The sequence below is a fragment of the Peromyscus eremicus genome, chromosome 16_21 (assembly GCF_949786415.1).
Source record: "Peromyscus eremicus chromosome 16_21, PerEre_H2_v1, whole genome shotgun sequence".
Taxonomy (NCBI): domain Eukaryota; kingdom Metazoa; phylum Chordata; class Mammalia; order Rodentia; family Cricetidae; genus Peromyscus; species Peromyscus eremicus.
In genome coordinates this window covers 57,489,375-57,560,453 of record NC_081432.1, presented here as the reverse complement: position 1 = coordinate 57,560,453, position 71,079 = coordinate 57,489,375, and the positions used below count along the sequence as shown (strand labels likewise).

Below are 71,079 nucleotides of genomic sequence, written 5' to 3'. Positions count from 1 at the left end.
TGCATCTGCTCTGCTTCTCCGCCTAGAAAAATGAATACTGTCCTATTTGAGCAATAAATGGTAAACCAGGAAAAGAAACTACGAGTTTTCCTCTAAGTACAGATTTACCTTCATTCCACACATTTTCATATTTTTAATTTTCATTAGCGTCCAGTTCCAAACACGTCTTACTTTCTGTGTTCCCCTTTACCCATTAGCCTTTTGGAAGCATGCTGATGAAGTTCCAAATAGTTGTTGAGTTAGGTTTTTCCTTTTCATTTTTTTAAAACTTAATTTCACAGTAGTGAAAGATCTACTGGAATTTGAGAGTTGCTTTTTGGCCTACAATACTTGGAATTATTCCATGCACATTTGAAAAAACATGCATTTCTCTTCATTTAGGAAGAATCATTTAGTGTTTAATATATCATAATTAGTTAGTACTTATTAATCTTTTTATTCATTTTTTTTTGTATTTCTATTGTTTTCTTTTTGCTTTTTTTTTTTTTTTTTTTGAGACAGGGTCTCACTATGTACACCTGGCTGGCCTGGATCTGTATGTAGAGCAGGTTGGCCTCAAGCCCACAGAGACTGACTGACTGATCTGCCTTTGCCCTCTAAGTGTTAGATTAAAGGTGTGTGTCACCACACCCAGATCTATCAGTTTTCATATGCTCATTCTATCATTACTAATGAGAAAAGCTAAATCTTTATGGATTTGCCCAATTCTTTTCTTTATTCCTCTTCTTTTTTGTTGTTTTTGTTTGTTTCTTTGTTTTATTTTGTTTTTGTTTTGAGATTCTCACTATTTAACTCTGGCAGGCTTGGAACTTGCTACACCAGCGTGTCCTCCTGTATCTAAGTTGATTGAGATGCCTTAGTGTTCTTTTAGATTACACATCTGTAAGAGGTCTTAGAGGAGACTAGGTGAATGTCATTTATGTCATTGTATTATCTCTAGATAATATGAGGGGTTGGGGATTTAGCTCAGTGGTAGAGTGCTTGCTTAGCAAGTGCAAGGCCCTGGGTTCGGTCCTCAGCTCTGGAAAAAAAAAAGATAATTTGAATAAAATGAAGAAAGAAAACAGTAAAAGTAGAAACATTAAATATTGTGAAAATGAGATGAATAGGATCCTCTTCTGTCAAAAATGAATGGTATGGAATGACAAGATTGCATTGTTTTCATTAACAAAGAAATTGGGCACCCAAAATCACGCCACTTATAAAACAGAATGAACTGTGTGCCCTCAAGCACCAAGGCAGATCATCCCACTTCGTCTTATCTCTGCATCTACCACTGTCCTCTGGACACCATTATCCTAACCAAGAGGGACTACATTCGCAACCTCAGCACCCATTTTCAGAGATGGCATTTCACTGTCCTCCTCTGGGCTCTCCGTTTTAACTGTCAGGTTGTGACAGCCAGGACATGCCTGGTAAGAGGGTCTTAATGGGGGTTAGGGTCAGCCTGTGGGCATTTTGTGTGAGGTGTGTTTTGACAGTTCATTGACCCAGCCCACTACAGGCAACCTCATTCCCTAGGCTGAGCTCTGACTTGTAAAAGAGTGAAGAAAACAAGCTAAGAGCAAGCCAGCCAGGATCCATGCATTTATTTCTCTGTCCTTGATTGTGACTGTGGTGTCTAAGTTCCTGCCTTTACTTCCTTGTAGAAATGGACTGTAACCCGGAAGTGTGAACCAAATAAACCCTTTCCTTCCTGACGCTGCCATTTGTCAGAGTGTTGGTCACGGCAACAGAGTGAAGCTAGGACTCCATCTTTCTTCCTCGTTCAGGATGCTCTAGTTTCCTCCTTCTGTCTCCACCAGGAACAAGTTGGACTCTCTTGAAGACTTTCTGTCACTTTTCCGGAACTTTCAGTGTGGGGAAGCAGTGCTTTGAAGCAGATGAACCTATAGGCTCCCAAAGGTGACTGGCTTCACACAGAGAGAGGAAGGTGTAGTGCTCATACACACACACACACACACACACACACACACACACACACACACCCCTCTATATTGCAGATTGTTTTTCTGAATTATTCAGAGGGGCTGCTGGATTTGACACCACGTGATTCCTATCATTCTACTAGGTTCAGGATACATGCCCATGGTAAGTTATCTTTTCCTCTCTTGATTTCATTTTCTTCCTGTGTGTTATGCCTGCCTATGTTATTCCTGTGGGTGTGCATATGTGTGTGAGGTGCTCAGATGTCTGTGAATGCATATGGAGGCCAAAGTATGACGTCAGATGTCTTCCTCAGCTGCTCTCCACCTTGTTTTTTGAGACAAGGTCTCTCACTGAACCCGGAGCTCATGGATTTGGCTAGGATGACTGATCAGTAAGTTCCAGGGATGCACCTGTCTCCACCTCCCCGGCTCTGAGGTTACAGGGGAGGTCACTGTAAGCTTTTCCTTGGGTGCTCAGGATCCAAGACTCAAGTCCTTGTGCAGCAGGTATTTTACTAACTGAGCCACCTCCCAAGCCCGTTTTATATGTTCTAAACCGTGTTTTCCGCTTCTTACTACCTTTAAGTTTCTTCAAACACGTGTGTTTAGCATGAACTGTTGCTACACATGTGCTACAGCCCATGGCAGGAGACACACGGGATAGTGATCCCATAAAACTGTGATGAAGCTGAAAACTCATATTGCTTAGTGTATTCCTTACTTTTCTCTGATTGGGATGGACATCACGACCAAGGCAGCTCACAGAAAGAAAGGTTTGCTTGATAGTATGGTTCCAGAGGGATGAGTGACTGTCACGGCAGGGACGTGGCAGGCATGGTGGCTGGGTAGCAAGTGGAGAGCTCACACCTTGAACTGCAAGCAGGACACAGAGCAAACCAGGAATGGAGCAAGTCTGACCCTGAAGACACATTTCCTCCACCAAGGCCACACCTTCCGAACAGTACCACCAGCTGGGAACCAAGCATTCAAATGCCTGAGTCTGTAGGGAATATCTCTTTCCAACCAGTAACCTAGTAACCTTGGAGACCTCCCAAGGTTGGAATCACACATGCAGCTGTCTGTGGGGACCCTGGTGGAGACAAACTCACTGCATTGCAAGATATATGAAAAAATAGTGCACACAGTTATGCCAAGTAGATAGTACTCAGTAATGGTAATAAATGACTATACTACTGGCCTACACATTTGTTATGTGATAGTTTTGTGATTGTAGAGTGTCAAAAACAAAGTCTCACTATAAAACAATCTGCCCTGTTAGCCTATTGTGATAGGCTAGATATTATTAGATATTGTGTTTATGAGTTCTCTTGATGGGCCACACTGCAGGACTGGCCTACCCAGGAGGGTCCAACCATTTGGCATTGTGATAGGATGTTGTCATCTACGAGTGTGTCGGGTGGCATTTGTCGATATTCTAGGATGCATGCAGCTCATCTGGTGCATATTGGCCACAACTTACCCTACACCATCTAGATTTGCGTAAATAAAGTCACTGGATGCGCACACTGTGAAGAAGACACCCAAGGGTGCATTTCTCATAACGTATTTTCTTCATTCAGGAACACACGAGTGCCGGGAGAAAGCTGCCATCTTGAATTTCTTGGGTTTCTGTTGTGGAATAATTTAGATGTGTGTTTTTTTTAATATGAAGAGTTTTTTTTCTGTTTAAAAGGAAATTAATGTACATACACAAACACACATACATACACATATTGGCAAGGCATTGACAATTCATATAGTAACATTCATATGTTGGCATTCATATAGTGAACACCATATTGGGTGATGCACTTTGTAGATTTAGAGTATTTAAAGATGGGCTGTTTGTGTTGCTGAGCCTGATAAATTTTGAAAAGGCAGCGGGTAGTGTTTAGACAGCCCATCAAATCAGGCACTGAGGCAGACTTCTTGGGCTGGCTTCCCTCTGCCCCTTCCCAGATGGTAATGCTGCCATTCTTCAGAGAACACGGGAGAGTGAGCACAGCTGGGAGTCCACAGACTGTGAGGTTTGACACGTTCAAAGGGTGGACAATTTCCCCTTCCTGCAGGCAGTGGACTCAGTTGGTACACACAGGCAACATTTGGAGGTGGTGTGGACAAGCCGAAAGGAGATGGGACAAATAATGGAAGCGAGAAATGGAAAAGAAAAGTATTTGTTTATCAGGGCATTTTGTGTGTGTGTGTGTGTGTGTGTGTGTGTGTGTGTGTGTGTGTGACGGGGGTGGAGAGATGTGCTCAGGAGTGTGTGAGTGTGTGTGTGATGTATGCACGAGTGTGTGTCATGCACAAGTATGTGAGTGTGTGTGTGGTGTGTGCACATGAGTATGAGTGTGTGTGGTATGCACATGAGTGTGTGGGTACAAGTGTCTGTGGAAGCCAGAGCAGGCTGTCCTACCTGTTCCTCTATTGCTCTCAATGTCTGTCATGCTGCTTTGAGACAGGGTCTGTCACTGAACTCGGTGCTTACCAATGTGCTAGGCTGGCTGTCCAGGAAGCTCTTGGGGCCCCACCTGTCTCCTTCCCCAAAGCTGAAGTCACTGACATTTACAGACATTTCCAAGCCTCCATGTGTGGGTGCTGGCATACCAACCGAAGTCCTCATGCTCACAGAGAAAGCACTCTTACTCACTGAGCTACCTGCCTGCACAGAGTATCTCAATAAAAGCTGTGTGGGCATAGGGAGACTGGCCTGCACATGGCTTTAGTGACATGTAATGTGGAGTAGGGCCACTTCCCTCCCTGGGGACTCCTTGTCACAATCCTCTGAACTCCATGACCTTCTTTATGAAAGTGGAATGTCTTCCTCAAAGCATTGATGGAAAAGGTAAATGAAATCTATGAGTAAAATCTCAGTGCCCAGCAGATAGAGTAGGTGTGCTCTATGTGTCTATTAGTGTCCCATAACTAAGTCACACCTGAGATCATAACGAAGACCTCCAGAAGAGGAAAACATGATGAAGTAACATAATTAATCATAGCACATTAGCATGTAGCTGGAACTGCATTTCACTGTGTTGAATTGATCAGTATGCATTTGAGAACTTACTCTCCTTCAGTAACTTAATCCCTACTAATCATAGTGATTGCATTTGCATCTTGTAATAATTTCAACCTTCAAAAGACATTATCAGACAGCTTTTTTTTTTCAAGACAAGATTTCTCTGTGTAGCTCTGGCTGTCCTGGATCTCATTCTGTAGACCAGGCTGGCCTTGAACTCACAGAGATCCACCTGCCTCTGTCTCCTGAGTGCCAGGATTAAGGGCGTGCGCCACCACGGACCAGCCAAAGAGCATTTTTAATGATGTTCATAGGAACACATAAAGCAGGCAGATACCACCAGACCCATTTAAAGACAGGATTCCTCTAGCAGCTGATCCTGCTCTCGTGGTGTTTGAGGACCTGGTCCCCTCGTGGTGACACTGAGTCTCCACCACTTCTATTTTCTGGTGTATACATGTAATGTTTAAAATACATGTTTCCTAGAAGTAAGCCTGTAGAATCAAGGAAAATACCAGATGCCTATAATTGATCCATAGTGATAAAAATACACTGAAGTTGGTGTGAGGACGGTCATTCAAAAAAAATTGAAAGGCAAACATTTGGAAGAATCATGTTCAAAAACCACTTCAAGAATTGGGAACCGCCGGGCAGTGGTGGCGCACGCCTTTAATCCCAGCACTCGGGAGGCAGAGCCAGGTGGATCTCTGTGAGTTCGAGGCCAGCCTGGGCTACCAAGTGAGTCCCAGGAAAGGCGCAAAGCTACACAGAGAAACCCTGTCTCGAAAAACCAAAAAAAAAAAAAAAAAAAAAAAAAAAAAAGAATTGGGAACCTCTCTCTGGGTGCGTCTGCTTCCAAACTCCACCAGGGGGCACCATTGTCCACCCTATCTGAACTCTTCGGGTATGTAGGTTAGCTAAAGTTTAAGCAAAAGTGTATTTCAGAATGGTGTTGCCTTGTGGCTTTTTCCCCTAGTGATTCTACTTTAAGGGGCCGCCTTCAAGTTCTAAATTATGTTAAAAGCATTTGATCGGTGCAGGCATGCTGCTTTAGGGGTCAATTTTACTCGTCCCTTACAGTTCATCTAACAACTCTTACATTAAAAAAAAAAAAGTTTCAAAATTGCGTTTGGGTGTGAATGTGTGATTATGTGTATATCCATGTGTGCAGAGGCCAGAGATTGGTATTGGATACATTCCTCTCTCCACCGTATTTATTTTTATTTAATTATTTTTTATTTTATTTTATTTGAGAGAGGGTGTCTCATTGAGCTTGGAGTGCACTGATTGGCTAAACTGGCTGTCCATCAAGCCTGGAACACATACATCATATTTTGTTGTGTCGTCCTTGCCAAGTTCTGGTTCTAGGGTTATAAATGTACACCCCACCCCGGCCTTTGTGGTGCTGAGGATCTGAACTCGGGTCCTCTCGCTTGTGTAGCAGACACTTTACTACTGAGCCATCTCCCCAGCGCCTGCTTTGGAAATTTTCAAAGAGCTAAAATTGTGTATACTTACAGTGTACAGAATAGTGCTTTGATGGGTGTGTGCGTGTGTGTGTGTGTGTGTGTGTGTGTGTGTGTGTGTGTTGTGGACTGGCTAAATCAAGACACTTAATATTTGCATTACCTCACAGACTTTCTACTCTTTGTGTGGTGAGAGCACTTAAAACGTGTTCTCCCTTCAATTTTCAGACATACAATATTTTGTTATTAACTACAGTCCCCAAGTGGTACAATAGACCTATAGACCTATATTAGTTGCTTTTAGCGTTGCTGGGACAAAATCCCTGAATAAGGCAGCTCCCGGGAGCAAGGTTTACTTTGGCTCGTAGTTGCTGGCATCTCCAGCATGCAGCCCATGGGCTGTGTGCATCCTGTGACAGCAATGAACGTAGCCCAGCACAGTTGTAGATGACAACATCCTGTTGCAACGTAAAGGGGCTGGAGGGAGTGCAGTCCGTCTTGACAAGGAAGGCTTGGAGGTGGGAGTGGCTTGTGCCTGTGGCAGAAAGATTTTGATCACATCTGAGGACATCAAGAATAGGAGAAAGGGGAATGTCCTGTTCCGTGAGTGGGCTTTCTCCTTGGTTATTTTATTAATCCTAGGACCCCAGCCCATGACACTGTACCACACCCAGAGGTGTGTCACCGAGGCGATTTCAAATCTAGTCAAGTTGACGATGAAGATGAACTATTTAAAGACCATATATTAGTTACTTTTCTGTCGTGGTGGTCAAATATCATGACCAAAAGCAGCTTACAGAAGGAACCGTTTCTTTGGCTTATAATTCCAGGCCATCACAGTGGGGAGGTGTGAGAGCAGGCAGGCGTGGAGGAAACTGCCAGTAGGTGGAGATTGTGAACTCTCAAAGCCTTCCCAAGCGATGGGCTTCCTCCTGCAAGGCTGCAAACTGCCACCAACAGTGCCATCTACTGGAAGCCAAGTGTTCAAACACCTGAGCCAACGGGGAACATTTCTCATTCAAGGCATCACAGACCTCCTAGCTTATGTTTTGTATCAGTTCACCAACATGCACTCACACTTCCCTGGGACCCGGAAACCACGATTATATTCTCTGCTTCTGGACGTAGAACTCTTTCACAGTCCACATAAAAGTGAGTGCATGTGAAAGCAGGTTTCTGAGCCTCGTTTAATATACTTAGTACAATGTCTTCTTCCAGGATCACCTATGTAGACTCAAATGACAGGGTTTCCTTGATTTTTAAAACCAAATGATGCTGCATTTGTTTGAACGCACTGCATTTGCTTTCTCCATTCGTTTCTTGGTAGAAACTTAGGGGGGTTCTGGGTCTTGCCTGTGATGATCAATGCGGCAATAAAATAGGAGTGAGAGGATGTATTTGATAGATATTTAATTATCGTTGTGGAGGGACTCAAATGTGACTTCTGGGGAGGCGTGAACAAATGTCTATTCACCCCAGCTAGGGCATTAGTAGGTGACAGACAAAAGACACTGTGTCGTTCCCCACCCCCACCCTACCCCACCCCCTACCCCCCCCACCCCCGTCTAGATTGCTGGGCCCATGAGTTTATTGGGGTTCCTTACAGGAGTATGGGTGAAGGGTAACTTACAAAGGCATGGATGACTCAGTAGCAGCTCTGTCATATAGAAGCCCATGGGCAGGGGTGCTGATTCATGAGAGCTTTCCTGGAGCTCCCTCCTCACCTTGTAGTCACTCCACAAGAGAGTGTCCTGTCCCCCAAACCACGACTTATGATCCAGTCCCGGGGAGAGGTCCTGTGGATCTCTTGTGACTCTCTGAGCTTCCAGAACCATGGCTTTACATGTTTGCTCAGCTTCTGGTGCCTTACATGCCTTTCTCCTCCCCACAGAAAGCAACATTTCAACGTGGAGGAAACAGCTAAGCCACAACCTACTAGACGGATTGTATTGTATTTGCTTTTTTTATTTTTGAGGCATCTCCCCATTGCTTTTCACAATGGTTGCGCTAATTTGCATTCCCAATGATGGTGTGTGAGAACCAAAGTTACATTCTAAGTTTTAATTATTATGCCTAAGAGATCCATGAAACGAAAAATGCCTCTGGTCTGCAAGCCCCTTGCCCAAGGACAGATAGTTCCTCAAATGCTAGAGATTATTGTTTATAAGAGATAACAAATCACATGTTTTCACGCCTTTAAACTAGTATGTTTGACCCATCTGTACCAAATGTGCTTGCTTACATGTGGGCAGGAGGTTCACAGACAGGAAATACATCAGGATGTATGCTTGCTCCTGATTGGATGTAGACTGAAGGTTCATCAGGATGTATGCTTTCTCCTGATTGGATGTGGACTGGAGGTGCATCAGGATGTATGCTTGCCCCTGATTGGACCTGATGGGAAATACTTAAGCTGCTTCAAAACTTGATTCAGCTCCATCTTCTGGAAACCCAGAGATGGACCTGGCCAGAGTCCATCCACCTGGCCAGTATTTAATTAAAGCTTGCTTCAAATTTGGCTTTGAATTATGATAGAGGTCTTATACTCAATTGGTAGGATTAATAGGTGCCCATAGGTTCCCTGTCCTCATCACCATTTTTTTTGGCGATTTGATAAAATCTATTCTGAGGTGTGTAGGAATGACTTATGTTTTCAAAAGGAAAAGGAAAGGGGGCTCATGACAACTGTGTGAGGCGACCAGCTCTCCTGCACAAATGGGAGCATGGTTTCCAACAAACTTGTCCGAGGTCAGACAGACAGTAAGCAAGAAGGCAATCAGACTCAAACAGCTTTGAACCAGGAAAATGAACCCCATTTCCACTGTAAACTGTTATGGAATAATGAATCTTCCTCATACTTGTTAGGAAAACAAAAAATTAGGATGATAATTTTTAATAATGCTGATTTCAAAAGTCCTTCACAGCCCCTTTAAAGATTTTCTGTTTTTCTCTTTAAGTATTCCCCCTCTATGGTTAGTCTACAAACTACCATAATTCTTGCCCGGCTCATTTCATCTCCTACGTGATAAAGTGCCTATCAGGCTTAATCAACAGCAGTTTGAGATGGGGCCTGGAACTCTGCGTTTCTAACCAGTGCCCAGTGAATAGAAATACTGCTGATACCCAGACCGCAGTGAGCAAAGCCACCTCCGTACACACCATATTTTGCACATAGAAGGTGCTGGATCTCTTGTAAAAGACAATTGAAAGCTAAAAGGCAGAAGCAAAATATAGATCAAAGCTATGGTGACTTTCTGTTGTTGTGGCAAATACCTCAAAAAAGGCAACTGTAGGGGGAAAGGGGTTTATTCAAATTGAAATCCCAGGTCCCATCCCTGCAGGGAAGACGAGGCAGAAACTTGAATTGGCCCCATCCACATCTGGAGCAGAGAAAAAATGAATGTATGTCTGTCTACTATGCTAGTTTAGTTTTTTTTACTCGCATACAGTCCAGAACCCAGTCCCAGGGAATGACATTATGCACAGTGGGCTGGGTCTTCCCACAGCAATGAACACAATCCAGACTGTCCTCCCACAGATATACCCAGAGGGCAGCCTGATTTAGACAGCCCCTCACCAAGATTCTCTGCACAGGAGATACTAAATTGTGGCAAGTCAACTAGTATAACTAACCATCCTGGTGATGTAGCACCTGCCTCCCACCAAGATGGCTAAAATTTAAAAAATGGACATCACCAAGTGTACACAAGGATACTTGAGGACCGGGACCCTTGCATACTCTTGGAAATGTAAAATGCTGCAGCTTCTTTGGGGAAAATGTGCCAAGTTTCTGAGCTTGTTTGTCTGTGAGCTATGGTCTCATTGTGCAGCCCAGGCGGCCTCCAACTGGTAAACCTCTAGATTCGGACTCCCACGTGCTGGGATTGTAGGGGTGTGCCACCGTCCTCAGTTTTAAAAAACATTTTATATCATACATGTATCTATAACCCAGCAGTTTCAAGTCTAAATATTTATCAAACAAACACAAAAACACATGTCCACAAAAATGTCATCACAAGACATTTTAGTTCATTATAGCCCCAAACTGAAACCTGCTCCGATTGTATTAACTGGTGAATTGATCCATGAGTCATGGTGTGTCTGTAACATTCGATGCCAGCTACTCTGTGCCATGGGATGCTGGCTCTACTGGCTCATTCTCCCATGAGGTTGCCATCATGGATAAATACAGATAAATGTATGCTTTATATTGAGAGAAACATCAGACGCAAAGGAAAACTTACAATGTGATTGACTATATTTCTTTTATATATAAGAGGGAACAAATCTATAATTTCAACCAAGATACAATAGTGATTGCCTGGAGAGAGATGATTTAATGGGTTAAGTGGGGAACTTTCAGGGAGGTGGAATGTTCTGTTTCTCAACAGGACTCTCTGGGTTGCAGGCACACATGTGCTTTAACTCAGAACAAAGGACATGTTATTCTTTTTTTTTTTTTTAAGATTTATTTATTTACGATGTATACAGTGTTCTGCCTGCACACCAGAAGAGGGCACCAGATCTCATTACAGATGGTTGTGAGCCACCATGTGGTTGCTGGGAATTGAACTCAGGACCTCTGGAAGAACAGCCAGTGCTCTTAACCTCTGAGCCATCTCTCCGGCCTGGACATGTTATTCTTTACAATATTTACTTATCTATCCACTTATTTCTGTGTTTGTGTGTGTGGTGCATGGCTGTGTGCATACTTATTTCTGTGTTTGTGTGTGTGGTGCATGGCTGTGTGCATACTTATTTCTGTGTTTGTGTGTGTGGTGCATGGCTGTGTGCATGCATGTCTGAGTGTAGATGTACGACCCCATGCACGTAGATGCCAAGGCTACAGGTCAACATTGGGTGTCTACTTCAGTGGCTTGTCACCTCTGTTTCTGAGACAAGTCTCACACTGAATGTGCAGCCTGGTGTATTAGATAGTCTGGCTGACCTGGGAGACCCCAGGATCTGCCTGCCTCTGCCCACTTGGAGCTGGGGTTATGGACATGCACTGCTACACTTGACATTTATATGGGTGCTGGATCCAAACTCAGGTTCTCTATTAGTTTATTTGAAGCTATCCTTTTGTTTTGAGTGTAAAGATGCAGATTGATTTAGATAAAATGATGGCAGAAGTATAACATCAGAGGAATTCATTTGTGAAATTATGACCAAAAAAATCTCATTGAAAAAATTCCCTAGAGAAATGTAAAGGACATGTACCTTTACATGTAATATGCATTTCCTTAGAGAGAGTCTCTGGAGTTATTATGTTGTACAGCCATCTTGACTTTGCCCCTCTGTTCTGGTAAATATGTATTTCAGAAAATTGTGAGTGAAGACCTGCAGATGTTTGGGTCATTGGCTTCATTAGTGCTCAGGGGTGCAGACTTCTTCCTGGAGCCAAAGCGGGTTTCTTCTCTTTTTCAAGGTTTGTTTTGCATGTGTGTGGATGCCTGCACGTATGTGTGTGCACCACATGCATGAAGCTGCCTTTGCAGGGATGAGGAGGGTTTAGATCCCCTGAAACGGGAGCTACAGGCAATTGAGAGCCATCCGATGTGGGTGCTCAGAACCAAACTTTGTCCCTTGCTGGTCTTCTGGGTCGCTGAGCTCCAGCCCTGAAAGTTAGCTTCCCATTAGAACCACCGGGAGATCTTTTTTTTTTTGTTTGTTTGTTTGTTTTTCGAGACAGGGTCTCTCTATGTAGCTTTGCGCCTTTCCTGGAACTCACTTGGTATCCCAGGCTGGCCTCGAACTCACAGAGATCCACCTGGCTCTGCCTCCTGAGTGCTGGGATTAAAGGCGTGCACCACCACCGCCTGGCACCACCGGGAGATCTTAAGAGCCTGGGGATGTGGCCTACCTCAGGACAAATGGCTCAGCGTGGAGGGATGCGTAGAAAGGAGGCCTGGGCATCTGTAGTTTTAATTTTACTTTATTTTTCACTTTTGTGTCTGAGTGCATTTGTGTATGCGTGTATGTTTGGTTTTAATTTTTAGGTGCATGTACATGTACATATGTCTAAGTACCACTTGTGTTCCTGTTGCCCATGAAGGCCAGAAGAGGGCATGGACTGCCCTGGAACAGGAATTCCAAACCTTTGTGAGCTGCTGCCATGTGAGTGCTGGAACTAAATCCTAGTCCCCTGGAAAAGCAGCAAGTGCTCTGAGCCATGCCTCTAGCCCTGAGAGTTGGATTTTTAAAATTCTGCCCTTTGGTGGGAATTTTACATAACCAGAGCTTAAATTTCTTTTAGTGTATTAAAAAATAATCTTCAAACAAAATATAGCTTTCTTTAAGGGTGCAGTTCGGAGCAGACTGTTTATTTCAGTTCTAAAAGATCATTATCAAAGTATGACGAATCAATAAATTCACATTAAAACAGAACCAACTTTAGAGGCTGGAACGATGGCTCAGAGACTAAAATCAAATATTGCTCTTATAGAGGACCCCAGTTCCTTTCTCGGCACTCACACTGGGCAGCCCACAACTCCTCTGGCCTTCATGGGCACCCCCACACACATGCACACACCCATACACATACATAATTAAATTTTAATGAAAAAAAAATACTAGAACACTTTGGGTTTAGATCATCAAAACACTTCAGTTTTAGACTATGAGAACGAGGAGATCTCATCGGTTGAAATTATTCTAATCCTATAATTATTTCCTGAAGTTCTTCTGCGTGTACATACATTTCCTTCTAGACAGTGCCAGCATGTGCTTAGGGCAGATGCCAAAAGCTTTATGTTCGATATTTCAAGAAGCAGCATTGAAGGAGTCTCTGGGGTATTAAAAAAAACAAAACAAAACAAAACAAAACAAAAACAAAGCAGAATTATGTCAGCATGTCTTTGCTTATTCCAGCTATGGGAAGTCAGAGGAGTCATGGCCTTTGCAAGAACTGTTGTCCCGGAAGTTCTCAGCAGCCTGTCGGTCCGGGACCTCAAGGTGTTTTCTTGTTTCTGTGTGTTCTGCTTGCTCCCGTTCCAGCTCCCAGCTGTCAGCACCCAGAGGACTAGAAAGTTAGAGGACAGGAGGACAAGGACAGGAGGGAGCCTGTGCCTGCCCCGAGGGCTGGGTTGCACACTAACTGAGAACAAAGTCCTGATTGTTCTCTGTGTGGGAAGCAGGGCCTGCTGCAAGGGCACAACCGCCCAGCTCTGAGGTGCTCAGCTGGGAAGATGCCTCCAGAGCCCAGCCAGCCAGGTGTGGGCACCAGCCACGGGTTGCTCTGCTTACTGGGTGCAGGGTCAGGTGGAGGTGAGGGCAAAGAATGTGGTTAAACGATGGTTAGAAACGCCACAGGCTTCCTAGACAGGCTTCACCACAAGATTTGGATTTTAGAATTTTATCTTATTAGAGAAAGGGGCAGAAACCGGCTGAAGTCAGGCTAGCAGCAGCTCAAAGACGAAACCTGGGAAAGACCCAGAGTTTTACCCCACGGCAGGTGCCGGACTCTGCTTGGGGTTTACCTGCAGCAAGGGGCAGGGACAAGAGACGCCGCCACTGTTTGCAGAGCTGTGGTGGATCAGTTGGGTCCGTCACAGCTTCCTGGAGTGAGGCAACCTCCACAGGAAGCCAGAACTTTCTAGAAAGAATATCATTGCACACTGATATTGGCACGGGTAGCAGTTTCTTCCTGTATTCATATGGAAATTAAAAAGTGACCAACGTACACTTTTTAGAAAAACCGCACAGAGAGAACCTTGTCGTGAGCTGTATCTCTGGGTGAGAGGGTTGTGCGAGAATTTTACTTTCATTTCTGTATAGTTCTCGAATAGGCAAGGATCATGTACATCTTTAAAACTCGGGGAAAAGATGCATTATGGGGGCTGTGAAGGTCCACTGGCCTCGCAGCCGGGGTTTGCTGCGTGCTCCGGAGAGGGGGAAATCACTGACCCACCTATGTCCTCCTTGACAGGAGCGGCAGAACAGGAATCATCCTGGCGAAAGCTTGTGGTGAAGATGAGGCTTGGCACTCTCTTTAACCATGCTGGTGAGTTTCCAGCCAGCTCCCCACCTTGCCGTGGTGTTATTTAGGTCATAGTGTCGGTTCTGCAAAGAAGCCGGGCAGATGTGGGCTGTGACATCATGTTTCCCTTTGTTAACTCGTCCCAACCCACGCTTCGTTGTCTGCCCGGAACTCTACCTTCTATCGGTCTTCAAGCATGAGGTTGCAGCTGTGATGTGTGGAAATGTCAAGTGGCCAAGATTAAAAAAAGAAAAACTTAAACCAAATGAGAAGTCTGTGGATCAGTTGGGACTGCTATCATTGCCCTTATACCCACTTTAAAGATAAGGAAACTGACTCAAGACAATGGTTCTGGAATCTGCCCTGAATTATGAGCCTCTGTGACTTTGCCCTGGCATTGCTGGAGGGTGGTCTATAACATCATGTGCACCGACAGGGGACGGCAGGAGCCATTCTGCCCGGACTACAGATTTCCACTCATCCCCGCTTCTGACCCACCAGCTCTCAGTCTTGTTGCTAAGAAGACCGGGCAGCAATTTATTGAGGATTCTAATGAACCGGTGCTGTGTGTGAACAATCATCTTATTCTTTGTTTTAAATCACTGTCTATACCTTTTCATTTTAATTTATGCAAGAAAGGGGCTGGTGGTGTAACTCTTGCCTGATTTGCACCAAGTCCTGTTTTCAGTCGTCAGCACCTTGTATACCCTTACCCAAATATATTGTTTGGATGTATAGAAAAAAAGAATAATATAAAAGAATATAAAATTCCCCTTGTGCCCACCTGCTTCATAGAAAGCACTTGTTGTAGTGTGGGATTTTATTGCTGTGATAAATACCATGAGCAAACAGCTTGGAGAGGAAAGGGTTTATTTGGTTTATACTGCTACATTCTTACTCATCCTTAGGGAAGGAAATCCGGGTAGGAACTCAGCAAAGGCAGGAACCTGAAGGCGGGAACTGGAGCAGAAGCCACGGAGGAACATTGCTTCGGAGCAGGCTCTTTTGGACCATCAGCCCCCAAATCATGACACAGAGACTTATTATTAGTTATGAAAGCTCGGTCTTAGCTTAGGCTTGTTCCTAAGTAGTTTTTATAACTTAAATTAATCCATATGTTTTAATTTACGTTCTTTTATGTGGCTCGGTGACCTTGACTCTGTACTGTCCATCTTGTTTCCTCTGTGTCTGGCTGACGACTCTTCCTTTCTTCTTCCCAGAGCTCTCTTTCCCCAGAAGTCCCATCTAACCTCTCCCTGCCTAGCTAATGGTCATTCAGCTCTTTATTCAACCAATCACAGTGACCCATCTTCACACAGTGTAAAGGAGTATTCTGCAACACGGCTTACTAGCTGGTTCCTATGGCTTGCTCAGCCCTGCTTTCTTATGCCATCCAGGAACACCTGTCCATGGATTGCACCACCACAGTGAGCTGGGTCCTCCCACATCAATCATTAGTCAAGAAAAAGCTCCACGGGTTTGCCCACAGGGCACTGTGGTGGGGGCATTTTCTTAGTTGTGGTTCCCTCTTCCCAAATGACTCCAGCTAGTGTCACGTTGACCTAAAACTGGGCAGTACAGCATTCATTCCCAGTCATTGCCCTGAGGTGACTCTCAAGATCGCCGGCTTGTAGTCATCAAAACATAGAGTCACTGCTGTAGAGCCGTGGCTGCCTCCCGCCCCTCCAGTTCTTGCTGGTTTAGTATTCTGTAAACATGTGGGGATTGTCTCAGGGCCTGGACGGTTAGGACAAAAGGGTGAGAATGACATTCATGGTTAAGGGAGTGGCAATGTGTATCTAGCTAAGGGTGATGACCGTGGTGAGGACCATTGTTAGGCTTGGCCAGTGCAGCCCCAGGTGTCTATGGTTACATAACAATTGACCTCGTCTTCCAGCCCTCATCCTTTCTATCTAGAGACCATGCTGGTGTGAAGAAGGAACACTGGGGCTAAAGAAACGGCTCAGTGCTTGAGACTGTTTCCCAGAGGACCTGTGTTTGTTCTCGGCACCCACATCAGGCAGCTTACACCTGCCTGTCACTCCAGGGCTAAGGGATTTGACGCTCTCTTCCAGCCTCCAAGGGCGCTCACACTCATGTGCATCTACTCCTACACACAGACATACACATTCTAAAAAATTAAATTAAATTAAAGGAAAAGTAGGGTTTGTCATTATTTTTTGCTTTTGTTTTTCTTTAGTTTTTAGTTTTTCAAGACAGATTCTCCTTCTGCAATCATCTGGTTTTGAGTGCTTAACCCCTGGCTCAGCCTCATGAGACCTGGGATCACAGGCATGTTCCACCATACCAGGATTACAGGCATTCTCCACCATATCAGGATTACAGACATGCTCCACCATATCAGGATTACAGGCATGCTCCTGCTCCACCATGTCAGGATTACAGGCATGCTCCACCATATCAGGATCACAGGCATGCTCCACCATATCAGGATTACAGGCATGCTCCTGTTCCACCATGTCAGGATTACAGACATGCTCCACCATGTCAGGATTACAGGCATGTTCCACCATAACAGGGATTACAGTCATGCTCCACCATGTCAGGATTACAGGCATGCTCCACCATATCTGGCAGAAAGAAAGAAAGGAGGGAAGGAGGGAGGAGGGAGGGAGGGAGGAAGGGGGGATTGGAGAATCTGAACCCTATCATTCTATACTTCAGTGGTAAGTCAGCCCTCTTGGTCTAGTCCTAACCGTCCTTAGAAATCACCGTTGCTTACAGTATCCCACCCTTAGGGAGATTTTTAGGTTTCCTCTGGGTTAATTCTAGACATACTGAAGATTCCAGAAGGGAAAAAAAGTGTTTATGGTAGATAAGGGTTGGAGAATGGGGTGATAGAAACAAAAACATACATTCTGGGATGTTCTAACTTCTCTCTCTCTCTCTCTCTCTCTCTCTCTCTCTCTCTCTCTCTCTCCTTTCTTTGCAGTTTTTTAAGACAGGGTTTCTCTGTGTAGCCTTTGCTATTTTGAAACTTGCTCTGTAGACCAGGTTGGCCTTAAAATATCTGCCTGCCTCTGCCTCCTGAGTGCTGGGATTAAAGGCGCGCACTACCAACACCCAGATTTTTGTTTGTTTGTTTTGTTTTTCTTTTGTTTGTTTTAACATTTCTGATCCCTTAGTTTTAAACTGACCCACTGTTAATCCCACGGGTTGAGAATAAGACCACTATTGCAGTTTAAAGTCAAATTTGAAGAAAGTTTTAATTAAATACTGGCCAGGTGGATGGGCTCTGGCCAGGTCCATACTGAAGTTCCCAGGAAATAGCCCAGAAATCACAGTTTGCAGGGACTTAAAGTACTTCCCATCAGGTCCAATCAGGGGCAGGCACACATCCTGACATATTTCCTACCTATAAACCTCCCACATACATGTGATCAAGCACACCTGGTGCATGTGGGTCAAACAAACTTGTTTAGGGGCATGAAAACATGTGGCTTGTTATCTTACATAGACAATAGTCTCGAGCAGTTCAGAACCTATCCATCCTTGGGCAAGGGGCTTGCAGATCAGAGGCATTTTTGTTTCATGGACCTCTAAGGCACAGTAATTAAAACTTAAAATGCAACATAGGTTACCACACCACCTAATAAAGGGTTTTAAAGAGTTCATATATGTTATATAATTATAATTATTATATATTTTATAATATATACATTATATTATATATACCAGAGTCCAAAGCACCGTGGAATTTCTACGTGAACTTTTCAAGCATGAGGCACATAGATGAAGGAGGAGCTGCTGCTTTGAACTGTATTTCCATGAGATCACTTTACTCCAGAAGGCACTTATTTGACATAAAGAGTAAAAATCAAAGAAAGAAGATGAAGATTGGAAGGAAGTCTAACAACGATACCATGAAAAGAATCAGTGATTATGCTTACCCTGCCTCCTTGGTGGAGACATACTCAGAGCTCTTGTGAAAATATTCAGGTGGGTTATTAGATCTCTTGCCTGTGACTGCTCAAACATTCTCTCATTTGAGCATGTTTAATATGTCACCCATCCTTTTAGGATGGCACACCCAATGTTTCTGTTTTCTAAGGGAATTAACAGAAACTCAAGAGATTAATATGCCTAGAATCACATAACTAGTTTTGGCAAAATCCATGTTTAATTTTTTTAAAAACAAACAAAAAATGGCTTCTGAAAAAAAAAATAAAAAAAATTTAAAAAAAAAAGGCTTCTGAAAGTCTTATACGATTTTTTTCTGAAAATCTTTTGGACATAAATAGTCTTCTAGCTTGGTCTACCTTACCATAAAAAATTGTTACAAATTGTATCCCTGTAATTTTTTTAGCTTTTATTGATTCTTTGCAGATTCCAAGTCATGCACTCTGATCCCATCCATCTCCTCAGCCCCTGGCATCTGCCCTCTGCCCTTGCAACTTCCCCCTCAAAACAAAACAAAATGTAAAAAAAACCCAACAATACAAACAAACAATAAAAACAAAACAAACAAACAAAAAGAACCAAAATAAAAACAAACAAAAAAAGAAGATTCTTGTTGCGGAAGCTGTAGTGTGGCCCACTGAGTTACACAGTTAATCCCTTACTCCATTCATCTTCACTTGCAAATGTTCATTGTTATGAGTCTTTGGTCTGGATGGAGACTGGATCGAGGCCTCTGGTTTCTGCTACACCACTGATAATGGGCTGGCACTGGGGCTCCTCTCGGATAGCCTATTGTTGTCCTGTGTCGTGGGGCCCCTGCTGTTTTGGATCTGTAGATTCATCCCCTTCACCTGCTCCAACAGTTCATAGATGAGGTGGATGTTGGGATGGGCCAACTCCTAGCCCTGGTTCTGGGTCTGGATGGTAGCAGGGCTGGTCAGCCCTCCAGCTTTCCCCCATGGTCACCACCCAGGTGAGCTCTCCAGCACTGCCTCGATCAGCCCACCCAAGCAGCCTGCAGCAAGAATCGGGGGCCAGTTCTTGCTTTCAGGCCCTTGGTCTGGCTCAAGCTCACCTACACTCACACCACCGGGGCCAGCTCCATTGTCTTGCCCAGGCAAGATGCAGGGTCCTCTCTCTCCATTGCTGTAGGGGCGAACGAGGGGGTTCGTCCTGCTCTCATGACCTCAGGGCCGGCTCACCTCTGCCTCTGCCAACAGGGTCAGCTCCAGTGCACTGCCTAGGTGAGGTGCAGGGCCTGCTCTCCTGAGTGCTGCAGCCAGTGAGGGACAAGGCTGGCTCTCCAACTCTGTGACGCGGGGGCCAGCCATCTCCACTGCCTGCTGCTGGGAAGGGGAGGGCATCTTTCCCTCACCCATGCCACCACATGGCCCATAATGGGGGTAGGGTCAGCTCTGCAGTTCTTAAGCCCCCAGGGCGGGCCCATCTGCATCCCTGACAACAGGGTCAGCTCTAGTGTGCTACCTAGGTGAGGCATGCCTGTGGTGAGGGGTGAGGCCATCTTTCCTGATTGTGGGGCCAGCTCTCCTGCTGCAGTATCCAGCAAGAGGCAGGGCCAGCTATCCCACTGCCTGCCAGTGAGGGGTGTAGCCAGCCCCCATGGCCCTCAGGTTTCAACATGCTTGGTTCCTATGACCTCAATGGTAACACAGGCCATGGACATCAACACAGACCCCAGCCACAACTGAACTACAGACCCAGACATGGGCCTGGGCACAAGCATCACCACGTCCCTAGTGGCAGTACAGGCTACCCAGATCAATATGGCCCTCGTAGCAGCATGGCCCTCGGACACCAACATGGTCTCAGATGGCTGAGCAGACCCCACGAATTTGTACAGCCCTCAGTAACGGGGGCCACTGACATCAACTCAGCCCCTGGCTGTTGTAGAGGCATGGCACCAGACATGGCCCTCTGGCCTTCCGTAGCAGTCCTGGCCTGGAGAACACCATGGCCCCAGGTAGAAATGCAGGCCTCCTCGTTCAGGATGGCCCTGTGGCAGTGTGTTTCTTGGATGCCAACATGGCCCCAGGTAGCGGCCCAGACCCCTGGCATCATCATGGCCTTCAATGGAAAGAAGCTATAGAAATCAACTCAGACCCTGGCCACTGTAAGGCCACGGGAAATTTTGTTTTTATGAATTGAAAATGGCTGCTTTTAAAACATGTAAAATCATTCACAATTTACCAAGAGGATTCCTACGAAAATGGAGATTTAATGCATGCAGCAGGGGAGGCCCACAGAGCTGCACACAGAGGACCATGGAGTGAGGGCAAAGGTTCTGAAGCTGGGATGAGGAGGAGGCTGTCTGTTAAAGACAATGGTATGTGGCAGCAAACTGGAGGGAAATACTCAGATCAGACGACATGGGGCATCAGCCATGTAGAAAACCAACAAGGAGACTCCTCCCTGCTGGAGGGAAAGACATCGATGGTCTTGCCCAACATAGGAGCCTGTATGCTACAATACCAACCTTCCAGACAAGACATGACCCCTGAAGCAATCATGAAATGGCTGTTACGGGGTAACTAATTGGATTTGGGGGAGGCTCCACCGGGGGGATTTTCATTCCTGACACAGTAACACTGGTCAAAAGTGCATGATGGGAGAGGTCAGGCTCTGGGATAGAATCTACTATTGTTATTTTGCTCAATGGTGATGTTGTCAAATTGCCTTCTAAATATTTATGTTCATACCCATAAACCCGGGCTATGGTTGGTATTGAGATTAAAGGCGTGTGTCTCCAATGCTGGCTGTATCCCTGAACACACAGAGACTTACCTAGCTCTGCCTACCAAGTGCTGGGATTACAAGCGTACGCCACCACCGCCCAGCTTTCCTATGGCTTGCTAATAGCTCTGACCCCCGGGCAACTTTATTTATTAACATACAAATAAAATTTTAATAGAAATAAAATATCACCATATTTCCCCTCGACCTGGGCCCGAGCTAGGGAGCGGGGCCGCCCAGGCGGGAAACCTTTTCTAACCCCTAACCTTGGTTAGAAAAGCTTCTTTTGCAGTGGGCAGCAGTCAATGCAGAGACACGTACTTCATCAATGTGCTGAGAATTAGAGAGAGTGTTCAGCCCTGAATGGGACATCAAGTCCCCCTGCACCCCCAGGCAAGGCCCAGGGACTCATCAGCTTGGATGAAGAGAAGGAACTAATATCAGAGCTGGGGGATGGGGAGAAGTGTTGAAATGCTGTCTTCTGAATATGGCATGGCCTCCATAATCATGAGTTCACACCAACCGTGGTTACCTGCATAGGATAAAACTAGAAAAAAATTCCTGAGTAGATGGGGATGATCTCATCTCTAAGCCCTACCCCTCTACTGAGGGATGATTAGCAGCTGATAGCTGCTGAAGCAGGGGTACAGGGGAGTTGGGAAGGGAAATGAAGGGTGGACATGGTCATTTATCTTTGTGTACGTGCATAAAATTACTAAGAATAAAGGAAATACGTTGAAGGTGATGAGAGACAATGAGCCGTAGGAAGTGAATTTGTAACTGCAAAGCTCTTCTGCTTTCACGGTAGAGACCAGATAGCAAGTAGCAGGAAAGGAAGCAGGAACTGGGCAGACAGGTACATCGGGGTTCAGGGAAGGAGAGGAGTGGAGGAAGTGTCACTGGAAGGAGGTGGGAAGCAAGTTCTAGGGTAGCATTGTAAGCTTGTGACGTCAGCAGCCAGGCTGCGGGGCTAGGCAGCCAAGGACTTCTTTAGCACAAAGGTCAGTCACCCAGGCAAAATCAGTGGGTTCTGACAGCAAGCAGGTGGATATATGACACTCACCAGCTTGTGTGGGTTATAGACAAGAGGCAGGTCACATTTGCAAGCATTTAAATCATGCTGGCAAGCAGACTGGCCAGTGTTTTGGGTGGGTAATGCTGTGGGCTGAATTACATTCCCACTCACCTAAAATTCATAGGATGAAGTTCTGATACTGAGCGTCTTTGCATGTAACTCTGTTTAGAGATTGCACCTTTAAAGAGGTAACTAAAGCAGACCTTTAGGAGACTACAGATCTTAAAGGAAGATATTAAGAAAACACATTGTGTAGACATGACAGATGGATATTTTAGTGTGCTTTCTGTCGCTGTGATAACACACCATGGCCAAAAGCAACTCGGGGAGGAAAGGATTTTTTCTTTCATAAAAGGGAGTCGGGGCAGAAACTGGAGGTAAGAACCTAGAGGCAGCCGGGCGGTGGTGGCGCATGCCTTTAATCCCAGCACTTGGGAGGCAGAGGCAGGAGGATCACTGTGAATTCGAGGCCAGCCTGGTCTACACTGTTGGGCCCTGACACCCACCTCCACCCCCACCGTTCCTTGGGGAGCTGTTGCCTTGCTTGCTGACCTTGATCAGATGTCCTCCCTATGCTAATTCCCTGCCGGTTTCCTGCATTTGAGGTAAACAGCTAGGATGCAAGAATGTAAAACATCTGCAGGGAACTTCTGCCCTCAGGGGTTCTCCCACTGTGCTGTAAACCTGTATTTAAGGTTTCCTCCCTCCTTCAATAAATGGCATTCAGCATTCTACTGAGATGAATGACTTGTCTCTGTTTTTAATCCTCAGCCCCTCACTCGGACATGGTGAATGGGTGGTAGCTACAAGAAAGAGTTTATCTTAGCTTGTAGTTCCAGAGAGAAAGTCCATAATGTGTGGGGAGGCATGGAAGCGGGCAGCTGGAGCAGGCAGCTGAGGGGTCACATCTTCAATCCCATGCAGAAAGTGAACTGGAAGTGGGGTGAGACTACAAACTCCTAAAGCCCACCTCTAGTGACATGCTTTCTCAATACCAAGGTTTCGTCTCCTAACATCTATAACAATGGTTCTCAACCTGTGGGCTGTGACCCCCAGGCCCATCAGAAAACACAGTCATTTACATTATGATTCATCACCGTAGCAAAATGATACTCATGAAGCAGCAACATTCCACAACACGAGGAACTATATTAAAGGGTCGCAGCACTAGGAAGATTGAGAGCCACTGTTCTAGAACCTTCTCAGATGGCACCACCAACATGGGGCCACATGTTCAAACACATGAGCCTATGACAGACATTTCCCACTCAAAGCAGCACGGCAGTGAAATATCTTAAGACAAGAATGCCCGAGTGCTGGAGACACACCATGTGGGTGTGGAAGGTGAGAAGATCTTGGTTTGGGTGCTAGTTTTTCGTTGCAGTTGAGTCTCTAGAGGCTGACCCGTAGCAGGTGAGTCAGCCTGAAGAATGTTAGGTTTGATGGTTGGAAAGCACGGCTTAAGTTCTCAGATGCTGCGCGTGATTTCCTGGGTGCAAATCGTTAGGGGAGGAATTTGGGACAGCTTAAACAAGCCATGGATGGCTCAACACATCTGAGAAACAAACAAGTCAAGTAGGAAAATGCATTAGTTAAGTTTCACATTCATCTATCCAAACTTAAATGAATTGAAACTGACACATATCTTAAGGGATGTTCTATACTCATCTGGGAGATTACAGGGAGGCCCCAGGGGAAGATTTATGTGTTAAATAGATTTTCTTTAATTGTACTGTTAGGTAGAATAGTTACTGCAGTTCCACAGTTTAAGAGAGAGGAGAGTCTCCCCAGTGGAAAAACTACAGAATAAGCAAATGACTAGAAGACATAGGATGACAAAGTTCCAGACATAAGATTTTATTTAGAAGTAAGCTACTTTGTCAAGAGCCTTTAAATTGAGAAGAGATACTATTTATTCACAGATTCCAAATGGAGTGTCTTTCCCATTGAAACATAATGAAATTAAACTGTTGTATGGCTGGTGTAAGCAAATTTGTTGAGTAGTGCATAGAACCCACACAATGGAGTTCCTCCTCCTGCAGAGTCCTGGATTCCGTGGGGTGCTGGAAGCACAAGGCAGGGGTGAGCCCTCCCATTCCTTTTTACCTGCAACAAGGGCCAGAGGTCAGCTGCTTGCTAAGGTGCCACCCAGGCCTCTTCGGCTGGTTCTACATACTCAAACATCCCGGGAGCTCTGGCAGCAACCAGTCTGTTTCACAGACTGCTCCCCTAGGCTGCAGGGGCGGGGGCGGGGTCCTTTCTCTGGAGATCTCTTTCTGTCTTTAGCATCTACTTTCTGTTTCTCTGTATAGTATTTTTGATATTCTGTGACTAATTAACTTACATGCTATCTTATCACTCTGTAACATCACAGGTTCATTTCCTGCATTCTGCAGCTGAATGTAACCTCTTCCTCTTTGGTTCCTCTCTTAGAGTGTTTACCTTACTTGATGGCATAGGACAAGCTAATAGGTTTGATTTTCTCATCCCTGTTTTAGCAATAGGAACTCAGTTCTGACTCATTTGAGAAAGAAAGAGTTTCTCAAAAGCTGGGGAGATGGTTCAGTGGATAAAACGTGCACAATCAACGACCGGAGTCTTAATCCCCAGAATTCAAACAATCTGGAGCTGCCTAGAGGACCTGCGATACCCATGCTTCTATGGTGAGCTGGGAGGCAGAGACGTGTGAACCCTTGGAAAGTCATGGGACAGACAGCCTGGTGTATACAGCACAACAACAGAGACTCTGCCTCTGACAAGGTGTAAGGTTGTCCTCTGACTGCTTCCTTCATGTATACTGTGACACACACACACACACACACACACACACACACACACACACACAAACAACAACAACAACAATAATAATAACTATAATGATAATAATAATGATGATAAATACTTTACTAGGCATGCAAACTGCTTTCAGAATGAAGTTGCAAGGGAACTTGGATATGAGTAGTCACTGTCCTCAAGTGTTGGGTTCCAACTCTTGGCTCTGCTTCTTCTGCCTTGGCTTATATCCCAGCAGACCATCCCTTTCCAGGGACAAGGTTGACCAGTCTCAGCTCCAGGCTTACAGCCTTCCAATGTAGCAATCGTGCTGAAACACTGACTTTTCTAATTATTGCTACCAATGTTTTAGAGACGGCTGTTCTGGACTGGACTGGAGCAAATTTGATTGAACAAATTCTTCTGGGTAGTGGTGTGGAATTGCTCCAACAGGCCAGGCTAGGGTCAGTTTTGACTAACTCACTCCAATTTGTTTATTACTCTTCTGATTTTTATATAAAAACAATCTCATACCCTAGGAAAGTCCTCAATTCACTGTAAACCAAGACAGTTGGCACCTTAGGAGTCCATGCTGGGGACAAGGGGAGTACTATGGCTAGCGTAACTGAGCTCTCACAGGCTAAGAATGGTGATGGGGGCACCAGAGAGATATCTTTGTGGTGAAGAGTATGTACTGTTCATTCAGGGGACCTTTAGGTTTGCAGCACCCACAAAGGCAGGTTACAACGACCTGAGACACCAGCTCCAGGGGAACCTGGGGCCTCTGGCTTTCTTAGGCACCTGTCCTCACTTGCACAAAGCACATACAGACACTCACATACACGTAATTAAAAATAATGCAAATAAAGCCTTAAAATATGAAAGTGGGTAGTCTCCATTAGAACCATAAGAAAAAGAACAAATTCAGGGCAGGCGGAACACCAGAATAATACCTTTTCTATTCATCTTTTTGGACTAGAGGCCCCATGAGGGCAGGGACTGAATCTTACTCATTTTCATTTCTTGTGTGTGGGTGGGGGTGAGGTAGTGGTGGAATGAGCTCTCCACAGAAGAAAGCTTCCAGAGAATTTGTGTTCTTTCTTTCATTTTATTACATACTTGGAGAACTATCTCTTAGGATGAAGAAATGTCACAGTAGATGATACAGGATCATTTTAAACAGTGTTGCAATGTAGGAGAATCTCCATCTCTCCCGAGATTATTCAAACTTAATATTGCTTAAAGCAAGGTAGGTGGATAATCTCATTCCCTGAACTCTCAAAATTACCATGGAGCCATGTTTCATAAGGTAGTTCCGTGCCTTATAGCTGCAACGAAGCCTACATTATGTTCTTTTCATATAAACATCCAGTATGCATCAGAATCTGAACTTTCAGCTACTCCCCTGAAGACTTGATGTTGACTCACTTGTTTGTGTTTTGTGACTGTCTTACTAGAACAGCGAGCAGGGGTTGTTTTGCTTTGGCCGGGGTGTGGCTTTTGCTCTGAAACAGTTTTTTCCTGTAACTTCTGACCTAACTCCTGCCAACAGTGAGTTAGGCATCAGTCGGTGTGCTTAGAGATCTACCCCCTTAGCTTTGAAAACAGAATAAAATTATTTTAATATTTTAAGTTGATGAACAGATGGAAAATCTTGAACTTAGTTCATGGAAGAAAATGAAACAGCCTTTGACATGCAGCTTTCAAATCTGGCATTGCCTGTGGAGACAAGGACTTTAGTCTGTGTGAATTCAGCCTGGCCAGTTCTTTCTAGGACACAGCATTCATTTGTGAATAAGTTTAGACTATTGCTGCCTTGCAGTCTCTAACACAAAATGTTTTCAAAGATGTAGGGTTTTTTTCTTTACTTTTACTCTTTGAGGGGCCCACCACCCAGCTCCCAAATAAGTATACAGAGTATTATTCTTTCTTATAAATGCTCGACCTTAGCTTGGCTTGTTTCTTGACAGCTTTTCTTAAATCATCCTGTTTACCTTTTGCCTCTGGGCTTTTTTTTTTTTTTAAGATTTATTTATTTATTTATTTATTTATTTATTTATTAATACATACAGTGTTCTGCCTACATGCCAGAAGAGGGCGCCAGATCTCATTACAGATGGCTGTGAGCCACCATGTGGTTGCTGGGAATCGAACTCATGACCTCTGGAAGAACAGCCGGTGCTCTTAACCGCTGAGCCATCTCTCCAGCCCGCCTCTGGGCTTTTACCTTTCTCTATTCTATATCTCTTTTTTTTCCTTCTTACTCCATAGCTGGCTGTGTTACTCGGTGGCTGGCCCTTGGAATCTTCTCCTTCTCCTTTTTTCCCTCCACCCTCTTCTTCTATTTATTCTCTCCGCCTACTATTTCTTTCCTGCCTCACTATTGGATATTCAGCTCTTTATTAGACCAATCATGTGTTTTAGACAGGCAAAGTATCACAGTTTCACAGAGCTAAAAAAAATGCAACATAAAAGAATGCAACACATCTATGCATCATTAAACAAATGTTCCACAACACAAATGAATGTAACACATCTTAAACTACATTCTACAACATAAAGGCTCTCTATATAAAACTCTCTTTTCAAAAAGCTGAGGTGAAAAAATATTTAAGTGAATGTTATTCTTTTGTCTACCTAAATAAAACAATATTTATGTCAAAAAATTACATTAGAAATGAAGATCAGTATTAATGTCACATTCTTTTACCTTTACATATCTAGAAGGACACTTTAGTGGACTTTCCAGCACCCACTCAATCTCAAATCTACTACTAAGGAATAAAGAAGTAGTTTGAGAAAAACAGTTCCTTCCCAGTGCTCAGGTTAGGGTGTGGACAGAAAGACTGGTAGTTAACTGTTCTTGTTTTTTCCTTACTCAGAGTTGGGCATGTGAGACAGCAACTAGTCTAACTGAAAAGTTGGTGGCGCTACTAAGAGACCAAACCTCCAAGAAGTCCTTTATATTACCCAAAGAGCAAGAAAAAAAAAAAGGCTCCTATTACTCCTATAACTGCAGGTAGTTATCTTTACCATGAAGGGAACCAGATGCCAATTCATTTCCAGGCAGAGAAAGAGTGGTGTGCATGAGTAATGGCTCCCTAGCTGGGCTGCGAAGTCAGCGATTTCTGAAGTGCACCTTCCTTCTGGATTTCTCGTTCTACAAGGAAACAAATAACCCTTATCATTTAGGCTTATTTGACACAAGATTTCAATAACGGTTGACAAGGGAAACAATATGAGAGATAACAGGAGTCTGGTGCCAAGAGGAACCATTTTGTCCCTTTGTTTTTGACTACTTTATCTTCCAGTGGAGGAAACCAGACTGCAAGGGTCTCTGAGCCAATCCCCACACAGGCAGCAGCATCAGGGAGCTTTTATTTCTCCTGGTGACCAGCACATTGCTCTCTTCACTACAGGTGTCATCCATACAGCACTCAATTCTGCTTTTTCTTTTGTAAGCAACTGTGTCCCCAGTAAGGAAGCAGCAGAATCTGCAGAATGGGTCCCCGAATGCAGAAAATCTAAGTGCTGCTAAACTGTATATTACATAAATTCTCCTGGAACTCCATGTTACCATTCTGAGTGGCCGTCATCATGACAGTCACAGCTAATACCACGATCAATGACTACGCCAAGTGCTTTATCTGCTTTACTGAACTTATTTGACAAGAATCCCGAGAGGTTGGTACCACAGAACTTTCTGTGCAGATGAAGAGATAGAGTTCGAACAGGTTGAGGCAAGTGCCCAAGATTAGTCAGTGCTGGCAGATTCTAGGGCTGAATTAGATGTCTTCTACCAAGACTTCAGCAAAGACAACTTGCAGATCCAGGATGCTCCACTTTCCTAATGCACAGGGTTATCTGAGGCTTGAAACTGGAATCAATTTATCAAGGCAAACTAACAATGAACAGACCACACTCAGATTCAGATTTCTTCCTTAGGTGCACCCATGCCCTTAGTGATGGCTATCCTCTCAACTCTGACCAATGTACCACATTCAGTCTTTGACATTTAATGACCAAGGCTGCAAGGACCCGATAAATCCAGCTACTGGGTTCACAGCTAAGTTTTTCAGACTTCAGGATATAGTATACTATTATGATACCCTTAACTCATTTCTTTGTACCTTTTTGAGTATCTGGTGTACAGTAATGAAAATATTCTCTGGACATTTGCATTTTAACAGAGAAAGGGACATTAAGCCTGGAGTACTTTAAAATAATCATTAAATCCAACAAAGACTGAATACTTCAATGTCAGGTTCATCTTTGGACATTACAGATACAAAGAAAAAAATACTAGCCTCTGTCAACTGTATCTGAGCAATACAAATATTAAATAAATATATCTGTTTGGCAAGTCTCTTAAGTTTGAAGTTGGATTATTCAGCTCTTCGACTATTACCCTCTTTAAAGGCAAGACCATGATTTCACATACACATCTTAGCGGTGTGAAAAGGGAAAACTGCAACAAATTTAGTTTGAGAACCCTAGTTCACTTTCATTTGGGACTGTAGACGCAGGCAACACCTTATTCTCAACAGAATGAATGTCCGGATGAGATGACCAGAGTATATACCAGAAAAGGAATTCAAAAAGGCAGAAACACGTCCAGAGAAAGTCAACTGGTTGTTTCAGAGTTTCTTTCCTTATACAAGTGAAGGCGGAAGGGACTTCCTCATCTCCTGGCTAGAACTGGGCACCGGTGACTAGGATGGTAAGTCGAGGGCAGGGCAGGAGAGAGAGGAGCGAACCTTTTTTCCCTAGGTCCAGTTGAACTCCACCTGTCTCCGGGAGGTACGTGAAACACACCAATGGGAAAGGGAGTCCCATCCGCGCTGGCTGGAGCATCCAATCCACGTCCGCGTCTCACTGGGCCGCCCGCAGCACCGCTCTCGGCGGTGCCCGCTGGCCCCCGGGGGTGGGCGTCCGCTACTGCGCAGGCGTCCCAGGAAGCGCTCGCCAGAGCCGCGCTCGGCCCGCGTCCGCCTGGCCCGCCAGTGCCCCGGAGCGCGCGGTTCCGCTAGCGCCGAGTTCCGCGCGCCCGACCGAGGTGGCCGCGGCGACGACGGGTGAGTCCCGAAGGGAAATGCCGCTCCTTCCCCAGCTCGGAGGGTCGAGACAGTGAGAGCCGCTGCTCCCTTCTGCTCCGGGCGCCTGGCGGGGACGCGCGTGGTGGGTGCCCGGGGCGGCGGGGAGGTGGCGCGTCCCCCGGCAGGTGGATGTCAACTGTGACGGGAGGTGAGGACGTGGGTCCGAGGACAGGAGTGCGGGCCTGGCGGCCTCTGCCTCGGTGTCCGCCCTGGGCTTGTCGTGCTGTCGAATGGTATTCCCGTCCTAAAATACTAGACACGGAGCCGAGGGAGATGCCGGATGCTGGGTCAGGCGCTGCACAAACAACCGGTCCCGTGCTGCTCCCAGCCCTGAGCCTTGAGGGCTGCCCAGCTAGTGACCGGAAAATTCCGGTGCACCTTTGGTAGGTCTCCAGAGGGCAGGGCAGTCTGCTGCAGGAACGCGGCAGTGCGGTTTTCCCTCTTCCCGTTTTCCCAGAGATTTCCCAATTTCAAGGGAACTCGAAGCTTTCGAGCTGCGCCCCTGCCCCCCACCCCTCCCCCTGTCCCTTTCCCTCAGCTAATTTTAAAGTCAGTTTTGCACAGTATAATTGGGAAGAAATTATGTTGGACCTACAATGAGTACTTAAAGAGGGACCTTATTTTATACACAGCAAGATAGATGTACTGACTTGAAGAGGTTAGAAAGTCTTATGTGGCTTAGAACAGCGGAGAGCCATTTAGAATAGACTCTTTTAAGATGCAGGAAGCTTTTCAGGGAGTTGGGTTTCTTCCCTTAGATTGTTAAGCACTTAATAAAAATCTCTGGGTAAGCCACCTGTTACGTTACTGTGCACACAGGTGACAATGGATAAAGCTATTTGAAAGCCACATTTGCATTTGCCTGCACCACAGAGTAGATGGAATGCTAATGCTGGAAAGTGGCTTTTACCTTGCCCTCCTCCAACCCAAGCCTGTGATGCTCTAGGTAATTCAGTGAGGGTTGACTGACGTGCATTCCACCCAGGCAAGACAGTCAACCCAGAGGAGCTAAGGGATGTTTTGTCTCCCAAATTGGAGACTACATCGTATTTCCAGTTACTGTCAAGCTGTCGGATGCAGTCCAGATGTGTCTGCTTGTTTTTTCATTCCCTTGAGGTTTTTGTTGGTGTGAAAAATGACAGAATTTCTTGCAATGCTTTATAATTTTGTTCTTGGAACCGTGGCTTTCTCATTCTATGAAAATGTGTGAGGACCTTTTTGCTGGTGGTTTGTTTACAGCTTATGACTTGGTGATAAAATGAAACATAATGTGGTAAGCTTAAAGACAAGGACTGTCCAGTGTGCTGAGTTTTCCCAATCCTGGGTTTTATAATAGCATATGTGTTTTGAATATCCTTTTTATCCAGAATTTGGGGAAGAAAGATTTTTCATTTGTGTTTTGTGGGAGAAGAGGAAACACAGGTTTTGTTATGTGGTATTGCTTTGCATATAGGAAGTAGTACAAAATATTCTCATGTTAAAACACCCAAATCTGCATTATAAGATGCATAATTCACACCCTTTTTTTGAGGCAAAATAAGATGATAAACATGTTTTGCTATTTTGTAATGGGGCATTTAGGAATAAAGTTTCACTTTTAAAAATAATTTTATTGATATATAAGATACCATTGAATTCACTCACTTAAGTGTGCAGCCGTATGGATTATAACCATCATCACAGTCAATTTGAAAACACTTTTCACCAACCCCAAAAGAAACCTCCCCCTTGGCATTTACTGACACTTTCTCACAAGCCTACCCCTGAGTAATTATCCATGCTGTCTTAGTTCTGTAGAATTGTGCCTTCTAAGCATTTCATCTTAATAGAATTGTACCTGAGGTGATTATTCGTGAATGCCTCTTTCCCTTGTGTTTTGGGCATGGCATCTAAGTTTTGGACATAATCAAAGGTTATGAAGATTTGCTGCTAGATTTTCCTCTAAGAACTTCCCAGCTTTAGCTTTCATGGAGGTCTGTGGTCCGTTTTGAGTTAACTTTCCCACATGGTAGGGTCTGGGAGCACCATGTTAATTCTTTTGCATGTTGGCCGGCCACCCAGCTGTCTTTGCAGCATCCCTGAATTGTCCCGTCATCTATCAGACATAACTGTATTTGAAAAATTTTAGACACACTATAAAATTCCATATCATCAATCCAGTAACCAATGGGTCATTTTTAAAAAGAATAATTAAGACTAACTCTGAACCTGGGATATTAGGAAAAATAGTCATAACTAAAGCAGTAAGATCGAAGTTTAAGGGTGGTATAGAGAGGAAATGCCTTTTAGTAACTTAAATTTCTTCTCGAGTTACTGTGGCATCCAAGTCCGTATAAACTTGGTCTGTTAGTCACCTTTATGTCAAAATTGGAGCAAGTGTCTGATGAGATTTTCCCCCTTTGGTAGCGTTTATTTTGTCTCTATTGTATTGCTGTGTTTTTTTCTTAAATACAAACTGGTGATGAGCCAGTTTGGTAGGATTCTAACAGCTATGCATGTGGACTAAAGTAAATTAAGAGAAACTGCCGAAGGCTTGGAATTATTTGTGTTTTGAACAAGAGTCATTTTTATGTTTTCATCTATTTTTTGTAAACCTTTAGAATAATTTTTACTGTTCTGAAAGAGCAAAATAGACAAGCAGGAATGTTTATGGGGACCAAAATATGTTCCATTTTCCCCCCCCAGAGCTTGATGATGTGTGGGACAGGTATCAATAGGAAACTGGACAAGTAAAGGCAATTTTTCTGTATTTCAACTTTATTGTTATCTTTAAATTGAAGTTCTAAGTTGAAATCAGTAAAGCTGGTATGTAAAGGATTTGTAAATGTTCATTCTCTTCTGCTGGTTAAATTTCTGAAACTTAAACATGAATTGTGTTTTTATATTTTAGGAGCCCTGGCTGCTGTGTTCAAGGTGTTCGTTATGAAGTTATTAGTAATACTTTTATTTCTGGGCCTTCTCCGTGGTTGTAGAGGTAACTCTTCCTATAGCTTGACACCTCAGTTACTTCTGGTGTCCTTTGATGGATTTAGAGCCGACTACCTGCAGAACTATGACCTCCCTCACCTCCAGAACTTCATCGCAGAAGGTGTTCTGGTGGAACATGTTACAAACGTTTTTATCACAAAAACATTTCCAAACCACTACAGCATCGTGACTGGCTTATATGAGGAGAGCCATGGCATTGTGGCCAACTCCATGTATGATGAGGTCACAAAGAAACATTTTTCTGAATCAAATGATAAGGATCCATTTTGGTGGGATGGGGCAGTGCCTATCTGGGTGACCAATCAGCTCCAAGAAAACAGATCAAGTGCTGCTGCTATGTGGCCTGGTACTGATGTGCCCATTCACAATACTACACCTTCCTATTTTATGAATTACAGCAGCTCAGTGCCCTTTGAGGAGAGACTAAATAATGTTACCGAATGGCTCAGCAGTTCCAACCCACCAGTCACCTTTGCAACCCTCTACTGGGAAGAACCAGATGCAAGCGGCCACAAGTACGGGCCTGAAGATAAAGGAAACATGAGCAGGGTATTGAAAGAAATAGATGGCCTTGTTGGTGATCTTGTTCAAAGACTCAAGGTGTTAGGACTGTGGGAAAGCCTTAATGTCATCATCACAAGTGACCATGGGATGGCGCAGTGTTCTGAGAACAGACTGATACATTTGGACTCCTGCCTGGACCGTTCAAACTACACGGTTGTAGACTTAACCCCTGTGGCCGCCATCCTCCCCAAAATAAGTAAGTAGCTGTTTAAAGTAAGATAGACATTTCTTTCAGTGATGGCATCAGTCATAATACACAGTTCATATTTGCTTAGGAATCTCAGTGTAAAGCTGTCTCTTTTCAACGTCAACCAGCACAGGTCACATAATGGAAAGAGATACGGGGGTTGATGAAAGTCCCTGTGTGTTCATGCCCATCTCGGACACTGTCACATAATTACTCTCTGTTTTGAGAATTAAAAGTAATTTAATCAGATGACATTGTCCAGAATGTATTCCTATTTATGCTAGTCAGATACAGCTTTGCTTCTAAGTCAGCCACCCGTTTTCCTTTTGCATTCCTTTTACAGATGTAACAGAGGTTTATGACAAACTGAAGCACTGTAGCCCTCACATGACTGTTTATCTCAAAGAAGACATTCCTAACAGATTTCACTACCGACACAATGATCGCATCCAGCCGATTATCTTGGTTGCCGATGAAGGCTGGACTATCGTACTAAATAAGTCATTATTAAAGCGTAAGTATTTATTCTGTACTCAAGGCTGTACCACACATTGGGACCTGGGTTTGGAAGGCGGGAACTCTGATTCAGTTATGTTTATACGGTTCAGTTTTGCAAAGGTAGTTCTCACGTGATTTTTCATTTGCTAGCCATTTCCAGTGGCCACAGTTTGACTCTTCCATTAGGAGGCTGGGCAACTTTATGGGAAAGCTGCAGTTTCACTTTCTAATTCCTTTTCCTCATGTGTATTTAAAAAAAAAAAAGAGTTCACCCCAGTGACCCTTAGACTTTCCCAGATGGTGAAATCACTTCCTTGTGTGCTGTGGTCTGTGGGTCACTGGGCAAGAGTTGAAAGCAAACAGAGGGAGCAGTCAACTAAGTTAGCAAAGTAGAAACATCACAACTGCTCCCTAAACGTGGACAGCACAGGGTGAGTTACTGGTCTTGTCTCAGATGAAGGTTATTCATCTGTATTTTGTATTTAATTTTATGACTCAAGAATTCTGATGTTGGAGTACATTGCAGGGGTCAGTGAACTTCCATAAAAGGCCAGATAATAAATATTTTCGGCTTTGTGGGCCAGCTGGTCTGTGTTTCAGCTACTCAGCTCTTTTTCTAGCCTGAAAGCAGCTATGGTTAGTTAGTAAACTAATTAAAGCGGGGTACGTAGAAGTGGAGGTTGGCTTACGAACACAGGTGAAGGACTATAGGATGGGAATTTGGAAGTATCAGGCAAGGGTAAGACAGACTGGGTTTGTGTATTATTTGTGTTGTTTTAAATACTTACTTTGTAAACTTGGAAAATCCAGAACAGAGAACAAAGGCATCACAATCCGTCAGTATGCAAGTATCAACAAATGTTATTTGTAGGATGTTCCCCTCCCAATACTTTTTCCATGTTACTTACTTGAGTTAAAATTTTAATTACAGTGGAATCACTGGGGACTTGTCATATCAATCCCAGAACATTGCAACAAACTTCCATATCCCTAAAATGGAAATTGGTGAAATTCAAGACATTCACAGACAAGGTTGTTAGAGCTAAGCTGAAGAGTCTGGTGTTGGGTTTCTGTCAGGGAAGGTTAGCCATGTTTTTCTTTGAGCCAGACATTTGGTGGAGTTACAAGCTGGAGTTGTCTGGATTTCTTTTACATTCAGTATACAGATGTGTTCCCTAAAATCCTCACTTGTCTGCCCTTCCTGAGTTTTTGAGGTATGTGTTAACTGGCAGTAAACACATTGTGCCATGGTATTTCTTACTGGAACAACTGAGACAGTTAAGCCTCGGGGCCCAGCCCCCCTCAGTGCTCCCCCCTCAGTGCTCCCTCCTGCACTTCCTCAGCTCTATAGGATCCTCAGCACTTGCACACTTTTTTAAGCTACCCGTGCTGTTGATGGTGAGTTTTTACCACTAGCCCGGGGATGGGTAGGTGAAGGAAGAGGGTTAGGGTGGACACATACATAGGTACATCAGGTTGAGAAGTATGAAGGTCTAAACCATGATTCCCTGGGAAGAGAGGTGTGCATGGGAAAGGGGCAAGCTTAGGATGAAGGAAACACAGAGGTCATTTCTGTCTTCTGAATTACAGCCAGCCAGAATCTTGATGGATGGGGCTGGCCTGGCAAGAAGCTGGTACATGTGTAGTGAACAAGTTATTTTGTAATAAAAGACTGTTGTTTAATGACATAATCTTGTCTTTTTCCCAGTAGGTGACCATGGCTATGACAATTCTCTGCCGACTATGCATCCATTTCTTGCCGCCCATGGTCCTGCTTTTAGAAGAGGTTACAAGCAGAGCACCATGAACACTGTGGACATCTACCCAATGATGTGCCACATCCTGGGGCTGAAACCACATCCCAATAATGGAACCTTCAGCCACACCAAGTGCTTGTTGGTGGACCAGTGGTGCATCAACCTCCCAGAAGTCATTGGGATTGTTGTCAGCGCACTGTTGGTGTTAACTCTGCTAACAGGCCTCATGATATTCATGCAGAACAGATCGCCTGCCTCCCGTCCGTTTTCCCGCCTTCAGCTGCAGGAGGATGACGATGATCCTTTAATTGGGTAGCCCACGGTGTCTTACTAATTTCAAAACTAAGGATCCGTGGTGTTTTACATGGTGTTGCAGCCGTAGAAGGATATATGTCAGAAGAGAAGACAGACGTGCTGAAAGTACTCTGTTTGGTTTTCTTTTCTCTCGTGTCTCATTTTGGTGTGTTGCCCGATGTAAATGACCCTGGCAGTAGTGGAGTGCTGGCAGACCAGTTAAAACCACCTGCTTCACTAACAAGAGCGAGCCTTGGAGAAAACACTCTGGTTTCTTTCTTTCTTTTCCAATAAATATCTAACTTTAAGTGAAAATATACCAGAACTTAATAGGCATGCTTTTCTAACAGATTTATATATTTGTAAATGACACAAAGATATTTATGTAAATTGTGAATTTTGTGTACCCTGGAGAAAAAGTTGCTTATATTTTTATATTTGCCTTTAAGTAGTGTATGTCCCAAGAAAACCCTCAAAGTAGGAAATTCTGTGATGGTTAATAAATTGATTAGCCACAGAGTATAGCTGTAACATACAAAGAAATCATTTTAAGTAAAGCTGCTAAAAACAAACAAAAACCAGCTAAGTCTATGTAATATTAAGTCTGACCTTGTTAAGTCCCTTAGCTGTTGACACCCCAGAAGTTATGTCCTTGGAGCTGGGCATGTGGTGAACACCTGTAGGCTGAAGAGTTGGGAGGGTGAGGCGGGGACTTTGAGACTGAGTCCAGTCCAGCCTGGGTTATGTACCAAGACCTCGTGGTTTTGTTTGTTTGTTTTAGTTACATTTTTTGGATACTATTGTTACTAAGAAATTTCAAGGAAAATTGTTTTTCCCTATTTGTGTTTAATGTCTTTGGGTAAGTTGTGTGTGCAAGTGTGTTTATATGTGTGAGATTGTGTCGGTGTCATGTGACTTTTAAAGGGGACTGGACTATGTGCCAGAACACAGCCATCTGGAAAGGGTCAGCCCAAAGGACAGGTCACTTCTTGATAAACACCTTAGTTGTTTATCAGCTTCCAAGTTGATATTACAGTTAAAACTCCTGTTACAGTTTTCAGTTCTCATGTTTATTGGAAGTGTTCAGATGCCGTGGGAAAAAATATGACCTGAATATAAAGCTGCAAGGTCAGGATTTTTCTGTTTACCTCTGAGACTTTGTGATGTGCCTTCCGTACAGCAGAGTGGTAAGAAACGTAGACCCGAGTTTGGTGTCTCCCGCCCTTTGCAGCGGTCATGTGCTGAGGGCGGAGAGCTTCAGCCTGGCACTCCTCCCTCAGTTGACTCCACACCTTTCCTGAGAACCATGGATCTGGTGGGAAGCACTGTGATCCTTCCCTGGCTAGTCAGTTCCTCAGAACCAGAATTATTAGAACAAACAGCCTGTATGATGTCCATTAGAGAAGACCAGTGGTTCATGTACTAGTGTGACCTTGAAAGTTTGGACAATACAAAACAAGCTTGGTTGTTGCTATTAGGATACAAGATGGCTCTCCAGTAAGTGTGCAGCAGCACAGGAAGGTAAACACCGATTAGCTGATGACAGAGGACACCTCTCAGTCATCTTAGAGACATGGCACTGTGTTGGCTCACTGCTGATTTTCTGAACTCTGATAGCCAGTGCCACAGTATCGGGGTTTTTGAGAGGCGTCTCTGTACAACATACATAATCATAATTATGTTAATCATAAAATGGGTGTTTTAGGAACAGGACTGATTTGTTCATAAATGTTCTGATTTATTTCGTTACATATAATAGTGATACTAAAGGATAAAGAGTTGATCAAATAATAGAAAAATTCCTACCTACTTCAATTTCCATTTTTCAAAGAAAATAACAAATGAACTGCCATATTCACTTTGAAAAAAAAATTAGTGGCCATTTGAACTGTGTGCCAGCAGAGTATTTAATACTAGTTGAAGATGGCTTAGTCCTACAGTGCTATCTATGGGTTCCAGTGACTCTTAGCTTGATTGTGGCTTCTACAGTGTCCAGCCTATGAGTGGGTTTTTAGAAAGGGTGGCGTAGGAAGGGAGCCCTCTCAGTGTCTCAGCCCTTGCAACCGAGGTATTGATTTTGTCTTTTCTTCCATTCTCAGAATACTAGAACTAGGTAATGTTTATAAAGTGCTTATTCAGGAAACAAGGAATAGTATTTATTTCACCAAATAGGTGATCATATTGAACTGTGTGCATATTCATCTGTGTCTTTGGAACAATTTATCACTGTTAAAGCCCATGGCCACAGTGTTGCTCTGAGAAAACCTTGTAGTGAAGCTTTGACATGGAGGTTTGCATGTGCGTGTCATCACATGATGAACTAGAATTCTCTGCTTTCTGGTCAGGAGAAAGTACTGGCTTCAGGAAATACTTAGCTCTTGATGACAGTACCCAAAGGCAATAGGAAGGTGTCGATGTAGTTTTGTTAATCCCCTGGGTCAGTTCGGAATGAAGCACCTTGACTTCACAGTAGAGGGGTGATCACGGTGCTGTTAGCAGTCTGTTGTACACGCTCTTCACAGAGCGAAGGGGTAGACAGAGGCTTGCTAGCAGCGCTGTCCGGGAAGCTTCCTCTAGCAATCCACGGGTAAAGCCTTGGAATAGGAAAGGAGCAGATGCCTTTGCACTGATCTTGGGTGTTTCTGGCCCTTGCCCGACTTGTGAGCTTTAAGGATGATTGGCTTTAATTCCTTTTGTGTAGAGTGTTTTATTTCATTGTTAATTTATAACATTACAAATGAAGGACAAAGATTAGCTGTAAAGTGTGTGTTTATTGTCCTTCTCAAACAGCGTGTAAATACAGTGAGTGCTTTAGGGAAACTTGTAGTGCCTTAAATTAAAGGAAATACATTTTGACCATATTGTTTGAACTTGTAGCTAATGACTTTGCTTCTGATTAAAATTTATGTAAATAAAGTCTACCCAAACAAATACACTATCAGCCTTTCTAATTTGTCACCTTCTTACAAAAATCTACATACTGTGAAAGATGAATTGTCGGGACTTGAGCGATTCTGTGGAGACCATTATAGACATTCATTACAAATTTTTTAAAACCCGCATTAAGAGTGTATAACAGCCAGTTTTTAAAACAGCATAAAATACATGTAGTATGAGGACGTCATTGGCAAGAGAGCTGGAATAAATTTGCAGAACCTCCTGAACGTGAATCTTAAAAGGTCTTATTAATAAAAACAAACCCAGGAGCCAGATATCGGGGTGAATGCTGGAAGATTAGAGAAATGGAACACAAGCCACAGCTAACCTCACCTCACCAATCTTCTCAGTCGATCCTGTTTCCTCAAACTGATAGCCTCATCCGGAATGAATCTCAGCTGAACTGCTGCTCAAAAGCCTAAAAGCTTAACCAGACTCTAGTTCCTGGTCCTCACGCCTTATATACCTTTCTGCTTCCTGCCATCACTTCCTGGGATTAAAGGTGTGTGTCACCACGCCTGGCTGTTTCCACTGTAGCTTTGAACTCACACAGATCCAGACAGATCTCTGCTTTTGGAATGCTAGGATTAAAGGTGTGTGCAACCATTTTCTGGCCTCTGTATCTAGTGGCTGTTCTGTTCTCTGACCCCAGATAAGTTTATTAAAGTGCACAATATATTGGGGGACACACTATCACCACAGAATTAAGATCCACTGGCTTACAATAAAAGGGAAGAAATTTTATAAACTGATTACAGAACAGTGGGATTTGTATCTAAACTCTATCTTTTCTTGAACTATGGGCATTTAGTGACTTATCCAAAAGCATATAGATTCAACTCCATACCCTCCAGGAGAGCATTCATTCATTCAGTATTGTTATATTCAGTGAACACTGCTAGGAATTGGGAAAACTTGTCTTTCTTTACTCTGGAAGGGAGGTCTTTGAAAACTGGAGAAATTTGTGCAAACAGCTCACATCCACCTGTGGTTTAACTCTTGCTGTTGAGTTTCTTGGACCCAGAATCACTTTTTAGGCCTTACATTTCCAGAGTTGGGATATCTGTTCTACCTCTTTCCCCACGTGTAACTTGGTTCTGTTCTTGGGTATTATTACTTTGTCCTTCCCCCAACACATACTTCAGCCATTGCTTGAGAGAATATGTGAACATTCTAAGATCCATTTGGGTCCTAGGGTGCTGTCACACGAGACGCTGATTTTACATTCTAATATTTGTGAGTGTAGTGGTTATCAGTGTCGAAAGTGCTACTGCTGTCTCGGGTCCCACGGTCAGAACTGCTCAGAGGCAAATGCCGGATTATTGCTCAGGCCTTCTGCCCACCTGAATGTCTTCATCCACATTAACCCCTGACACCTGATTTCTACCATCAGTACATTGAAACTAGGGAGGCCCCGCTGGCAGCTCTCTGATGGTAAACCCAGCTGCCTACCTGTATCCAGTCACACCTTCCTGTGTGACAGCCTAATGGCCAGTCCTGCAGTTAGTATATGTTTCCTGGCCACCATGCTTATTAACCTTACTTTCATAAAGACAGTAGCTATTTGCTCCAAAACAAGTCCAGAAATTATCCATAAACATTACTGAAGAATTTAGTACTCTAATTGATAAGACTAGAACCACCCTTCTCCCCAAAAGGAACTAAACCCGAGGATATCAACCACAGTGACTTACATGACATTGAGACAACACTGCAGCCCAAGCTGCGAAAGGCATTCTTTCTATGGGTCCATGTGGACCAAACAACTGATTATGCTAAAGAAATTGATTGCTTTTTTTTCATTCAAACGTTCTGTGAAGGTGCCCTGCTTCCTTGCCTGGTTGGCTTTTTAATTGGTAAAAGGATGTGTAGAATTCTATTGTCTTAATGGTAGATCATGAGACTCAAACAGTCAGTCCCCTTGCTAAGACTGGAGAATCCGGAAAGAATAGAAAGTTAGTGCTCCAGGTATGAAGAGGTTCAGAGACAGTGAAGAAGCAAAAGGCCAAGGCTGAAAAGAAGGGAGAGCCGCTTACATGTGAGTAGCCAGTGGCATCTGTGCGTTCTGAAAAAGGCTGTGACAAGCTGGACTAACCATGGAGTGGGGCTGAAAGAGTCCAGGGGTTTCCACCTAGCTTCTAATCATAAGAATCCATTTTACATTCTTTGGCACAACTAAATATAGAAATACACATGAAATGGATAATTTCCTAAGGAATTACTAACTATAGAGAAAAATACAAGGGAATGATTTATTTACTTGCTAATTATTTTATTTTCACAGTGAATTTTATTGTGTATATATACAGTACCATGTCATGGAATAAATACAGGTATTAAAATGGTTGCCATAGTGAAACATCATATCTATTACCCCATAGTTACTGTATCAATTTCTGTATTTAAAACAAGTTCAAAGGGTTCTGAGCTATTGTATAAAAATGTATCAGGCAAAGACCACAGTCCTTTTTTTTTTTTTAATAGTGTTACATTTGCCACCATAACAACGAAAGTTTTAGAGAAAAATGAATTCTTAAGTGAAAAAAAAACTGATATCAAATCCAGTAAAGATAGAACAATTATCTTGAATGAGAAAGTAGCAAAATGGAAATTTAATTAAACTTGACAATTAATTAAATATAAAGGAACAAAGCATTTGAATGAAGATGGCAGAGGTTAATGAAATTGGATGAAAAGGCATTAACAATAAGCAGTCTATAAGAGAGATACCTCAATTACAAAACTGCACATTGAAAACGAACACATGGAAATTGATATGAAACTCTCATCTGGATTAGCTGTGATCAATGTCAAGGGCTTTTAAGAGCGAATTTCAAGCTAGAGAGGAACGTTGTATTATGGTCAAAGGACCCATACATACGGGGAGACAGCATTGCACATCCCAAACACAAATCAAAAAACAGATGGAGATAGAGAATCCCTAAACATAACTAAAAAAAATTAGTACTCCTCTCTAATGGATAGAACTAGACCAAAAAAGTCAGGCAAGGAAATAGACTCTCCATCAACCACTTGAGACATTGAGAAAACACCACTGTGCAAACTGCAAAGGACGTTCTTTCTGAGTACATGGAATCACCAAGACAGGGTGTTCACATTGTTGTAGAAGAGTCTTAGTAAACAGTCTCAGAGAATTGCAGTCTTATAAATTACACTTTCTGACCAAAGTCGAATTAAACTCAGTAACTGTAATCTGGAAAAATATTTTGGAATTAAACAGTATGCTTCAAAGTAAACCATGAGTCAGAAATGCAAATGAGAAAGTATTTTGCAATTCTAATATATAACCTATTAAATTCTAAAATATGCAGATAAAGCCTTATTTAGGGGGCAAGTTACAACCTTGAAATGCTATCCTAAGAAAGGTTCAAAATTAACAATTTAAGCTACCACTTTTTGGAAACTAGTGAGAAGAAAAAGAAAATTGCAAAGGCAAAAATCTGAAATAGAAAAGACAAGCAGAGAAGGCTAATAAAACCAAACTTGTTTTTATAGCCTTATTAGTGAAATGGATAAGTCCACAGTAAGATAGCCCAAGTTAGTAATATTAATTAAAAAGGGAGCAGTCACACTACAGTCCTACATTTACCAAAAAGATACCAACAAATCTGACAATTAGATAAAATGGACAAATTCTTTGAAAAAATTGATCAAAGTTACCATAAAGTCAAGTAGGAAGTCTTAACTGCCTCCACTTAACACAGAACTTTTTTAAAAAGTTCCCAGAAAGGAAACTCCTGAACCAGATAGTGTCATTAATCCTATGAGAAATAGTATCAGTTTTACACAGACTAATAGAAACTGGAGTAAGGAACCAAAAAAATATGAAGATCACCAAAAAAAATTTATCATTATTCTTATAAAAAAAATCGTTTGCCATAGCAGTGCAACATTTTTTTGATCCCTGCAATGGGCCCACCCCCACTAATCACTAATTAAGAAGTGCCCTACAGGCTTGCCTGCAGCCCGATCTTACCGAGGCATTTTCTCAGTTGAGGCTCCCTCCCCTCCTCTCCTATGACTCTAGCTTGTGTCAAGTTGACATAAAACTAGCCAGCACAGTTGGCTCCCCTTGATAAGGGACTGTAACCTATAAGCTAAAATAAAGCCCCCTCCTCCACCCAAAAGAAATCAGTTTGTTGGAGCTGGAGAAATACCTCAGTGATTAAGAGCTGGTGCTTGTCTCACAGAGGACCTGAGTTTGGTTCCCACCACCCTTGTTGGGCAGCTCACAACTGCTTGTAGATGGCCTCTTCTGGTTGTGTGCTTCTGCACTCAGGTACACACACACACACACACACACACACACACACACACACACATGTGCACACATATACACATTCATGATTAAAAATCTATCTGTTATCCATACTAATAGAGCAAAAAGAATGGAAAAGAATTTGCTAAAACTCATCACTCATGTAAATAAAAGGATGTAACTTAGAATGAAGGGGGACTTCCTGAAACCGGTGAGTGACATGTGTAAACCAACTCACAGAGAAAAGCTACTGATAATACTTTAAATGGTGAAATACTGAATGCTCTAAGTTCAAAAACAAAGGAGTCTGAACTCATGACTTTTGTTTAAATGTCATGGAGTAAAACGACCGTTTTCTGAGTCCATTAGTAGCCACCTAATCTTAGGGACATGACTTAATCCCCTGTTCGAAGCATCCTCATCTATATGATGGAGTAAGAGCATCAGTAATCCTTATAGCTGTTGCAAGTATTAAAGTTACTTTATATAACATACTTAGAACCATAATTGGGAGATGGCAAATTCCCATAAATATTAGTGCATGCCATTGTATTTTTGATGTAATTATATGTGTGTTTGATCGGGTTTGTCCAGGCAAGAAAATAGTGTTGAATGCCCTGACGCTGGAGTTACAGGTGATTAGGAGTCAACAGTATGGGTGCTGGGAACCAAATTGCCATCCTCTACAAAAACAATATTCACCCTTCACCGCGGAGGCATCTCTGCCCCCTCACCTGTTATAGTCTTTATACCTAACAGTGAATCAGGGAGCCAGTTACCAATAATGGTAGAACTGATGATTTGGAACAAGGCAGCCACGAAAAGTAAAAAAAAAAAAAAAAAAAAAAAAAAGCCACATAAATATTTTCAGTCCTTTTATAATTGAAGAATAACAAATGGTTGTAGCTTTGGAGGAAATAGAGTCTTTTTCACATTTTAAAACTTGTAGTTTACTGTTACCAACAGAGAGTGACATTGATAATATAATTCACTGACTAGTTCTTTATCTTACTTTTAGTGGAATCATTGGTCTGAGCCCATATTCTGCCCTTTCTTTTTCTTTTTTTTTTTTTTGGAGCAGAAGTTCTCTGATGTGTTATTTCAGTATAAAAGACATGGCAAAGGCTAACAGTTAATTAGGAACTTGCTGTCTCTCAACCACTCTTGCTACGTGTTTATATGTAATAACTCTTAATATACGAAATAACTACTTGAAACAAGATTAGTCTGATCATTGAAAAATCAATTTGTGTCCCCTCAAAATTCACCCCCATTCCATGTGATAGTTTCCAGTGAGGGTTGGAAAAGTTCCAGTGAGGCCAGGTGGAGCCCCTACAATGACATCAGTGTCCTTTAGAGGAGAAGAGGGCAGAGTGCCTACCTGCCTCCAACCCGTGTGTGCCTTCGGCTGTGGGGAGTTGGCCATCTGCAGGCCAGGAAGAGAACTCACTTGAAACTGCTCTCCGACTTTGCACCTCCAGGGCTGTGAGACACTGTACACTTAGGGCAGCTGGAGCTAGCTGCTGTATGGCATGCTTCCAACACAAGGGGCCCTTGGCATTGTCTTTTAATGTCACCCTCTAAGATGATATTATTTCAAAAAATGTCACGTGAATACCTTTGGAGTACTAGATTTTCCAGTCAGCATCATTCCCCAAGATTCATCCCCAACTCATCATAAATCTCAACAAACTTCTTTTTATTGCTACTTTTCTATGGATTTTTAAAAAATTTTAAGTCACTGTTTACCCAACAATTTGAAGGATATTCAGTTCCAGGGTTTGGCTATTGATATAAAGCCAGTATGAGTAGTATGTAGAGCTTGACTTTTGTGAAGATGTTTTTGTTTCTTTGAGATAAATACCCCAGCAGGACAAATACTGGGGCACATGTTTGGCTTTCTAAAAAGTGCTGTTCTCCAGAGTGCGTCTTCTGCTTTTATTGCCAGGAGCAAGTGGGTGATCCAGTTTCTGTGGGTCCCCATTGCTCTCGACAGCACATTTCAACATTTTAGTGATTCTGATAGATATTCTTACTTTCTGTGGTTTTAATTTGCATTCCCCAGTGGCCACTGGTGCAAAGCAGTCACACAACGGTGTTTGCCCCATTTGGTCACTGGTGAAAATTTGCCTGCCTTGAAATTGAATGTGCTAGTCCTTTGCTGGGTGTGTCGTTTGCAGACACTTCTCTCCAGTCAGTTGATGATCTTTGTTCTCTTCACATGGACTTTCCCAGAACAGCAAAATAGTTAATTTCGGTAGGTGCCAAGTTCCCAGTTCAGTCTCATCCATAACCTGTGTGTGTGTGTGTGTGTGTGTGTGTGTGTGTGTGTGTGTGTGTGTGTGTGTGTCTGTCTGTCTGTCTGTCTGTCTCTGTCTCTCTGATGGGTACTAAACCCATAGTCCCTTGCATGCTGTGGAAGCCCTGTACAGCAGAACCACACTCTCAGTCCCCAGTTTTTACTCTATGGATTGCACTTTTGCTGACAAGTCTAAGAACTCTGTCTTATTCTAGACTCTGAAATTTTTTTTCCTACTTTTTTCATCATTTAAATGTACTGTCATTTTGAGCTACTTTTTAAGAAGTTTCATTCATTCCTAGTGTGTGTATGGGTGCATGCATACCATAACATGCACGTGGAGAACAGAGGACAGCTTATGGGGGCGGCTGCTGGAGATCCAACTCAGGTTGTCAGGCCTGCAGGCAAGTGCCTTTACACACTGAGCTGTGGCTCCAGCCCAGGTTCTGAACTGTGGTTCCCACAAGACTGTGAGTTTGTCTGCCTGTGGATGCTTAGCTGCTTCAGTACCACACTTGTGAAGTCTGTCCTTCCTCCATTCAAAACTTTGGAACCTCTATCAAAGTCACAAGAATATTTCCATAAATGTACTTCTGGTTCTCTAATGTCCCTTAAACTTTGTGCCCTTCTCTGTCGATTCCACATTTAATTAATTAATTTCACAGATTATCACATTGAGACAGCAGGATTTAATATCAGGTAGAATAATTCTCCTTTGTCTCTTTCAAGTAGATTTAACTCTTCTAGGGCCTGTGCCTTTCCACACGAATGTTGGGATAAGCTTGTCTGTATAAAGAGTAACTCTTTGGATGACCTGACCTTGTATTATGTTGAGTCTATAAATATAGAGTATCTTTTTTTTTATCTTTTGAAGTTTCCTTCAGTTTCTTTCATCAGCATTTGATTGTTTTTAGGATACACTGGTAGGTTTTGTTATATTTATACCTGTTTAATTTTATGAAGTGACTGTAAACAGCATTACATTTCAATTTTGCTTCTCCATGCTGTTAATACACAGGAATGTGACTGGTCTTGGTACATGCCATTGATATTCAGAAATACAAGCAGATTTGGTATGTGCGTGTTTGATGCTGTGGTTTGCTACACTAATCTTAGGAGTTTTTTAGAAACTTGTTTCTTTTGTGATTTTTCTACAGATGTGACCATGTTCCCTGAAAACAGGGGCCATTTTATTTCTTCTTTCCAAACATGTTTGTCTTTTCTTTTTCTTACCTTATGGAAAGGCTTAGACTTGGCCATTCAGCTCATCTCAGCAGGAAATCACACTATCCAGGATTAGCATGTAGCTCTGGCCCAGTGTGGTGTGACTCTGTGGTGTGACTTCGGTGTGACTTTGTGGTGTGACTCTGATGTGCTTTGTGTGCTGCTAAGAGTCACTTTTTTCCTCCCGCTCTGGTCTGCAGGGGATTGGAGGATTTCCCCAGGGGAGCTGCCAGGGCTCCCTTGAGGGAGGAGGACAAGGAGATTCTATAATCCACCTGTCTACATCCATCCATGACATTTGGGGACTGAGGAGCCAAATGTCAGGAAGTGAGGACCATGAGGCTGTCAGGCCAGTTTCTTTCTGTAACTTTGTCCCATTTAGAGCTGTTCTGCTCCACCCCAGTGTTTCTGAATGGGGAAGAGTCTTAAGCCTTTAAGGATACAAAGGTTGGGCCTCTCATAGGTTCTGTTTGCCACATCTCTCAGCACAAGGACCTCGGTCCTGAGGGCTGACTTTTAACAGGCGCCCAGTTGGGGCCAGTGAGATTGTCTTACCTGATGCAGACACAGAGGCTCCTCTTCAGTCCCGGGAAGCAGCTTACTTGGGTTACGGTCTTGCTAGGCTGGGCTTTGGGAATATGCCAGCTGCCACTTTCTCTTGGGTGAGGAATATGTGCAGCCCTGGCTATGTTTATGTTCACTGTGGAGGAACAAAGCCAAGCATGTCTATCCTGTCCTTGGTGATCAGATGATTTCTGGATTTTTTTGAAGTGTGTGTTCATGTGTGTTTGTGTACACGTGTGTACTAGGTATGTATACATATAGATGCCAGAGAACCTCAGGTGTTACTCCTCAAGAATACCACCCATTTTCTTGGAGACAGCGTCTCTCATTGGCTTGGAGCCCACCCTGCGGCTAGACTGGGTGGCCAGTGGGCCCCAAGAATGACCCTGTCTCTGCTGCTGCAATGCTGGGGTTACCAGCCTGGACCATACCCAGTGTTTTTTCGTGTTTAACTCGGGTCCTCATGCCTGTCCAGCAAGCACCCTACCAACTGAGCCAACTGCCCAGACCAAGATTTGTAAGTGTCTTTTTTGAAAGTCTAAAATCATCTACCCCATAGTTAGGAGTTACCAGGGTAAGATTCAGAGGAGACTGAAATACGGACAAGAGAGTCAGCACTCCGGGCCACCTTTATCCTATAGCACTGGCCAATCAGGAAGGAAGCTAGACACTTTGCGCAGCTGAAGGTCAAGTGTGGTAGTAAGGAGCTTGCCAATGCAGAAACCTGCCTTAGCCACTTCCTGCTTAGGGTGGGCTCAACAGGCTTCCCTCTAGGGGGACCCATTAGTCCACTGACCTCCACTTTGCATGTAAAGTAAATTGGAAACCCTGGTCCTGCTTTCAGCCCCGGCATGAGGTCATGCAAGTTATTTCTCTGAAAGAGAGTGAGGGTCCTAGCTAAATTAGATCATTGAGTAAATCCCTTCGGCCCTTCACACCCCTGTAACTGAAACAGAGGCTGTCGCCCTCAGCCAGGAAATAGCCGGAAACATTTGACAGCCACAAGAGCCAGGTCTCTTAGACTGTTTTTCTAGACAAGAATAATTTCTTGTAAGAAAAAGACTAGTAGAATGCTAACTTTACAGAACTGGAATTTAGAAACACATAAACATAAATGCAGGTGCCAGAGGGAGTAAACATTATAAAAACCCAGTCTTAACTGAAAATCTTACCAATAAATTGCACAGAATGTCTAAAAGAGCAAGAGGCTCTGAGCAAACAGGAGGAAGAAGAGCTCCACTCTGCTCTTTCAAGTTCTCGCTTGCGGCTATAAAATCAGGCCGTTACTGCTGAGGACTAGTTCATAAAGCTGGGCCATGAAGACATTTAGGTTAAACTACAAAAGAAAGCTACCAAAGGGTTCCAAATGACAAGATTTTCCCAGGAAAGTTAAAAGCTTTCTTTCTGCTGTCCCCTTTCATGGCTGATTTTACAGGGATGTGGGTCTCAGTAACAAACCATTCAGTCACCAAACCTTCCTACCTAAACTGTGATGCACTCATCACTTTGTTCTGAGGTAATAGCACCTTCTAAAGTGAACTGAACACACCCACCTGAATGTGCATATGGCATCTGAAGAGTAGTACCCTGAAACAGACTAAATCTCATCTGCTGTCTCCACAGTGTTCAAAGCTGCTGCAGTCACCATGTGTGTGTGCACACATGCAGGATGTAGACAGCCAGAGCTTAAACTCATGAGGCATTTGCTACCAGATGTCTGACTTCCCAGCGTCCTCTGGGATACTGGCCATTTATTTGCATTTATTCGCTTCTGTCCTATTTAGAGTTTTTTTTTCTGAAATGAAAGTTATATACTAATGTTCTTTACCTTGGGAGAGCAGTATAATCATTTATAAACAATTCACCTCATTTTAGGGGACACGTTAAAACCCAGTTTCTGTCACTTTTAGTTTCCACACATAGCCAGTCCTTTCGCTCTGGAATAATTATGCCATTTTTAGTTATTAGCTAGCAGGTGTATGAGTATGCAAAAGAACATCACACTGCATTCTATGGGCTTCATGTCTGTTTTGGTTTTGTTTTCTAGAAGAAGCTTTTCTTTGCAGGTTCTCTTGTTGCCCCAAACTTCACTGCTTGGCCATCTAAAAGGCACAGCTTTAAGCTGCTGTAGCCGGAGGGGCCGAGATGATGAAGAAGCTGAGAACTACTAGTTGGGCAGTGAGACATCTGGGAAAGCAGATTCACCTTGGACGTCAGCAAACATCTGGCAGGTAGATAATCAAGTAGTTCTTGAAACAAAATTAAGTCACCTGAGTTTCTATGTGTTCCTATACCTATTATCACCAATAGATTTTTTTTTCCCTACTAGAAGTACCCTTTGCCACTGTAGTGACAGTGTGCACAGTTTGGCTCCACAGGACTCTTTCCAAGGTCTAGGTGGCCTATATGTCACCTAATTTGGTTTGTCCTCTTCTGTTAACTCTGGGTTTTGAAAGTGTCAGGATTAAAAGATGTTTGTACTCCACATCATGCCACCAGAAATAACAAATAAGCAAAACCAAACACTATTTTTTAATCTCACTTGATTTTTAATGTGATTAATAGTGTTATTAGCAAATATGCAAATAATGACAGGCAGGAAAAAATAAAAACCACTGCAGAGATGGTGCCTGGTCTCTGCTCTTCAGGCCACTACTGCGCTACACAGAAAAGAAGTCTATGTGCATGGCATCCTCAGTATGGAATCAGGACTAGAACTCGTCAACAAGGAGCAATGACTAAGGGGTAGAAACATGACCTTTAGAATGCATCCTTCAGTGCTGGAATCTACTGGAGGGAAGAAGTACATGGACACTTTGGTCCTTGGTGGGGAGACCTCACTAGAAATGCCCACAATGTAACCTGCTGCTGGAAATGCATCTCTCCACTATGCAGCCTACAAACTGGGTCCCACTGACTTTTCCACGCTTTCACTTTCGCCTCCTCCTCCCACTTAAGGAGATAGATTTCTGCATTATTCAGGAATTGCTAGAAACTTCCTTCCGTCTGTACGTGGAATGCTAGTATTTGGTGACATAGATGCCCAAGGTTGTCATTTTCAACCAAGTTACTAGACATAGTTATAAAGTGCATTTCAGAGCAAAGGTACCTACTGGATGGTAAAGTGCAACATGTGAAGTCCTTTCAATAGTGCAAAGTGGTTAAGTATGTACATTATAGGTGCCAACCCCAAATCGAGCATGATCTACCTACTAAGCCAAAGAAAGCAGTGGAGGGGTCCTCTTACGTCTTTGATCACTTGCAGATAGGAGTGTTCTGATCGGTCTGTGTGTACGTATGTAGGTGTGAGTGTGCCCAAGTATGGATTAACTGCTCGGTGGCCTATGCAGGTGTCTGTAAGTAGCTTCCTAGAAGTTGCAGGTTTACCACGGATGTAATTTTGCACCCTCAACTTCAACATGCAATTCCATGTTAGAGAAGCACTAAGCTTGTAGTAACGGTTGAGCAACTTCAACCTGCATATAGCGTAAAGTAGGCACTTGGCTGTGAATTAAATGCTTAATGAGAACTACAGAGAAAACGATGGCTATAATGCTGCCGAGAGAGACGCCTATGTAATAAGGGTACGACTCCTCTTGCTCATACTCTCCTGGCTTGTCACTACCAAGGAGGTGTGTGGGACTCTGTGTGTAAGGAATTGTTTTTGGACTTGCTGAACTGAGAAGATCCTGGACATTCCTGAATGATCCATTGTGTGGCAGGGCGGTGAGATTGAGGAGGTGGCAGAGCAGTGGGTACAGATCTGTGGAGTTCATGGCTTCTTTTGTGAAATTCTTTCTGAAGGCAGGACCGTGGGCTAAAAATATTGGATGCATTTCTGCTAATGCATTATCATAACCATGGTTGCCTACTGTGAAGAGAAAATGCATGAACAAGTTAGCCAACCAGATGGCATTGAAGTGGAGAGAATTTCTGCATGGTCAAGTTCTGATCTTAAGTGCAAATTTTATCCAATTTGAGCATATACTAATGAAATCATCTTTTATAATCTCTGCTGCTGTCAACCCCACAAATCCCCTCAAGACATCCAATGTCAAATGGTTACAGATCTTTCTCATGGTCCATACTACCTTAAGCAGCAAAGAAGAAAGGGAACAGAGCACAGCTGGGCCAAGTCAGGGGGTGGGGGGGAAATGCAGGTGGATGGTTGATTTTGTTCCGTTCTGGAGCTGGCTGATGTTAGCAAATACTTATTGGGTAGCTATGATGTCTAATGTTCTAAAGTAAGGTGGTGTTAGTCTTAATCATAAAAGTGAAGCCCACCATTGCCGATAGAAAGTGAAAAGCAATTCAGAAACATAGACAGTACAGCAACCAAACCTTCAATCACAGCTAGGACCCACCATGGGAAACAAAGGTCAGAACATGTAGGTAGAGGGAATAGTCTGGACTCTGGTGGCTCAGAGCAAGACATAGCTTAGTATTCTGTGTGTCAGTGTGGCTACAAATAACTTAAGAGGTCGGTCTTCTGACGTGCACACCCCGTGGTTCCATTCAAAAACAAAGGATTAAAGCTGCTTATTAAAAACTGAATGTGTGGCTGATACCAGAGTAAAGGCATGATGACGGTTACTGCTAAGATGGGGACCTACGAAAACCGACAGGCTTTCATTTAAGAGTCATGAAAATGACCCGTGACTCCAGTTCTATTACTTATCCTTGCTACAAGGAAATTCACAACAGCATCCGAATGTAGAAAATGAAAACTCAAGTCAACACCTCTGAAAGTCACGGATCTGTCATTTCAAAAGTAATTTGACGTCTTCCTGTCAATCAAATCTACCTGCAGAAGTCATTCTAAATGACATAATTCTTTTCAATTTATTCAAGGAAGAATAATGCTGGGCTTATGAGCAAATAGCAAATATTAGACAGGGTGCTTTGCTCATCTGTTTAATTAATAATAACATTGAGAAATATGCCATTATGTAATATAATCCAGAATTGATCTAAGGGTGGTTGTGATCATTTCTGTGAGAAGTTGAGATTCCCATCTAAGTCATATGGGAATGCAATGATAATTCTCTCATATGACATGTACCAGAGAATCAGAGACCCTGTTTTATAATGGTAGTTGTTACCATAAATGTTTGATTCAATGGACAATATTTAATAATGAGTGCCCAAGGGAGATGATTCTTAGACTTCATTGTGAATGACATTCCTTGGGGCCACATAAAGACAGAGGGCTAGGCCATGTTCTCACAATGTCCAATGCAGTATGCCTGGACTTTGCCCAAGGATATGTCTTCCTGGCACATTTCCAGCTGATCTAGACACTGCTGTGCCACAGAATGCACTTTGAGAATGCCTGACTCAGTAACTGGTACAATTCTGGCAGAAAAGGACCACAGTAGCAGCCTAGCCATTGAATAAATGAGCAGCATGTCGTAGAAACAGAATCACTGAGGTTTATCTATCAAAAAAAAAGTGTGAACAACCTACTGAGTAATTGCAGTTCACAGAACCCAAAGTCCTACAAGGCCTCTCTAAATGTATGTGAACTTAAAAAAAAAAGAAATGTTCTCAAAGATCAGCAGACCTTTTCTGAGCAGTCCATCTACCTGCATAGTTAACAAACAGAGCAAGTGGAGGAAGAAATTATTCCCATGACAGTCTTTCCAGCTTCCTTGACGTGATCAGATAGTGATTTACAGGTTATTTGCGGGTACAAATGGTTAGAAACCAGAATGCATGTCGCTGTACATATCTGCTGTTAGGAGTCACAAATACACTACAAGCACATGGCCATGCAACTACTTTGCTTTCAGTCACTAAACAGGACAGGAACTCGATTCTAACTAAAGCAACATTTTTTACACACTTTTTCCCCAGTGTTGGTGATCAAGCCCAGGGCCTTACATGCTAGGCAAGCCTGTGTGCCACCAAGCTATATCCTCAACCTTGTACGTTTCTCATGGATATATTTTAAGAAACATTTCTAGATGAGTATTGATACAACACAGATTCTTCAACATTTAAGTAACAGAGAGTTAAAATATCAGTAAGTAAACTGCTGTATTATCCACAGCCTCCAAGTTAGCAAGAAACGGTGCAGAATGGGAAGAAATACGATAACATACTCACACAGAAAATCATCTGACTTATTCTGCAAAATATACCACCCTTCGTCGGCCACTGCTACGATTGGTTGAACTCGATCATTTTTCTTGTAATGCCATCGTTCTGGAATTTCCTCCTTTTTGTAGACTGTTAGATTAGGATGGGCACCAGCCAGCGCATCATAGACTTCATCAAATTTACCTAAGGAGAAAGGAGGAGAGAGGCTCTCAGAACAAGACTCACATTCCTCCAGACACCCATGGTGGGGAAGAGACTCCCGGCTGATGAAAAAGCCTGGAGGATGAACACAAGGAAAGGAAGCCATGCATGGCGGAACGCCATACCCTTAAGGAGAAAGTCTTGAGGGGAAATAGAAACAGTTACTCTTCTGTCACTAGCACGTGCTCTTACAGAATAAAGGGCCTTTGAGGAGCAGTAATCACTGCCCTCTACAGACTTAAATATGCACACAGATGCACACCCCCCCATCTGTGTTATAGATGATACCCTAAATACCAGGTTCTGTGAAGCCCAGCCAAGAGAACACAGCGAGACTAAACATGGCAGTCAGTCACTATGGATGTAGAGACAGACTCTCTAGAGAAGACAGCATGGCTTGTGGAGGTCAGGGGTAGGAAGAGAATGACTAGAGGTGGAAAAGCAGCCTGAGAAATGGAAAGGCCCTCAATGTATCGTGGGGGGCGGAGGGGGGATTGGAGAACTCCCCAGAACTTCGTATGTACCATATCTAGCCACCATCTCTAACTTTTGTTCATCAAATCCATTTGTTCTTTGTCTCTCTAATCCCCACACCTCAACATGAGGGTACCACCACACCACTCCAGTTTCCTAAGGGAACCTCATGGGTTGGTGTAACTTAGGAGTTGCAAACTGTTTGTACAGGCACACAGGCATACTTCCACATGGTTACCTAATAGATTCTGCTTAACTCCCCCGAGAGGACACAATTCCCAATGGTGAGGTAGTACAGCTGCTCACAAATCCATTCTCTCCCTTGATACTTAAGCCCAACCCTCCACGGTGCTACAGTTTCAGAAAGGCAAGCCTCACATGTCCAGCTACATAGTTTGAGACCTCTGGATGTTAAACATTTTAAACCTATCTTTAAAATGTAGCAGATGCTGAGGGGACAGTTGGGGAAAGATTCCAGCAGACGTTTACAAAGAATGCAAGTTACTATTAAAACTTGCTGACAGAAGTGAAAATAAGCCAGAGATTGACAAATGTACTTTCTCACTCATGTACTCTACTGCTTCCCTAATAAAGGGGCCTCGATTAAGGGTCTATTGAGGGTCACCAGCTTCCAAGAGATGACTGTGATTGTATTCAAAGGCCATATACATTTCTCTTGAGAAGGCGAGTCATGACTTTTATTTTGTGATTCTAAAATGCTTAAAACCTACAGCCCAAGAGTTAGTATTTTAGAGGGGGAAATTATACTCTGAGAAAAGAGATCATTGTTTTCAAAGTCTTAGGACTAAATCTTAGTGCACTGTCATGACACAAGCTAGTGTGCTGGAAGGGCAGAAGCTTCCACATTGGGCATGCGCAGTGCTAGGCTCAGATCGCCCTGAGTTCAGACTTACCTTCTTTTGGCAGAATGGCAGCTACAGGTGAGTGGTCAATCAGGGTATAGTGGTCTTTATCCAGATAGCGGTCAAGTTCTATCACCCTCTGCTTAGAGCACTGGGTCATTCCATGGTCACTCGTGATGATTAGGTTAATATTATTCCATAACTTGGCCTTTTTCAGCATTTTTATCAGATACCCTAACTTATGGTCAATGTCTGAAATGGCAGGCCCCATGAGAGGACTGTCGGGTCCCACATCATGGCCTGTGTCATCAGGTTCTTCCCAGTAGAGAAGACCGAGATTGATGGGGTCTTTGGCTGTAAACCATTCAATGATTTTGGCAACTCTGTCCTCAAAGGAAACGGACTCATTGTAAGGTAGGTAGTAGGTAGGGAAGCTCTCATGGATCTTTACATCCGTTCCCGGCCACATGGCCGCGCCACTAGCATGCCCTGCCTTCTGGTTTGTGATCCATATAGGTGTGGCTTCTTCCCAAAACTCAGAATCATAAATGTTCATGTGTTCCAAGGAGAAAGACTTGTTGTGAATAGGATCAAACATGTCATTGGCAATAATCCCATGATTCTCTGCAAAGAGACCAGTGACCAAAGTGTAATGGTTAGGGTAGGTCTTTGTGATAAAGACATTAGTGACTTGCTTCACATGAACACCGTATTTCATGATATAATGAAAATGAGGTGTTGGAACTTTATATAAGTAATCCCAGCGGAATCCATCAAAGGAAACTACTAGAACCTTCTGCTGTTCTGGCTGAAGAGAAAATGCAGGTGAATGAGTTAGGGCAGCCAGTGTGCAAGACACCACGAGAAACTTTGGAATCATTTTCAAAGTCCTTGGTCAGCTCAGCACAAGGCAATCTGTAGAATAAGCATAAAGAAGTTACTGGTGACAACTGGGATCTGTACATTTTCTTCCAAACTGAGTGACAGCGATAGCGACCCCGTGTACATCATGAGTCACAGCCTGGAAAAATTACGGTGCAGAACTCCATTTGACACAGGACACCAGGGCCAAAAAGCTTTAAGTGCCATTACAGAAACCCCTTTTACTTTCCAATAATCCATCAAAATATATTTCTCAAAGGAATGATTTAAATGAGCTCCACAATAACATTAAAAAGATGGTTGGTATATATGACTTTTCAGAGACACTTTCAGGATGATCTAGAATGCTTTAGCATTTTCATTACATTTTATTTGGGGTGTATGTGTGTGCGTCTGTCTGTGTCTGTGTGTGTGTGTACTATGTGTTTATACACTCGTAAGCCATAATGTGCCTGGGGAAATCAGAGAACAACTTCTGAGACTTAGTTCTTGCCTTCCACTATGTGGGTCCTTGGGGGTGAATTAAGTTGTCAGGTTTGTCTGCAAGCCCCTGACCTGTTGAGCCATCTCACATGTCCAACCCAGAATTCTGTCCAGAAACTTTTATATAGTCAAGTGACTGCCGGAATTTCTTATAAATAAACCAATACAGAAACTTAGCAACAGGAAATACTATTAACACATTCAATAGTGGTATTTAAACACATACACACATATAATATATCATATTTTTTTATTTTTGGTTTTTTGAGACAGGGTTTCTCTGTGTAGCTTTGCACCTTTCCTGGAACTTGCTCTGTAGCCCAGGCTGGCCTTGAACTCACAGAGATCTGTTTGCCTCTGCCTCCCGAGTGCTGGGATTAAAGGCATGCGCCACCACTGCTGCCCTGCTTATATCATACATTTTTATAGCCAACCATAGGCTTGAATGTTCTGTCTTAAGAGATATTTCTGTAAGGATGAAAGCCATCAAGTTTGGCTTCTTTTTTGTTTGTTTCTTTCATTTTTCCAGACAAGGTTTCTCTGTGTAGCCCTAGCAGTCTTGGCGCTCACTCTGTAGACCAGGTTGGCCTCAAATTCACAGAGATCTGCCTGCCTCTGCCTCCCGAGTGCTGGGATTAAAAGTGTACTCCACCACTGCCCAGCTAAACATGGTTTCTTGAATGGAATAAAATTTGTGGCTTCCGAATATATTTATAAAATGTAATCTGTATTCATTTGTTAATCAAATCTTAGGGTTCTGTGTACTGCACAAATAGATTCTAAACTAAGTATGAATGGAAGCATACTTCTCAAATTCGATTTTGGCTTTCCCCAGGTTGTAATCAGTCAGCAGTTAATCTTATCAATGACGTGCACAGAGAAAGCATTTCCCGGGATTCAATTTCTTAAAATCCACATTTGTTTTTCTTTGTTTATGTCTGCACATGTTTCTTAAAAGCCAATGCAAGGAGAAAGCATGGATAACTGATTCTGTGCAGATCTTACCAGTTCTCATCAGGACTTCCCATAAGGAAGTGTCCTGTGTTTTTCCCTTTATTGACCACTAATAATCCTAACCACACTTTGTGCAGAGAAATCTCTTGTACTCAGCTTCTGGCATCTTCCTAATTCAAACACGGTGAAGACATTCTCATAACTCAGAAGAGGCCCTGTCTCGTCCTACTATATTCTAGACTGAGGCGAATGTAACCTGTGTGGGGTAATGGCTTTGCTTTCAGAAGCATGAGCTGTATGCAAATGATACAAAGGAGCTTAAGGTAAGATTTGTTTCTTGTTTTGGTTTTTGGTTTTTCAAGACAGGGTTTCTATGTGTAGTCCTAGCTACCCTGGAACTCACTTTGTAGACCAGGCTGGCCTTGAACTCACAGAGATCTGTCTGCCTCCACCTGCCTCTGCTTCCTGAGTGCTGGGATTAAAGGCTCATGCCACCACTGATAGGCTAAGATTTCTTTTGTTTTTAACTGTAGTTTCACCTAAACCTGAAACTGTCGTAGACACTGGTCTCAAGACAATGTCTCCAAACATAAATTTAATATTGTATCTTGAATGCCACTCATTTTTGTCCAGTTCTGGAAGCCACATTAATAATGGCTGCAACGGGGGAATTAATTGTATGCAGGGAACTGCAAGTATACTGACTAACCTTTGTGACTGATCATGGCTCCTTCCCTCCCCCCCCCCCAAATTTTTCTCCCATCTCACCAACACAGAAAAACAAAAACAAAAACAAAAACAAAAAAAACCCACAACTTATTATCAATCAAATATAATTTAACGCCAAGAAAGAATCAATTGCACGGAACATCTGATTTTCATCTATTTTAGGAAACTCAGTTAATTGCAGTAAATAGAGGAAAACTGTTTTCCTGAGGCAAACTGAGCCGAGGAGACGTCAAGCGCTGTCTAAAGCTCAGGAATGCTCGTCAATAAAAACAAAAACAAAAACAAAAAAAAAAAAAAACGTAATTACATGGTTGACATAACCCAGGTGGGGGTGGGGATGAGGAAAAAAAAAAAAAAACCTAAATCTTTCCTTTCTACGCAGAAACGGCACAAAGCTCTGAAAACCGCTACATCTGGATGCAAATCGCCCTGGCCTTCCCAGTCCCTAGCCTTTCCCCTACAGCCTGGGCAATCAGGAGCACCAATCATGGGGCAGAGGAGTGTAGGGAAGAGGAGTGGGTTTATATAAAGGGGTTCGAGGGGGTGCCTGGGTGCACCGCCTCTTCTCCATCGGGGTTACTAGGCCTCCCCGCCCCCACCCCACCCCCACCCCACCCCCACCCCGGGCTGGTGACAGCCCCAGTGTGGGCCTCGGGAGGCAGGCCACTCATCCCCGGGGACTCACCCGTGCTGCAGTCGGTCTGTCCTGGAGCGTTTAGGGCGGGGAGGTGGCGGGAGCAGGGGACACCCGCGGATCCCGTAGGCTCACCTGCACGCAGCCCCAGCGCAGAGCACCTGACCCGTCGCCGCCCGCCCCGTTCCTGGAATGCCATTGGCTCCCGCAGGCTTGTCGTTCTACCCGGGCAAAAAATCCGCTCCTAGGAGTAGCTGTGCCGCCTGTCAATCAGTGGAAGCGGGGGTGGGCGCTGTGTGGGTTTGGAGGAAGGGGACCTGGTGGCCAGACTCGGGGAAAGCCTGTCACTCAGAATTTTCCCACTAGGCCTGTGGTGTCAGTGATGCTGAGAGACTGTAATGTGCTATCCCACTGGTTGGTAATCTGAAACTCACTTTTGTTCCACCTCTAGGCCTGAGTTTTCCTCTCCCTTTACCATAAACTGGTGACGTCATTCCGTAGGCTTTCATAGGAGAAGGGACACCAGGATACCATGAGATGGTGTTTATTGTTTGAGACCGGGTCTCATTTAGCTCAGGCTGGCCTGGAACTTGGTTTGTAGGCCAGGATGACCTCGGACCTAAGACCTTCTTGCTCGACCTCCTAAGCGCTGGGGATCACAGGGGTGCATCACCATACCTGGTTTTATGAGGCTCTGGGGATCGAACCCAAGTTTTCCTGGATGCCAGCTGAGCACCCAGTCAACCGAGCTATATCCCTAGTGCTCATTAATTCTTCTGTTCATGAGCAGCTGGTGTCAAGTTCTTTGTCTACAAAAGGCTTTGGGAATCGACTCAGCTCTGTAGTCCAGTGTGTAACTTCCACGCGTTTGCAGCTTATGGTTCTGAGTCTGCTGAGCAGTAGCGCCTGAAAGCTCCAGTTAAACCAAGCCAGGGTCCGGGTTGGATTAATTTACAGAGAGGAAAGCAGAGCTATCTGGATGGTTGCCGGCCTCCAGATGCTGCTGGGCCCACAGTACATTAAAGCTGTAATTTCAGGAAGGTACCCACATTGCTGGTTTGTTAGTGATTCAGTTTCATCTCTCTCTCTCTCTTTTTTTCTTAACTTCAGCAAACTAATTTTTAAAATATAATTAATGATAGTTTAAGGCCTGAAGGGGTGTAGCCAGGGTGCTGATTTGTCTATTTGAGTCAAATTATATGTGCCGACACCATGCCACTCTGAGAGACCCATCTAGCTACCCGGGTCCCTATCCTGATGCAATCGAATTAGACAGAATTCTAAGTCTGTCTGCAATAGGCAGTACTGTCTGTTTGATTGCCACAACTGAAGTCTCAACATTTAATGATCTGGGACGGCTGCAAGCGTCCACAGCAGTGACCTTGGTGTCTGCAGCAAATACTCTGTGTTCCATGTGCTCTGAAGTTTGTAGCCATCTTCTGCTGTGCTATTAAATGAGTTGAGCCTTTCGGTCTTAGCCTTTGGGACAGTGGCTACCCACTAAGTTGAGCAGCAGCACCCCGAAGGGCATTTGGGCACTCTGCCATCGTGACTTTATAGTTTTCCGCATGTGGGATGGAGACTAAGAGGGAGGTTGTTTCTGTGTGCAGCCTGACCCAAGACCGTGAAGGTGCACAAGCTGTTCCCAAGCCCTGAGCCCTGACCTTTGAAATGGCTCAAAGTTGGAAGGAGGTGATTCAGTCTGGTAAGTCCTTATCTCCCCAGCCCAACAAGCCAATTCTGTGTTCGCTCAAAACAAAGAATACCTTATGCTCATCACAGAGCAGGGGTGAGAATGGACCTGTCTTTATGTGGGTCATTGAGTGTGGCATGCTCTGCTCAAATGACAAGCTGCCTCGCTCTGCAAACTTTTATGGAAGTCATGATTGCTTCCACTGGCTGCAATTGCAAAATTGCACAGTATAGTTGCTAATCACAGCTCATAACACAGATGATGACTCACAGGGGCCTCAGTGAGCTCAGGCACCACTTCCAGATCTCCATATAATGTCTAGTGATCAACTGGTAGCCTTGCAGTATAACTTACTTTGCTAGTGGGCGGGATCTTGCTCAAATAAGGAAAGTGATTGACAAGTCTCATCAGCGGAATTCCTGCTTCCATATCTGTGCTCTGCCCGTTGTCTGTGTTTCTGTCCAGTCACAATAGCAATTCAGCAAGTTCTGTCAGAATGAACTATAAGGGTTCCTTTATTTCAGCTGAATTAGCAGGATAATAATGGAGCTGGGAGTATGTGTCTGAACATAGAGCAACAAAAGGATCTGCTTTTGTATCCCAGGGTTGGGGTGGGGAGGTCCCACTACCTTTTAAGGACCCCAGAGAAATCTAAGAAGGAGCTGAGGGTTCCATCATTCTCTTCCTTGGGGGCTGTAAGAACATTGTGCTTACATTGGAATAATCAGTCCTTTATGAAATATCAAAAAACCCAAAACCTACCTGTACCTCAGAAGTCTTTTTTTTTTTTTTAGCTAAAATTAATGATAAGAAGAATAAACAAATTTCAAACCATGGGACTGGAGGGTTGACTAAGCAGGGGCTTGCTGCTGGGCTGGTTCCCAGCACCCACGGCTATTAACGCCACTGTGCTGGCTGGTTTTATGTCAACCTGACAGAGCCTTTGTGGAAGAGGAAACCTCAGTTAAGAAATACTCCTACCAGACTGGCCCATGGACAAGCCTCTGAGGCATTTTCTTAGTCAGCATGGATGTGTGAGGAGCCAGCTCACTGTGAGTGGTGCCCTCACCTGGGCTGGTGGTCCTGAATGCTTTAAGAAGGCAGCTGAGGAAGCCTTGGGGAGCGAGCCAGGAAGCAGTTTTCTTCCACGACTTCTCTGGTTCCTGCTTTGAGTTCCTGCCCTAACTTCCTTCAGTTGTGGATTGTGATATGGAAGTACAAGCTGAAATCAACTCTTTCCTTCCCAAGCTGATTTAGTCACAGTGTTTTATCACAGCAATAGAAACCTTAAGACAGTGGCCCACAACTGCCTGTAATTCCAGCTTCAGGAGATGCCCTCTCCTGGCCTTCTTGGGTGTGCACACAAATAAAAATAAAAACAAATCTAAAAACAGTAACAACAACAAAAATAAACCCAACAACATTAGGGTTGCATTCCAGTTCACTGTGGAAAAAAAACAAAACCCTAAAATAAACTCCATGTCTTAATACTTCACAGAACATTCTGTAAGATGTGGGTCTCATCAATACAGTAAGCAGAAGAAATACTCACTTGGATTCAGAGGCTCCAGGAAGTTCCTGAAGCTGACCAAATATCACCAGCCCTCTTTTCCCCAGTGTATATAAGCAGTAAGGACTGGTGAGACACTCTCAGACCAGCTGAGCTGACTGAAGAAGCCCTTTAACCCGTTAATCTGCCTGCAGGCTGTGCACTGTGCTCCAGGGTCCAGCTTTCACTGGCTGTTACCCGTGATGGGGTGGGCTTCAGTGATGCAGCTGGCATTGCCTCATTTCTGCTCCCGTGAGTAACCCCCTGCCCATATGTAACTCCAGCAAAGCTCAGATTCTCTTGTTGGTTCCCTGTTTGGGGTGAGGACATGTTGGTTCACTTCTCCCTAGGAATCAGGTCACACAACATTGTGAGACCCGCATGGTGGAAGGAGCCGGCCAACTCCTGAAAGCTGACCTTTGATATACACACTGTGGCTGGCTCATTTCCTCCCTAACTTACCCAACAAATAATTACAATGTTAAAAATAAAAATTATAGGTCAGCCTAAACTACCTTGTCTCATCCCAAATAGGTGGTAGAGGTAACTGGTTACAGGGCCATGCTCCTTGCAGAGGAGCATGGATTGATTGCCTTTGCCTCTTTTATATATACATAGTCTTTGCCTCCAGCAGCTCATGGTGTTCTCCAGAGTCCCTCCATGGAGTCACAGGACTTACTTCTAGAATGGCAGCTATGAGAATTAAGGTCCACTTTAAGCTAATACTACTTCCTTTAGGCTCACATATACAAAGAGCCTAGTTCCATATGAGGTCATAGTCGGAGATTCTGGTAAATATGAATTTTTGACAGGACAAAACTAAGTGCATTTAGCTAGAAGAGGGTTAATTTTACAGTCCAGCTGAGAGAGAGAAAAAAATCAAAACTATAAATTTTAAAACTATCTAAAATAAGGAAACTGATAATGTCTTGTCAGAGACAGCACCAGGGACTGTCACATGCTGCTTGGGGGAATGGCTCCTCCACCACAGAAAACAGTTTGCAAATTTCTTGGGCAGTTAAATGCACAGTTACCAGTCCTGGGTTTTCACTTGAGAAAAAAGGAAGACAGATACTCACTGAAAAACATACATATTTTTATCGCAATTTTATTCATAAAATCCAAAAACAATGTAGATATCACTCAACTTGTAAATAATTAAATTGTGACATGTGTTGTAGAATGTTATTTTTAGGTGTGTTACTTTTGTTTATGTTGCATTTGTTTAATTCTGTGAAGCTGTGTTACTGTGCCTGTCTAAAACACCTAACAGTCTAATAAAGAACTGAATGGCTAATAACAAGGCAGGAGAAAGGATAGGCGGGGCTAACAGAGAGAAGTGATAGAAAGAGAAATCTGGGAGTAAAGAAGAAGTAGCCAGAGAAGGAGGAGGACTCCAGGGGCCAGCCAACCAGCTACACAGCAAGCCACAGAGTAAGATTAAGATTTACAGAAATAAGAGAACGGGAAAAGCCCAGAGGCAAAAGGTAGATGGGATAATTAAAGTTAAGGAAAGTGGCAAGAAACAAGCCAAGATAAGGCCAGGCATTTATAAGTAAAAATAAGCCTGTGTGTGATTTACTTGGGAGCTGGGTGGTGGGCCCCCCAAAAGAGCAAGAACAAATAACAACAGATGTCCATAAATATCCATAGATAAGAAATAAAATCTGATGACAGTATAGTTGAATATCGAAGGCACTATGTTAAGTGAAAGAGGCCAGATGCAAACAATAACATACTGCACAATCTCATTTATATAACACTCTAGGAAGGCAAGAAAATGGTGGAAGAAATCATATTCCCAGTTGTTCAGAGCTAGGAGATGGGATAGAGCTTGGCTGGACGACCAATCTGAGAACTTTTGGTGGTGGAGTTTGGTTTGCACTGGTGCTACATGACTATGTCAGCTTGTCAGATTCATATACTATATGCATGAAAACGTTTTCCATGGAAAGTCTACTTCAAGGGACTTTAGTACCACAAGCCCCCACCTCATGGTGACTCCCTCAATCCCCCACCAGGAAGTGGCCCTGATGGTGTTTGATTTGCAAAGTTATTTTTCTCTGTGTTTAAGAGTATATTGATCCAGTCTATAGGATTAATAACAGACTGTCTGAGCAGAAATTTCTTGGGGACCCTGCTCTATTGGCTTTGGGGGTTTGTTATGGAATATTATTTTAATTAGTCAAAGATGTGTTACATTTCTTTATGCTGCAGAATATTACTGTAACTGTGTAAAGGTGTGTTATTTTTGTTTATGCTGCATTTGTTTAACGATGTAAGGATGTGTGTTTAATTATGAAAAGATGTGTTGCATGTTTCACTTTGCCTGCCTAAGGCACCTGATTGGACTAATAAAGATCTGACCAGCCAATAGCTAGGCAGAGAAAGGATAGGTGGGACTAGCAGGCAGAGAGAATAAATAGGAAGTGAAATCTAGTCTTGAGAAAAAAGGAGAAGAGGAAGAACAAGAGAGGAGGGAAAGAACAAGGGACATACGACGGGGCAAGAAGCCAGGCAGATGCCAGACAGACATACATAGAGAAGCAGACACAGTAAACATACAGAAAGAAAATAAAAAAGGATAATAAGCCCAGAGGCAAAATGTAGATGATGAGAAACAGGTTAAGTTATAAGAGCTAGCAAGAAGCGGGATGGTGGTGGCACATGCCTTTAATCTCAGCACTTGGGAGGCAGAGCCAAGTGGATCTCTATGAGTTCGAGGCCAGCCTGGGCTACAGAGTGAGATCCAGGACAGGCACCAAAACTATACAGAGAAACCCTGTCTCAGAAAAACAAAACAAAACAACAACAACAAAAAATAAGGGCTAGCAAGAAAAGAGCTAAGCTAAGGCAGAGCATTCAAAACTAATAAAACGGCTCTGTGCCATGATTTGGGAGTTGATTGGTGACCCAAAAGAAAAAGCCTGGTACAGGGATTCTCTAGCCTCTTGACCTCTGGAAGCTACACAGAAAAAAATGTTAAATATGTTTTAGGCTAGAGGTAAATATCATCTGTTTAGTATCAATACAGAATCTGGGAAGTATTAGTACAGACTGAAGGGACAGTTGCCTGTCTCTGTGTTTGTCTGTTTGTATGTTTTAGGGTAGGAACCTGCGGGGTTTCCCAGGCTGGTTTCATACTCATGGCAGTCCTCCTGCCTCTGCTTCCTCAGTGCTGGGATTAAAGTCACCATGCCTGCCTGACTTTGAAGTCTGTTCTGTGGCCATTTTTTTTTTTTTTTTTTATCAAAAGAAGCCAAATTCAAACTGGCTCATGATTTGGGGACAAAGGAGGGAAAAAGTATCAAAACTGCCTCCCTGTCTCCCTTGAAGGGCAAGTATCCCTGGATACTTACACGGTCTAAACGCACTGTGATGCTGACAGTGATGAGCACTGTTGTAACAGGGCCCCAGATCTTAGGCCTCCAGACCTTAGCACAACTGACTCCATGATGGAGGTACCATTGAGGCTGGATAACTCAGCACGTAGGCAGCACCACCTGCCAAAACTAAAACCAAAGCCTAATCCATCAAAGTCCATATAGTTCTGGGAAAGCCTCTAAATGTACTAACCTTACTTTTTTAGCTTCTGTAGTTCCAGTTCAGTTTAAATGTTCTTGTTAACTGAAGTATGTCAGCCCAGAATATGGCTTTTGTGCTTAAAAGTTCACCCTGAGAAAAACTCAGTGCTACCCTGGGGTCCCGAACACCCAGTGTATCTGCCTGCCGGCTAATAAGACTTTCTATTTGGCTTAAACCCATGTCTGAATAGTCTTCTCTGGGGCATACCCCACAAAAATCGTCATCTGTGGAGTCACTTCAGAGTGGAGAACCTCAGGTTACTGTTTCCCTCCCATAATTTTCCAGCTCAGGCATTGGAATTACAAATAATCAACTGTCTTATGGCCTAAGGCTGCAGGACTCCTTTGCAAAGCCTTTACCTTTGTGAGCAGGAAAGGCAGGCAATGGTATTTTCACACTGTCCTATTCACCAGTACCTTGTGAACATATTTCTTCGTGCCTTGCACTATCAAGGATGGTGGACAACACTGGTGTGAGGATGTGGGAAAGCAGGTGAGAGAAAACAGGACAGGGTGTGCAAAGTCTAGATCAAAGAATAGCCTATTGAGAAGTTCCTAACTTTGAGAACTGCTGTTGGATGTTCTGTATGTTAAATGCATTTCTCTGATTGGTTAATAAATAAAACACTGATTGGCCAGTAGCCAGGCAGGAAGTATAGGCAGGAAAAGGAGAGAGGAGAATTCTGGGAAGTGGAAGGCTGAGGCGGAGAGACACTGCCAGCTGCTGCCATGACAAGCGAGATGTAAGGTACTGGTAAGCCACGAGCTACGTGGCAACTTATAAACTAATAGAAATGGGTTAATTTAAGATATAAGAACAATTAGCAAGAAGCCTGCCACAGCCATACAGTTTGTAAGCAATATAAGTCTCTGTGTGTTTACTTGGTTGGGTCTGAGTGGCTGCAGGACTGGCAGGTGAGAGAGATTGTCCTGACCGTGGGCCAGACAGGACTGGAGAAAACTTCAGCTACAGAGAACATAACCCCCTTTCTACTAGGTAGGCAGAAAAACAGAATAGGATTAATTTCAATCTTTTTACCTGATCCCTTAAAATCATTCATTACTAAAGACTCACGTCACCTAATTGTACTAGCTAGGGCTCACCAAAGAAACAGAACCAGTGATATGTGAACTGATTGGATTATTATGGGTGTTGGCTCATATAATTATGGATTTGAGATCCCCAAGAGTCCCACAGTACACCAGCTAGAGAATCCGAGAGCTAGTGGCATTAACTCAGTCCAAAGAACTAGAGAAGCCAACTGCCCAAGCCTAAGGCCTGAGAACCAGTGTGGGGGCTGGGTGCTGAGTACTGTTATAAGTTTCAGAATCCAGAGACTCGAGAATCTATGTCCAATGGCAGGAGAAGATGGCTGTCACAACTCAGGAAGGCAGCTGTGAGGCTGGGGGCCTAGGGTGGAGCATGAGGTGGCAATTTCACCCTTCTGCCTTTGTGTTCCAACCCGACAGGTTGGAAGGCACTCCATCAGGGAGGAAGAGCTCATCTGTTGTCCTCTCACCCAAACACCCTCACAGATGGTTTTACCAGCCATTTGGGCACCCCTTAGCTTAGTCAAATGACACATAAAATTAACCATTATATCAATAACGTCTGGTAGGCTGGAGGTTTGGGGGCAAAAAGATTCCCACCCACCACCCACCCCATCCAGAAGCCAGCACTTACAAAAGCCCTCGCAGGACACTGGATAATGAAGACACTTGGTTCCAGATTCCAAAGTAACCATTGGACTCAGGACACACCCACTGGACCCCCAAACCCAGGCAATATTCCAACACCTTATCAAGCACATTACCGCCTCCCACCCCTCTCCCACAAAAAGCTCCTAACCCAACCCAGCAGAGTGACTTCATGGACCTCCAACTGTGAGACCCTGACTAATCCCTAAATCAACCTGCCTTTTGCTTTTTAATTCAGTTCGACTGGATTTACGGCAGCAGCCGAGGCAGAGAAGCTATTCCGTGTCCCCTCAGAACCCTAGCCTTGGACCTGTGCTTTGCCTTTTCTGTCTACCTCAGCCCCCTCTTTCTCCCTCTCCTCTCTTTATGCTGTTGTGTACCATAGGAAGAACAATTTTTCCAGCTCCTGTGATAAAAGATACTTTATGACATTTAATTTCCTCTATGGGATCTGAGCAGCATTGATTAGAAGATCCAGTGATGTGTTTTGTAGCCTGGAGCTGGCTATGGAGATTTTTATTTCTTATAAATGATGTCAGATAAAGCCTCTGACATTCCAGATAATGGCCAGGGGACCCTGTGAGAGCACTGTTTACACTCAAGTGATAAATGACCTCTCTCAACATAAAAACAGATAGAAAAAAAAAAGTCATGGGGCTAATCTATTCCAGCATTCTTACCTGTCTATTCATTTGTTCCTAATTTTTCTGAGCACTTTCAAGGTGTCGTCTATCACATTCACTGTTTATGCCCATCAGACCTTAGTGACATTGGGAAGGAAGCTATGCCCAGAGCAAAGTAGAAATGAAATCTGCCCGTATATAAAGGGATGAGTTAACCTCAGAAGACACTGGCTCAGTAGAAAATAGGACAGCCCATGGGGACCATCTGACAAGAAATAAGTAAGTGGCCAGGGAGACTGTATTTGGATTGAATCCAATATGGGGAATGTAGATCATTGTCCTTCCTTCTCCTCTACGTTCTGTCCTGGACAGACTTAGAAGGTGTCTATCCTAAAGAAAAAAGCAACTGAAATACTCACTAGTGGACACATGGAATCTGCCCTGTGACCTGCGTGTGTGCCACTGATTGCACTCCGTTCTTGTTCCCTTCCCTGACAGCGTCCCGACACGAGGCCAAACCTCACTGGGAGCTGTTTATACATGTAGTGACACTGGGAGAAAACTGTAACTAACAGGTAAGCAATCCTTATTTACTTCTTTTGGTGGTCCAATAAAGCAGTTAGTATCATTAGCTCTCATGTATACCTGAAGAAACTGGCCCAAGGATATTAAACAGCTTGTGTATTTCATGTAGTTAGGAAAAAAGGTGCCAGAACTTGAACCCAAACTTGGAAAATTTGGCTCTAAAATCTGTATATTTAAACTGCTGCCCAACTGAATTATGTGCTTATGGTAACAATGTAACAATTCATTTACCCGCATGTAAGGAACACATGTAAGGCCTAGGGTGAACAACCCTGATCAGGAGTGATAAGCAATAGAATGATGTAAGTAAACCACAAATGGAGTAGTGATAAGCTATAAGCTATGTGTGGAAGTAGGGATAAGACTAGAAACCTAGCCAGGAAAGAATATAAAAGATGAAGCCTCAGACCCGACCAACAGAGCTCGTCAGGCCCTCGCGCGAGACGACTCTCCTCTGCCAGAGATGTGAGATCCTGTGCCCAGTGCAGACGTGGCTGACCTGAGGAAGGCTGACCCAAGATGGAACAGACGTGGCAAGTCTGGACCTGTACACCCGGAGAGGTACTCCTGCTTCCATTTGGAAGACAGAATGAATATTGCTTGTAATCTTACTGTGTGAATAAATGAGTGTTATACCAAGTCCGAATCAAGAGTGATTATTCCTCCCCCGTAACTGGGGTATGTGTTCGCTACACGGCATTTCCCAAAACCATTAGAGCATTTCTTTTAAGTCTCTTTACAGCTGATCTCTCTCTCTCTCTCTCTCTCTCTCTCTCTCTCTCTCTCTGTGTGTGTGTGTGTGTGTGTGTGTGTGTGTGTGTGTGTGTGTTTGAATGAAAATAGCCCCAATAGGCTCATAGGGAGTGGCACTATTGGGAAGTATGGCCTTGTTGGAGGAAGTGTGTCACTGGGATGGGCTTTGGGGTTTCAGAAGCCCAAGCCAGGCCCAGTGGTTGTCTTTCTGTTGCCTTCTGATCTGGGTGAAGAACTCTCAGCTTCCTCTCCAGGACTGTGTCTACTTGTCTACCTGCTGCAAGCCGCAGGAAAACATAATTTTCCCAACGAGAAATGGAATTCAGTTACTGTCACAGAAACTACTACTTGGAAAAGTCAAGGACTTCTCCAAAGTCAAGCCATGGCTTAAGAAGTCTTGGTGATATTTTAGCATATATATATATATGTATATATATATATATATATACATATATATATATATATATTAGCTGATTTCTAAAATGATTTTCTTGTGTGCTTCCAAGAACTCCTAACAGTGTATTTATCTAAAATACCTATCAAACATCCAAGGCCAAACGAAAAAAACACTTGTCTGCTAGGTCAGGCAATAGCTTTATTTCTTGAGCAATTTACAGTGAGACCCTCCTTTCTTACACAACCTTACTAATAGACCCCTAACTTCTTACCTAACCACTTCTAGGAATGTAAACTGAGCACATAGATCCCCTTTTTGATATACTGACCGGTCATTAGCACTCAGTTGACCTCCTCTTTTACCACCCCTATTTTGGATTGGAAAAGAAAGCCTGATAGTCACTGCCTGAGGGAAATTCTTACCTACCTTTATGACCCCATAGAATTCAAGCCTGGTGACCTTGCTCTGCCAGAGGATTGCTATTGCTTGGGTTTATAACTGGATTCCTGAGGGACTTGGGGAGAACTGAGAGAATAAGGAGACTGAGACGGAGAAGGAGGATTTTGACTAGAGAACTTGAGGATGAGACAGAGAAAAGAGAACGGAAGAACTAGATGGGGAAGAACTGGAGAGGAATGAACTAGATGGGGAAGAACTAGATTGAAGGGCTAAAAGAAAGTACTAGAGGAACGAGATGGAAGATGAGGAAGAGCCAGACGGGGAAGAACAAGATGAGGAAGAACAAGATGAGAAAGAAGGAGATGGGAGAGGAGCAAAGATGGGGAGGAACTAGATAGATGAGAACCTAGATGGGGCAGAACTAAGATGAGAGCATTAAGATAGAACTTAGAGGGGACTGCAGATAAATGTAGAGAGAAATCAGGCAAGAAAGGAGCTAGGCTTGAGAACAGAACTGAAGATATGTAGATAGGATTTTCATCTCAGAGAATTAAAGCAAATGGACAAGAGCTCGGTGTGCTGAGATTCTATTTCCCGAACATAGTCCTCACCGTTCATAGTTTTCTCTCCTGAGCCCCTGGGAAGTATATTAAGGCTGGTCCTTTTTTTTTTTTTTTTTTTCCGGTTTTTCGAGGCAGGGTTTCTCTGTGTAGTTTTGCACCTTTCCTGGAACTCACTTGGTAGCCCAGGCTGGCCTCGAACTCACAGAGATTCGCCTGGCTCTGCCTCCCGAGTGCTGGGATTAAAGGCGTGCGCCACCACCGCCTGGCTAGGCTGGTCCTTCTAATATTATACAAGATCTACCTGCATGCCACCATG

General features: G+C 43.5%; 2 protein-coding genes and 2 long non-coding RNA genes across 7 annotated transcripts; 2 read left to right on the top strand and 2 right to left on the bottom strand.

The window, feature by feature from the left end:
• Positions 1-23,979: 23,979 nt before the first annotated feature.
• Positions 23,980-30,058, bottom strand: LOC131926282 (uncharacterized). The gene is made up of 3 exons (XR_009383468.1): positions 29,668-30,058; positions 27,944-28,070; positions 23,980-24,244 (listed from the first exon to the last, which is right to left on the bottom strand). It is a non-coding gene; the product is annotated as an uncharacterized LOC131926282 (long non-coding RNA).
• Positions 29,871-39,225, top strand: Enpp4 (ectonucleotide pyrophosphatase/phosphodiesterase 4). 3 transcript variants are annotated; one of them, XM_059281620.1, is made up of 4 exons: positions 29,871-29,985; positions 32,897-33,754; positions 34,089-34,259; positions 35,952-39,225. In XM_059281620.1, the coding sequence occupies exons 2-4, from the start codon at positions 32,929-32,931 to the stop codon at positions 36,314-36,316; spliced, it is 1,362 nt and encodes a 453-aa protein (XP_059137603.1). In that variant the 5' UTR covers positions 29,871-29,985; positions 32,897-32,928; the 3' UTR covers positions 36,317-39,225. The 3 variants fall into 3 exon arrangements, with proteins under 3 accessions (XP_059137603.1, XP_059137602.1, XP_059137601.1); XM_059281619.1 differs by lacking the exon at positions 29,871-29,985 and adding an exon at positions 30,170-30,389 and having other exon boundaries at positions 35,955-39,225; XM_059281618.1 differs by lacking the exon at positions 29,871-29,985 and adding an exon at positions 30,172-30,389.
• Positions 39,226-50,123: 10,898 nt separating this feature from the next.
• Positions 50,124-59,095, bottom strand: Enpp5 (ectonucleotide pyrophosphatase/phosphodiesterase family member 5). The gene is made up of 4 exons (XM_059282182.1): positions 58,971-59,095; positions 55,289-56,152; positions 53,706-53,882; positions 50,124-51,468 (listed from the first exon to the last, which is right to left on the bottom strand). The coding sequence occupies exons 2-4, from the start codon at positions 56,115-56,117 to the stop codon at positions 51,041-51,043; spliced, it is 1,434 nt and encodes a 477-aa protein (XP_059138165.1). The 5' UTR covers positions 56,118-56,152; positions 58,971-59,095; the 3' UTR covers positions 50,124-51,040.
• An 8,390-nt stretch (positions 59,096-67,485) lies between these two features.
• On the top strand, positions 67,486-69,290 carry LOC131926773 (uncharacterized). 2 transcript variants are annotated; one of them, XR_009383563.1, is made up of 3 exons: positions 67,486-67,629; positions 68,202-68,641; positions 69,113-69,290. It is a non-coding gene; the product is annotated as an uncharacterized LOC131926773 (long non-coding RNA). The 2 variants fall into 2 exon arrangements; XR_009383562.1 differs by having other exon boundaries at positions 69,072-69,290.
• The last annotated feature ends 1,789 nt before the right edge of the window (positions 69,291-71,079 follow it).

What these genes read in the sequence shown, in the direction of transcription:
- Enpp5 (XM_059282182.1), bottom strand. Translation starts at nt 56,117, where the DNA reads ATGATTCCAAAGTTTCTCGTGGTGTCTTGCACACTGGCTGCCCTAACT. An exon ending in TGCCATTCTGCCAAAAGAAG is followed by an intron (nt 53,883 to 55,288) that starts GTAAGTCTGAAC and finishes CTTTCTCCTTAG; the next exon opens with GTAAATTTGATGAAGTCTAT. An exon ending in TAAGTCAGATGATTTTCTGT is followed by an intron (nt 51,469 to 53,705) that starts GTGAGTATGTTA and finishes TTCTCTTCACAG; the next exon opens with TAGGCAACCATGGTTATGAT.
- Enpp4 (XM_059281620.1), top strand. Translation starts at nt 32,929, where the DNA reads ATGAAGTTATTAGTAATACTTTTATTTCTGGGCCTTCTCCGTGGTTGT. An exon ending in CGCCATCCTCCCCAAAATAA is followed by an intron (nt 33,755 to 34,088) that starts GTAAGTAGCTGT and finishes TTCCTTTTACAG; the next exon opens with ATGTAACAGAGGTTTATGAC. An exon ending in AAATAAGTCATTATTAAAGC is followed by an intron (nt 34,260 to 35,951) that starts GTAAGTATTTAT and finishes TCTTTTTCCCAG; the next exon opens with TAGGTGACCATGGCTATGAC.